The sequence below is a fragment of the Tasmannia lanceolata genome, unplaced genomic scaffold, assembly GCF_043159265.1.
Source record: "Tasmannia lanceolata isolate RefF3 unplaced genomic scaffold, GAP_Taslan_0.1 ptg000007l, whole genome shotgun sequence".
Lineage (NCBI taxonomy): Eukaryota > Viridiplantae > Streptophyta > Magnoliopsida > Canellales > Winteraceae > Tasmannia > Tasmannia lanceolata.
This window is the reverse complement of record NW_027518684.1, coordinates 19,001,732-19,073,820: the sequence shown is the minus strand read 5'-3', so window position 1 is coordinate 19,073,820 and position 72,089 is coordinate 19,001,732. Positions and strand designations below refer to the sequence as shown.

The window sequence follows — 72,089 nt, the reverse complement described above, 5'->3', positions numbered from 1 at the left end:
GTTTTCTCTCTTGGTTCATAAAAGAGATTATTCCCGTATTAGAAGTGGAGGAAAGGTTTGTGGGCTTATAAAGCTATCCTCTTCTTTAGCCTTGTGAATAAGAAGAGGAGAAAGGAGGGATTATGCGCATGAGGCACCAAGTCGACCCAGTGGGCTTTTGCCTATACCACTCACGTCCGGCCAACTGCGCGTGTAATCCAAAGTTTCTCTAAATTTTATTTTTGCCCTTACCTTCTGATTAGACCTGGCAAACGGGTGGGCCGGGCCGGGTTTGACCCGACCCGTACGGGTCAAATGAGCCGGGTAAAAAACTGGTCAGTAAGTGTGGACCCGGACCCCACCCGTATGGGCCGGGTGGACTCACGGGTCACCCTTTTTTTTAATGAATTTTTCTTTTTTCTGTTTTTTTAAGATTTTTGTTGTTTTTATAGGGATTTGCTAGCCACCTTCGCCAAAGGCTACTTCGCACCCATCCTTTGCAATTGCATATGATCGTGTGATGATAGCCATTTATGTTGACTTTTTTCAGATTTGTCTTATTCAATGACGTGGTGAAAACTGAAAAGGATGGGAGAAGTACATTTTTGCAAGGTGACTAGTAATAATAAGTTTTGGAGAAAAATTACAGGAAAAATTGATCAAATAAGAAAAACTACGGAAAAAAATACCGAAGGAAGGTGCTTCTATAGAAAAATTATAGAAAAACTTCCAAAAAATGCTTGAAAATATGAAACTATGGGGAAAAAGCCAAAATAAAATGTTGTTTCACTTCTCTACGGGCACCCGTGGGTCCACATAGACCGGCCCAGTTTTACGGGCCGGGTGGACTTGCGGGTCGTTTTCAAATGGGTCACAAATGAGTGACCAGGACACGAAAAATACGGGCGGGCCGGGTCAACCTGCGGGTCCGGGTCACTTCTTGCCAGCTCTACTTCATCTTGCCAGATCAACGGTCCTCGTCGATTCTTGCCAAGGTTTCAATTTTGGAAAAGTTTCTAATTAGGTTTAGCATGTTTCCAAATTTTAGTTTAGAAATGCTTCCTAAATCAATTAGAAATTTCCCATTTAAGAGCTCATGGAAATTAGGAATTTTCCAAAATAAACCGGAGTGAATTTAGCTATTGCCAATTATAAATTACCCAACAAGGTATCTCTTGCCTTTTTACTTGGTTGTCATTTAAAAATTGGCAAGTAGCTAAAATCGTTAGAAGGATTGGGAAGATTTCATTTCTTTTATTCTAGTTTCTACTTTTACAACACCTCAAAATATGAGTAGAATGGTGGACCCCACCCTAATGTATAGGTTTCGGTAGAGATGCCGCCCCATCCACCAACCCCACCCCCCCCCCCCCCCAGCCCATCAAGGGTAAAATGGCAAGCCTCTGCAATTAAGAATGAAAGCTAAATTCCTTGAGGAAAAGGTTTTCCAAGAAGAAAAATTCCTGGAAAGAACAAAATGAAAATGGAAAGAAACATGGTTACGTATAGGATATAACAAAAAATATCACGGTAAATGATAAAAATAAAAATATTACGTATTTTTTAAAATCTAGAACATGATTTTGTCGTTTTATCAAAATATTGTGATAAAATAGCAATATTTTGAAAATAAAATAAAATTGAAGATACTTGTGACAATGCTGAGAAATATGGGACACATCATTAAAAATTTGCTAAGGTGCAAAGTGGGCTAGGAACAATTAAGAGACTTTCAATCTCTACATCTTTTAGCATCATAAATTGAGGAAGCATGAGTGAAATTCTAGTTTTTCAAACTCTGGTTTAAACAATTCAAGAACAGAAATGCATGTATTGGAAGAACAAAACATCTCCCAAAGTGAAGAACAGCAACAGCTAACTGAATGAAAACTTGTCTCTTCATTATATGAGAACTTGGAATCTATTTTCAATCAAAAGACTGATATTTCCATCTGATCATAGAAAAGGCCAGAAGGGCAACCATGAGGAAGCAATGCCAGCATCACAGGACTCTTAGCACCTTCTTCAACAGTCATGATCCCAGTATTACAATTCATGTCTGTTTTGACAAAACCAGGACTCACACAACTTATGCAGAAAGTGGGTAGTCTCTTGGCTATAATCCTAGAATAGGCATTGAGAGCTGCTTTGGAGACTGAATATGCAGATAAAGTTCTAGGCCACCCATTGACTTCCAACAAATCCTCTTTGAAATCCTTCAGAAAGCATTCCAACACTTCATCCACTCTCACTTCTGCTAGGTTATCGATATCACCCAGCACTTCTCTAGCCCTTTCATTAGAGATGAACTGAAACAATAGTATGAAAAAAAAAACACAATAAAATTTCCTTCCATTTACTCAAATAAAACAAAGAAATGGTTAACTCAAGAGTCAATGATTGACTTGCAGAGTTTTTAAATAGTGCTCTATCTAATTAATTGCTTTTACATGGTTATCTGTATCTAGTTTTTTTGTTTTGAGTGGTGGGTTCATTACCTTTAGTTGACCCATGTTGGAGGAAACATTCACAATCCTAGGTGAATTGGATAACTGAAGAAGGGGGATAAGTGCCTCAGTTACTCTTCTGCAGCCATAATAGTTTGTTTCTAGACATTCTTCTGCCTTCTCATAATTCTGCTGTATTACTTCCTTTAACAAGGAAGCTTTCTCACCTTCCATCTGCATGAGAAAAAAATTCAAGTTATTACAACTACGAGAAATGGCTATGTTTGAGGCAGAAGTGATTTCTTCTCATATATTCAACAATCATGCATATTTAATAACATCGTATATCAGGTGTAGTTGGAAAATACCTGGATAACAAGATGTATTTAGCAACTTATCAGGTTTTTTTATCTACCTAGATCAGAATAAAAAATGCTACATTTGATATTTTTTATTATGGCTACTATATTTGAACTGAAATATAGATTAGTGAATTACCTCACCCTCCCCAAGTTTCAAGGCTCTTAAACCCTCACAGTCTACTATAACTCCACCGACCCCTGCATTGTTTACCTGCAATGATTTTTTTTGGTGAAAAAAAAAAACCATGTCAGAACCAGCACACAAATCGAAAAGGCCTTGAGATTTTATCAAGTTATGTGGATAACTCTTAACTCCCTGATATATACTTCTTTGTTCTGTCTTATTTCACAGAACTGATTAAAGTGCCCAATTGCCAATGTATATTTTCCACCAATGGAAATTGAGTACCACACCATAAGATATTTCATGTTGTAGTGCATTTCAGATATTAGGAACAATCCAATGCAATAATATGTGTGCATTATAATATGATGCAACACTATCTTACCATAAACAATAATCCAGTCGTCAATTTGGACAACCCACTTATCAGCCCCTTTGGTCTCTCCATGGCTCAAAAAACCGCTTTGATGAAATGACATTAACTATCTAATCAGTAGATCTTCATCCATTGAATGTAAATTTTTTTTGCCTATATGCTTTTTAGCATCTATTTTCAGGCTCATATTTGGATGGTCAAGATCGCCCCATCATAGTCATTTTGAAGCCATGGGCAATCTGAGGTGGGGTTCACTATGTGGATAGCCCATATCAACTGAGGTGGGGTCCATGTGGATGATAGGATGGGAGTTAAACATAGTGCAATCCTCTATTCTTTTTGTTAAATGAACAATATAACAAAGAGAAAATAAGATACAACAATCAAGAGAGACAAAAACACTGGCTCACTGATCCAATCTTATAACAAAGAGAAGTTTTTATTTTCTTGAGAGGCCTGGACCATGAAATTCAGCGTCTAATCCCACATTCCAAATCAGGCCAGCCAAGGTGCAGAGAGTTGAAAAAATAAAGAATTTGCCAGGCCAGTTGAATTTGTAAGTAGCAAACTAGTTTGCAAAGAGATTGAGAATCAAGTCTTCCGAAAACCACACCTAGAAGCAAGAGAGAAACAATAAGCTTTGAGCATGAGATCTGTTGGTATGCAGTTGAGTAGAGCTCTCCACAAGATGAAAGAAATCCTGGTCAGAATAAGTTTGTTCCAAATAAGCTTTACTCCACCAGTAAGCTTATTGGATTGATGACAATAGAGATCGAATTGGAGATTCACTTGTTGCATTGATGAGATTAGGGATCGAATTGGAGGGTCAAATATAGTTTTTCAGCATGTCAAAAGGTCTGCAAACTCACAGGCGGACCCCATGAGGATCTTGTTTAGATAACATCTTTGTATTTTCTACGATTCCAAAACACACACACACACACACACACATCTCAGTATTTTCTCCTCTTTGGTTCTCTCTCTCTCTCTCTCTCTCTCTCTCTCTCTCTCTCTCTCTCTCTCTCTCTCTCTCTCTCTCTCTCTCTCTCTTTTCGCTGACCTTCTCGTTCGGCTTTGTGCATTCACCTCTATCTATTAATGATACCTTGCCATTCAAAAAAAAAAAAGAAGCTTAGTCGACCAACAGACAGTCTAATGAACTCTATGATTGAGCAAACCAGCGTAGGTTGAGGAAGAGGGACAGAAGCGATGAGATCTGCCATGGGGGTGCTAGTAAGCCATTTATCAAACCACAGATCCACACTTGGCCATTTCCAATGATCCAGTGGGATCCCTGATAAAATTAGGAGAATTGCACTAATCTTGCTTAAATTACAATGAACCTAATGTGTGTTTATATAGAACACTGAAAGGATAAACATAGAAAGACAAGCCTTGATATTTGTGGAAATTAAGAGATAGAGATAGAAACATACTAATCTAACCTAATTACCCAATATAGCCTAGTTGCTTAATCTAGCACCTTAATCAAATCTCACATACTAATCTAACTTAATTCTAACAATCCCTTAAGCAAACTATCCCAAAGGGCATATATTTAATGCCAAATTTTTTATCCATGAGGGGAAGGAGCTCCTCTCAAAATGGGTTGATTGTGCAAAAAGCCAAAAACATTTTTAAACTCTAGAATTCTCCCAAAATAAGTTGTCTCTATTTTTCGCAACAGAATGAACAAAAAAGATACCAAATTGAAGTGTTTCTTTAGCAGAATATCAAGCTTGCCAAAATGGGTTTTAATGAAAGTTGCTAGTGAAGCTTACTTATATAATTGTAACGAAATTTGCCAATATAACTTCTGAACACTTTGTGAAGTCTATCATTAAAAAAAAACATTTTTTGAAGTCTAGAATTCTCCCAAAATAAGTAATCTCTATTTTTCCCTACAAATTGAACAAAAAGGAGATGTAAGTTTTTTTTTTTTTTTTAAACCAAATTGCTGTGTTCTTTACCAGGATATCAAGCTTTCCAAAATGGGTTTTGATGAAAGTTGCTAGTGAAGCAATAGAGACAGGGTCATTCACATCAAGCTGATGAAAAACCACATCACAAAGTCCATATTCTTTTAGATTGGCCAAAGCTTCAATACCCCTTTTCTCATCTCTAGCTGTTAATATGACTTTGATTCCATTAGAAGCCAACTGATGACAGACCTCTAATCCAATTCCTTTATTAGCACCTGTAACAATTGCACACCTGAAAGGACAATGGAAATATGGAATTAACTTTACAGATTTGGGAGTTTGTAAGAAATGGGTCTCTTTTAGCAGTTGGGTGTATGAGAACAATGAAAAGAAAAATACCTTTTTGATATGGGATTGGAGATGATTTTTTCCTCCATTTCAGATGCCAAAGGATGTTGATTTTGAAACAGAGAAAGTTTAGTTGAAGAACTGGAGAAAGGCTTTTGCTGTTGACTGAACAGGGTGGTTGTCTTCTGGTTCTTAATTTATCTACATAGGCTCTCTCTTTTGGATTTTTAGAATTGATTTTGAGTCCAAAACTGTTTATTGGACAAAAATTATACCCAGTAATCGGTTTTGGACTCAGAATCGATTCTCAAAATCCTAAACGAACAAGGTAAGGGCAGCAGAAATTGAATTTGGATTGTTATCATCATTTTGTTGTGGCCCCTCATTAGGAATGACCGTATATGTGTATTGTAATTCTCTTTGTTAAGCTGTTGAAACTTGAAAGGTGTTGGAAGTCAAAGTGCAACAAATGGGTAGAAAGCTAGAAGCTGAAATTGGTGGAAGATTAAGAGGCAATTCCAGATCCCATATTACATTTACACTGAATTCCCTTTGTTTGATACTGCCACCCATCTTTTTATATTAAACTCCCCTGCTAACTTGCTGGGAATCATAACAGATGATGATTCAAGTATAAAATAACGATAGTGTCAATAACAAAAGAAATTAATGGGGCCAACATCTCAATATAGTTAAATCAAATGTGAAGCTGTTCAAAATGCAAACCCCTAAAATGCTTCTTGACATTAAGTACAAATTCCTAATAAAACCTTATTAAGAACAGAAACTTCTAAGCAAGGTTTAAAATTTCGGTTTCAGTACCGGTTTCGGACCTTGAAATTTCGAAATTTCGGTCGAAATATTAAATTAATATTTAAAAAAACAGATTTTTTGGGTCAAATTTAGGAAAAACCGAAATTTCGGCCAAAATAAATGACCGTTTCGGTTTTGGGTGATTTCGGTGTCGGTCTCCACCGAAATTTCGGACTTCGGTCGAAATTCAAAACCATGCTTCTAAGGCCATATTCGTTTTTGGATGTTTAGAATCGATTTTGAGTCCAAAACTGATTATTGGACTCCATTTTGAGCCCTGTTTACTTTTGGGTTATGAGTATCCATTATGAGTCCAATATTCAATTTTTGGACTTGAAACCGATTCTCAAAATCCAAAACGAAAAGGGCCTTAATTTTGAGTCCACTGATCAATTGTCCAAAAAGGATTATTGGACTCAAAATGGCATTTAATTTTGAGTCCAGTACTCAGATTTGGACTCAAAATCGATTGTAAAAATCCAAAACAAAGGGGGCCTAAATTTTGAGTCCAATAATCAGTTTTCGAATCAAAATCGATTCTCAAAATCCAATACAAACAGGGCCTAAATAATATTGTAACATGCTAACTATAATACAAATTGAATGTTTGGAAGTGCCAAAATTCATGGATGGCAATACCAGCCCCTCTAGATAATATTGCAGTATGTTTGTCAAAGGCACTGTCATAGCATGCAGGAAGTATAGATGTCATTGCACCAGATCAATATTAACAAGCAAATAAACAATAAATATTTCCTTTTTTTTTACATGGACAATTCAAGAGAAATCATCCTTAATACTGTCAAGAAACAATCTCAATTCTCTTGCCCTCCTCTCATGTTCCGGTGACACTTCGGTCTCCGAATCGCTCACATCAATTACATCAATTTGTCGGCCAACGGGTTGTTGACAGTTGGTGACTTCGCAAGATCGAAGAGGCGGCAAAGGTGTCGAGAGATCAATGACCTCAGTCGGAATGTTGGTCAGATCAGACAGTGGGCAAAATGCGGCAGTGTGAGTGTCTTCGCTTTCTGGTGAAGGAGTTGAGGGGTAATATGGAGAAGCATTGTGGGTTTCGCTGCTTTGTGACTCTATGCTGAGCAACAGGCCGTGGAGTTGGCGATCAATGCCTTCAACAGAAGTTCTGTTTTCGAGTTTCTTCGGCCTTGATTTTCTGGTTTGTTTCTTCCCCTGAGCTTTTCTTTCCATGAACTCGGCTATCTTTTCCGGGCAGGCACTGGGGAGGGAAAAACACAAGATTATCAATGATGATGAAAGGAAAAAAAAGAAGAATTGAAATCCATACTGTTGGAGTGTGAATGATTAAATAACACCAACTCTTAATAGCTTAAGCTTTTGGAGTAATTGGCTGTTTCACATACTACTACAGTAAGTAAATTTTACTATATTTATTGAAAACTGAAAAGAATGATGCACTTAGGAGAATTCATATGAGATGTAGTGTGATTGGGCCCATCCACAAGTCATCAATATGCACATGATATCAGCATTATACGAACTGTTCATCAGGTGGGCTCTGCCATGGAGGAGATACCATAGCCCAGAAGACTCTTTTGGGGCAATCCTAACAATCCGATTAGAAGACTTGCCAATGAAAACGGACCACTGTATTTTTTTATTATTATTTTTTTGTAGGCATTATTTTTATTTTTCAAAACGGTCAATTTAAAGGCTCAGGATAAAATGATTTTCACGCTGTGACAGATCCATGATGGCGCTCACTAGACATCCTCCTAGCGCAGCCTCAACATTTTCCTAAAACTAATTCTAGTTTGTTTTCCTTGTTTGTTTTTAGTCTCCAAAGTACTCTCTGCCAACCCATTCTGATGAAATGAACAAAGATATGAAGTTATGAAAATAGCTTGGTATTTTGAACAAATTATTATAACATTTTTAATACTTCAAAGAAAACAAAAAACCGTTTTTCAAATATTAACAAGAAAAAAACAATTTCCCAAACTAGCGTTACCTTTCCACTAGATCAGCAGGGACTACAGAGGTTTTGAGCCCATCCACTTCTTCCCAAGAAACCTCAAAACATTCTCTTCCCTGAACTCTTCTGTTCTTTATGATAGCAGATACAGGACAGGTAACTGGCATCTGTGATGAGAGAGAGAGCGACAGAGATTAAAAAATGAAGAGAGAGAGACTAAAAAATAAATCAGTGTGCCAATCTATAGACGCCCATTTACAGATGAACTAGTCCTCGAGATGGGGGTACCTTATCGCATGGAATCCGAACGCCTAGTTCTGATGAAGTGAAACGCAGATTTGCGAATCTCCTTAGATCTCTCTCGGCAATCTTGGGAAGGATATACTCATCTGCAACAAAAACATTCTGTGAATTGTAAAGCATTTGAGAAAATTACATAAACTTGGCAATGAGCCTTTGTGAGTAAAACAGCACCCCTGAGTATTTCTGACATGTATGATATGAACATATTTATCATGCTCATGTATGTATGCATGCATGTGAATGTATATGCACAGGTTACATATATAATTGAGAGAGGATACAAGTACCTGTTTTTTCAGGAGTCCAACCAAAGAACTGAGCGCATAACTGTTTAAGTTGGGTGCGTTTGAATGGATGTGGAATAACAACACTGCAAAGATTACAGAGATCAAGCGAGAACATTTGTATCAACTTTTACCTTATCCTTAAGTATGAACATAAGCTTCTAAGCTTGGACTCAAAAGAGGAACAAGTCCACATTGAATCAAAACTCAAATAAATATTCAATAAGTTTCCTGAGTTTGAAACCGATGCTATAATAATATTTCTGTGTTTTTTAGTGCTCAATTCGGGTTTGTCTGGATTTTATAGAAAATGTGTCATCCCTTTCACTCAGCACAAATTTCAATCGAGGAGTCAACTCAGCAAGTTTCACCTGATCAGGTTTCAAAAAAATTCTCAAAGCCCAATATTTTAGAGGACATATCGATACTTTTTCTAATGCAGCAGCTTCTAGATTGACATCATAGGATTACATAATGCAAAAGTGTGATGTATAACCCTTTACCTCTGCACAGCTGCTGAGTCTGGTGAGTGGCATTTTGGCTTTAAGTATGCAGTGATCACTCGCAAGAATTGATCAGCCGATACAAGCTTTTGCTCATTTACTATAAAATTAAGAAGCATTTATAGACAAATGGACCAAATGGTTAGTTGCTTGATATAAATTCAAATTTTCAAACTACCAAATAGTTCAGACCTGATGACATGAAATAAGCTAGCTTTTCTTTTTACTGTTAAATCTTTCAAATACTTGAGTTTAACCTTAATCCGACAATTGACTATAGTTGAACCATTTACAGTCCAATACAAATGAAATAAAATTCAAAAAAACCAAACATGAGTGAAAATTATCTTTTCCTGCTCGAGCTAATCTATCCGCATCGTTTTAGCCAATCTCCTGACATGTTGGAAGGAAATGTGGATATCGGCTGCTCGATCCAGGATCCCCTCAATGAAATGTTCAATTCTCCACAGATGAGGATGACTTTTACATCCAGCCATCCAATGACATTAAGGGAATCTCCCTTAACAATTAACTAGCCAGAACTCTGCTCTACAATCCTGAACCCCTGAAGGAAGGACCACCCTTACTTCCACTTCATTGCAGCCAGTAATCCCGATGGGACCCAACAAAGACACCTGGTCAGCCCCCTCCCCCGACCATCCCATAGTAGTCCTCCAACGCCAACCATAAATTAAACTTCAACTTCCCAGGACCACGAGGTACCACCTAGGAGCCTACCTCTACTTGATGCCTACTTCCAACTTCCGTAGTTTTAAGTTTTAACCCCACAAACTGCCTTCTTTCGATTCTACACATTTAGAAACTCTTTGGTGTTCTACGTCATGACTCGAACTCAATCAAGCAGCATATTGCATTTCTAGTTTAAAATGCTTTTGTTGTTGTCTGATTTGTCAAGTTTCTAGCAGTGTTTTCAGAGGTGAAAGTATAAGGTGGGGCTTTTTTTCCTTTTGAGGCATGAGGTGTACGGCTCGAATTTTCTGAATTTTTAAATTAAAAATTAAAATATTAAGAAATACCAAAACATTACTAAAAATTAGAAAAAAAATATGCTTCATTTGAAAGCAAATATCATATTCCAACCATCAATACTCAACTCAACTCAACAAAGCCTTTGTCCCAAACATGGTTTTAAATTTCGACCGAAATTTCGGACCGAAATTTCGACCGACACCGAAATCACCCAAAACCGAAACGGTCATTTATTTCGGCTGAAATTTCGGAATTTCGGTCGAAATTTCGGTTTTTCCGAAATTTCCCCAAAAAATCTGTTTTTTTTAATATTTCACCGAAATTTTCTGTAATTTCAACCGAAATTTAATATTGAATAAAATATTAATTTCGGGTTTTGTACCAGATTTCGACCGAATTTTTGAAATTTCAAGGTCCGAAACCGGCGAAACCGAAATTTTAAACCTTGGTCCCAAACTAGTTGGGGTCGGCTAAATGAATCTTTTAGCAAAATTTCATGAAGAAGGTGACAAGAATCTACCCGGCTCTAATCCTGGCTCTAGTTGGGTTCTTCTACGTGGATCATTTTTTTTCAAGGTTTACCAAAGCGGGAATTGAAGGCTCCCAGTGAAGAATCCTGCTCTAGGTTGCCAGAGCGGGAATCGAAGGCTCCCAGGGAAGAATCCTGCTTCCTTGTTTTTTTCCATTCTATCCTATCCAAGGTCATGTTCTCTGTTATGGTCCTAGCTATCAAGTTTTTCCTAATTGTTTCTACCTAAGTTGTTTTCGGTCTGCCCCTACCACTTTTTACTCCATCAATTTGGCACGAGTCGCCTCTTCTCACCGGAGCATCCAAAGGCCTACGTTGGATATGTCCAAATCATCTTAAGCGGTGCTCTCTCATCTTCTCTCTCATCATCCAACCATCAATGCACTAAAAAAAATAAAGTATCAACCCATTATCCAAGTAGCGTTACCAAGTTACCAATGAAATAATACAAAGTAGATAGATTAACAGCAACTTTATAGTACATTTCCAATCTCCCCCATCACAAGTCACAACTCAGAAACAGAAGTAAAGACACAAATATAAAAAGGATTCAAATTCTATTTCTTTTGCATAACTCAGAGCTATTGAAAATTACATAATTGCCCTCCAACTGCTGCATTTTGCTTTTTGACTGTTTTACCCTTTATGTCCATTTTTTGCATTTTATAGCCATTTGAAGGGTGTTTTCGTCCTTTAGCCTCCCCAAACCAAAAAAAATCCTATAGAAACCCCATCTAAGCCCCCATTTTCTTCATGTCTTCTACACACTATCGCTCAATTTTTTCTAAGGTCTGCTTATCTCTACTCATATAAGTTCTTCTACTCATCACAAAGGGTATTTTTAACATAAAAAAGGCTTCTAAGGGTATTTTCAATATCCAAAGGAAAGCTTGGAAGTGGAGGAGCCCTTTCTTCGTAACGGTATACAATTACATACGTATTCGAAAGAGGTACCCCATATACCTTAGTTTCTTGTATTTTCTAACAAATTTTTATTTTTTACAATTTTTAACTATTAAAACATCAAAAGCTTGTGTTGGGGGTTGGGCCTGTAGCTCAATGGTTGAGGCTTTGTTTCTCAACCTTGAGGTCGCAGGTTCGATCCCAGCTAAAAAAATTCTCTACAATCGTAGTGCCTTCTTCCTAAAGAAAATGCCGAGACAACCGAAACACTGAAATGTTCTATTCCACAAACCAAAATGAAACACAGAACAAAACGGTATTGATAATTAAGGCTCAGTCACAAAGCCGCCACAAATAGACTCATTTTGTTTATAGAAATCCATTGGAAGCGGTGTCACCTTTTGATTACGTTGGACAGTTTGGGACAAATCACAAAAACCAAGATATATGGAAAAAACTTCCTAAAAGCTCAAAGCTATCTAAAATAATTTGATGATTTTAGATTATGAAATAGATCTTATAAGAGCCCCCTTAACTAAACTCAACATTAGAAAGGGTTTCGAGTTAAGAAAAATAAGAAAAAAGAGAAAATATTAGGTTTGAGTGGCTAAAAAGATGCATTGTTGAAATTTACAGATGAGGCTTACACCTTTTATCGGAGACGTACACTTTCAGTGAAAGGCGCCTTGGAATCTTGGATGCCTCTGAAAACAACTGGTTTCAAGTACCAATGCAATTTTTTAGAGTACTCACCAAGTTCTTCAAATACTAAAAGGAGTTTTCTCAAGATTCAAAGACCAACCCTAGTATGATTGGGTCAATTCAACTCATCATGTTCTTCAATAGCATCATGGAGCTTTCAACATTGATACAAGCCAAAACAAATGCAGCAGCTGCAACAGCAATTAGTAGATGATTTGTTGAACTCACCAATAACATCCTGCTTAAGATCCAAACCACTCTCTTTAGTTGCATTGCACTTGAGAGCATGCGCTTGGCGTTTTGCCCCTTTTGTCTTCTTTGCAAATGCTAAACCCTCAGAGGCCACCCGATGCAAGACAATATCATCCCCTATTGATTTAACAACCCGGCATGCCGTTTCCTGCAGCCAATGAGAGTGCAAACTAAGCAGAAGTGCAGGCATCCATCCAAGATATGAACATTATGGAGAGTGATAAAAACATATTTCTTTCTTTTTTCAATAATCACAATATTTAATTAAATAAGTAAAAAGAACTCTGATGGGTGGGAGGAGGGGGGGTGAGTTTTCCCAATACATGATTCCGGTGAGTAGACCATAAAATCCGTATCCTTCACTACACCAACAAATGATTTCGATTACAGAAAAAAAAAATGCAAGCACGAAAAGAAGCAATGGGTACTTTTCAATACAGATGACCAAGTTTTGTGCAGTATCATGGTAAAAAAAAATCCTTAGGTTTTGCAGTATTTTACCCAAAAAAAGTAGAAAAATACGCAACTAGGTTCTATCATGGTTTAAAAAATAGGATGAAACCGCGCCATTTCTACCAAAACAGATTTTCCTCGGCCTAGACCGAGCTGAAACATGTATGCACAACAACCATAGGGATTGAATAGTGGGTTGTTGAGCACTTGTTTTGGAAAGTTTCAGTTATTTCAGAAAGTTTCAGAATAGTCTTCCTTTAGAATATATAAACCAAAACATTATGAAACACTTAATGTTTCACGTGCATTTCGACTTTTAACTCGTGAAATTGATTCCAAGGAGGAAAAACTCCTCTCCATAGCTTTTTTTTCATTCTTCTTCTTGTGTAGTAATTTTGGTGGTTATCTTTTTTCTTCTTCTTCATGTGTAGTAATTTTGGTGGTTATCAAAGTTAAGAAACACAGTTTAATCGGATAAAACGAAAAAAGATGACAACTAGAATGTTGATGGTTGAAATGACATTGTTGAAGATTTGCTGTAAGTATATCTTGGGTTCAATAGCTAAGAATATAGCAAATTTTAGATCTATGATAAGAACATAGATTCATAGATTTGGGACCAAATCTATGGATCTATGATGTGATTTGCGGTAGATTAATAATAGTTTAATTTCTTTCATAGTATATGAGATCATACTTGCATAAGTTTGGCACTAGATTCATGAGCCTATGATGCTGATCACTATTATACTAAAAATGTGTGTGTGTTTTTTTTTTTTTTTAGAAGGGTTGTATTAAAAAACATTTCATTACTTTTTTAATGTTTCTTTTATTCATTTCTTGGTTTTCAATGGGGGTAGTTGTAGGCAATTGATGCTAGATTGTTATGTTGACTCTTGACAACTTAAATTTATTTAATATACATAACTAAAAAACATTTAAACTTATTTAAGATTGCATACAAGTCTCAGAACATGTCAAATGAGATTATTATCCAGTTTCTAACATTTTCTACTGGTTTATTTTGGAATACTTTGACTTGGGGAAACCAAGTCACTGTGAAACGAGTCAATTTATGTATCTTTCATGTCATGGCCTGAAATTGAGTAATATTGTAATGTCTATCAATAAATTGAGCAAAATATTAAGCAAAGAACCAAGAGAGATGAAATGAAAATATCAAAAATAAAAATAAATAAATATATATATATATATATATATATATATATATATATATATATATATATATATTGGCATGTCACTTACCGGACCAAGCCCATGAACTCCTTGAGAGTAGTCACTGCCAAGAAGAAGGGCCAGAGTAATCTGAAGAACACACGTGGCCAAACGTGCAACATGAGAAGGAAACCTAATATTACAAAAATGGGAAATAGCTCACAATTTGAATCAATGCGATCTAAAACCTATTCAGGGAGTATGAAGTTAGCCTGCGGTACTAGACAACTAGCTGTTATATAATTAATGTACATGTGAAAAGCATTAAATTACAGAAAATCACGACACGGTATCTTCCATTAAATATAGCAGTGGATCCAAAAGAAAAATTTTAAGAAAATGAAAATATAGAATTTGACATCGCAGGGGAAGTATGTGCTATCTTCGTGAGTTAATGAATTAATAGGAACAACAACATGAGTGGCTAATATTTGGTTGAGACATCTCATGAAATCTTAGTCCCAATCAAAATAAAGCCCACTGGAAAATTCCATATTATCTTCTCATAGCGAATTGATTTCAAATCCTAGAAATATTGAGACATATAAAACACCATTATAAAAGAAACACTTTACAAGAAGTTCAAATTTTTAAAACAAAAAATATATATATGTGGCGCCAGTGCCACTAATGGCCGGTGGTAAGTTGAAGCCAGTACAGAAGAGATTGGCAGTGGGTCCCACCTCAAATCAGCCTACAGATGAAAGAACCCAATTCATGTTAAACATATATTTAGTTCAAAATAAAAATTCTGCCACCCTGAATGGCATCAAAGCCAATTCAGACTCTCCTACTCCAATTAGGCCCAGATGATACAGGTCCACATTAGGAAAACACTCATAAAATTGCACTCTTCCTATAAATATTGGTAATAAATGTAGAAAGACCACTAGCCAAGGATAAAGACCAAAAAGTTTGGCATGTTTCAGAGTTAGCAAGTAAGCTAAGAAAACAAAGACAGAAACTTACCAATGAGTTCCTTCCAAACCCAAGCTTTCTCTCTATGTCTACCATTTCATAACAAGCTACATAACCACGATCTCCTAATTCATCACAAAACAGATTGCCATTAGAAGGAAAAGATAGCAAGTATTCCAAGTATAAGGCATGCACGTGGAATTTATATGGATCAGTAAGTCAATTTACATTGTTGTCATAGTATGAATAAATCTCTTTTCACAAAATCAAAGTAACTTGTTTGTAAAAGGATACCTAGGTAAATATCTCTGTACACAGTCCTAGCACCAAAAAGGAAAACATCTGAATCTGAAGTGAAACATCCGTCCTGGAGAGGCGATGGCCATTATTTCTCAGACATCAAAATTTTCATGCCCATTAGGACTAAATTTCACTTACACATAAGGACTCCGAGTTCAACAAAGCACACTGTGCTTCCGCTTCCTCAAGCCTGATCATTACAGAAAATTACAGTTTTCAACAGACAGAGCCAAATGACGCTCTATCGTAGCAGCTGGATGAATTCTATATATTATAAAAGAATCCCAAATACTCAGAAAATTAAAAAGAAAAAGAAAGAAAAACATAATGATGACTTAAGAAGGTGAATTTGAAAATGACAGGTACTTCAGAAAGGCAATATTCAATTTGAATTTTCTTATTTGCCAGGAATCTTTTGCAAACTAGTAAACAAATTTCTTAAATAGCCCGTGGGTTTCGATAAGGGAACCAACGATTAATTAAATAAAAAATACCTGAGGATCAATAAATGTTCCACACATATTCAAACATATGATCTAAAGTTGGCCTACTTTTACTCCATCAAAAATATTCTGTTAGATTTCTTCTTTTTTTCTTTGAGCAATATGTGCGGTTAGATTTTTTTATAAAAGCCATCCTTCTATGTTAATTCTATCATTCCAACATGTAAACTTAACAACAGGAAAATGATTTAATGGTATGAATCAACCAAGGTACAGTTTTGGCCTATAGAGAAGATTTATTAATGACCTGCTAACGTTTTTCAATACCCATCTATAACATTGCTCTGAAGAAAAGGGCACAACAGAAAAGATAGTCCTGGGTGAAAAAGTTACCCATCTAAACAAGGTATCCCAAGGGCCATGCCTAGGGCCTTTGCCTCTTTTATCATACATGAAAACTCAGACCCCATATTTCTTGGTAGTGAAGATGCCCTCTGTGAATTCAGCTCATCTCGAGGAACCTGGATTGACCATGGAAGTAAGATTATTAAAAAAAAAAAAAGCAGATGAGAAAGTACAGGTAAATATTGAAAAGCTTACCTCACTACCTGATCCCAAACGTTTTCTATACGTAGACAGTTTGATAGCGGGAATAGATCCATCTACAATAAAAAAATTACACAAATATTTTTTAGATTCTACCTAATATTACTGATACAACAGAATACGTGTATGAACTAAAACATTCAAAGGAAGGTATAAACCCATCTTAAGATAAAACAGAAAAGATATACAGAAAACTTCAGAAATTAATCAGATACTATTGATACAACCAGGAGTTTTTATTAGTTGCACAGTTCCAAGGCAGAAACACAGACATTTATAATAACCAACAAAAATAATAAAACCTTTAAAAAAAATTATCTCCTACAAATAGTGCAACAAAGATTTTAAATTCAACGTAGGGAATTGACCTTATGGTGAACAAAAACACAAATGCAATCCTTACAAGTTACATCATCTACTACCAATACCACCACAGATAATCTGATGGAAGGAATTTATCATAACAAAAATAGTCAGAGTTCTAACAATCTCATGTCTCCAAGGGATGTGTTATATTTATGTCTCAAATTTTATCCCATGTATATTCTTATGAACCCCTGTAATTACAATGCCAGCCTGAAGGGCCCCTCAGCCCACGTATAAGAACAGGAGAAGGGGGAGGGCAGCGCCCTCAAAACACAAAATAAGGGCATTTTCGTCATGTGAAAATTGCATATTTTTCGTGTTTAGGCGAAATTGAGGTACTAGGACTAGAGTTGGGAATTTATATAAGGTCTTGGTCGTAGACCTTTTGGAAATCTCATACTTTGTAATTTCCACATATAGTGGAAGCTCATGGATAGCTTTCGACCATTGATGAACCAAGTAAATCTTGTGTTCTTGATCATGATCCATTTTTTGAAAGAGAGTTTTGACATGTGTAGAACTCCAACCAATCCTTTTTTTTTTTTTTGTTCTACTTGGATCTATTTTTTCTTGGTTCAATAAAATCACAAATTATGAAAAAAAATAGACAAGTAACTAACAGGAGATTCTACTGTTATGAGATTTTCCTCTTAATATAAATAATATGGCGTACCTGTTTACTGATTTCTGTGAAAAACAGAAAGAATAGATGATTAGTATAACCTTTTCGATGCGGCGAGTTGAGGCACGGACTAGGTCGCTCTCTTTAAGGTGATTTTGCGCCTCTGCGGAAAACCCTCCGGTGCAACAGATCCGAACGCAATCACCCCCAGGATACAACAGCCCGACGCACCGTCGCTATCTATCTGAAGTGCACAATCAGATAGATCCGAACCAAACAGCGAACACTCCGAATGCCCAACAAATAAAATAGAACAGAGAAAAGAAAACAAAAATAACAGAAAGGAAACTGTTCTGTTTTTGCAAACGACTCAATAGAGATAGAAAAACGAATCAGCAGAGATGAAAGGCTCGTCTATCTGTTTTTTTTTTTTTTAAAACCAAAGAGAGATTCTAAAATAGATGTAAGAACTGTATTTCAAGACGTTGGAAACAATCTCTTTTTATAGAGAAAACGTGTCTATTGAAGACACCTCTTTAAAACAGTAGAGACACCTTTTTAAAAACGTCATTTAAAAAATTGCCGTTTTTTTTTAAACGTTACTTAAGAGGGTTGTAACGGTTGGATTAAGTTAAAACTAAAGAGACATGACCGTTGGATTTATAAATAAAAAATCCGTTTAGAAAACCCAACCCAACACACACACACACGCACACGCACCCGCGCCCGCGCCCGCGCCCCGACACGGCACGGCACGGCACGGCTCGGCTCGGCGTGCGCGCGCGCGTGTGTGTGTTTTTTTTTTTTTTATTTGATCTTGTTCTTTGTAAAACACCAAAGGCAAACAAATTGAATGCCCTTGAAAGGCCCAAGCCTTTGCTCAACACTCCCTCTTATATGGATGGGAGAATTTTTCTCAACTTCCCATCTTGGACTAAACTTTTAAGAGGTAAGAGAGCTACCTTCAAAAGTTTAAATGATTTTGGTGGGAAAGTACAAGAGAATAGAATCAATTTGACATTTTGAATTTTGGGTGGGAAGTTCAAAATTAAAAAGAAGCTTTTGCAAAAGCAAATGTCTTTTCATTTTAATTTTCTTTAGTATTAAAATACTAACAATCCCCCACTTATTTTAATAGAAAAAATACTCGTAAAACTTTACGCTGGGCAATCAGCAAAGTATCACGTATAATAAAGGTGACTATGTCTTGAACCTTTACTTAGTGTTAGTGCATTCTAACTGTAAGGAATTGATAGTGACTATGTCTTGAACTACAATCCTTGGGTACAGAGAGACGTACACCACACACATGATACATAAAGTATTCAGTTGGTTCCAAAAAAGCTCGCACATTACGGCCATGTGCTACATCCCAGTTTTCATGTAAGCATAAGAGAACAAGCCCTTATTCTCTTTGGAAGCGGCCCACTTCCGCGCTAACATGTAGGTGAGTCTATCAAGGATGCTCCTGTAGCCTATACATCCCACTCATACGAGCTATAGATCTCATTAAGAGTAATAACTCAACCTTCCAAACGCTTCAAGATATCATGCTTGAGTTACACCATAGGGATGGACTTTGAGATAAACTTAAAAACAGCATGATCGTCCACAAGTTACACTATGACTCGTTTTTCCCATTGAAAACCTAGTTCTTGGGATCTCCAGTCCCTAGGTTGGGTATCCATCATAGGTAACTATTTATAAATGGGCTTTAGTCCCATCCCCCTCGATGTATTGCAGATTTTCTCCCTTGACAAGGCCTTAGTTAAGGGATCTGCCAAATTATCACCAGATCTCACAAAGTCAATGGTGATTGATCCATTAGAAATCAATTCTCTCACAGTACTATGTTTCCGGCGTATCTGTCGCGACTTTCCATTATAGTACTTATTATGTACTCTTCCAATAGCAGCTGTGCTGTCACAGTGAATCAAAATAGCGGGAACAGGTCTTTCCCAAATAGGTATATCAGATAAAATATTTCTCAACCAACTAGCCTCTTCACATGCAGAGGTTAGTGCAATCAACTCAGATTCCATAGTGGACGGAGCAATAATAGTCTGTTTCTTGGATCTCCAAGAAACTGCACCACAACCAATAGTAAATACATACCCAGTGGTAGCCTTGGAATCTTCTGACAAAGTATTCCAATCGGCATCACTGAAACCCTCTAGAACAGCAGGAGACCTATGGTAGTGAATCCCATTATTAATGGTTCGTTTAAGGTATCTCATGACTCGTGATATAGCATTCCAATGTTCTATACTTGGATTACTAGTATATCTACATAATATGCCTACCGCATATGCTATATCAGGTCTGGTACAGTCTGTAGCATACCTTAAACTACCAATAATACTAGCATACTCTTTTTGATTAACACTATCACCTTCATTAGAATACAATCTAATACTAGGATCAAAAGGAGTACATACTGGATTACAATCATAGTACTTATACTTTTTAAGTATCTTTTCTATATAATGGGACTGGTCTAAAGATATACCACTATCAGATCTTGTAATTTTAATCCCTAAAATTACATTTGCTTCTCCTAGATCTTTCATATCAAAGTTTTGCTTTAATAGATTTTTGGTTTGTTTAACTATTTCCAAGTTAGAACCAAAAATTAAAAGATCATCAACATACAAGCAAATAATAATACAATAAGTATTAATATACTTATAATATATACACTTATCACTTTCATTGATTTTAAAACCATTTGATATAATGACATTATCAAATTTTTCATGCCACTGTTTTGGTGCTTGTTTAAGTCCATACAGTGACTTCACCAACTTACATACTTTATTTTCTTGACCTGGAGATATGAAACCACTAGGTTGGTCCATATATATCTCCTCTTCTAAACTACCATTTAAGACAGCAGTCTTTACATCCATTTGATGAATTACCAGATTATGGATTGCAGCCACTGCAATCAAAACTCTAATGGATGTAATCCTAGTAACCGGAGAGTATGTATCAAAGAAATCTATATTTTCTTTTTGCCTAAAGCCTTTAGCAACAAGCCTAGCTTTATATTTGTCTATGGTTCCATCTGGTTTCAATTTTCTTCTAGGAATCCATTTACACCCTATGGTCTTAAATCCTGGTGGTAAATCTACTAATTTCCAAGTCTGGTTTGACATCAGAGACTCCATCTCATCATTGACAGCTTCTCTCCAAAAGTCAGCATCTGACGAGGACAAAGCTTCCTCTAAAGAAGAAGGATCTCCCTCCAAACTAAAGACATAGAAATCAGAGCCAAAATCCTTGGCTATTTTGGATCTTTTACTTCTCCTAGGTTCAATTTCTACTTCAGGGTTTACCTCAATCCTAGGCTCGGTGCCCCCACTATCTCCAATAGTCACGGTACCCCCACTATGTCTAGATTTAAAAGGAAATTTATCTTCAAAGAATTCAGCATCCACTGACTCTATTATTACACTGTTATTTAGGTCTAAAAACCTATATGTTTTGCTTGTAAGTAAGTAACCCATAAAGGCACACTCTATGGCTCTACTTCCTAATTTGGGTCTCTTAATATTAGGAAGTCTTACATAAGCTAAACATCCCCAAACTCTAAAGTAACTCACATTGGGTTTCTTATTTTTCCAAAATTCAAAAGGTGAGACTTTAGTTTTGTAATTAGGAATTCTATTAAGAACATAGCAGGAAGTTAGAATTGCTTCTCCCCATAAGTTAGAAGGGGCTCCTGAACTTAGGAGTAAAGCATTCGTAAGTTCCACTAGTGTTCTATTTTTCCTTTCTGCAACCCCATTTGAAGCGGGAGAGTAAGGAGCGGTTGTTTCATGTATAATTCCTAATGACTTAACAAAGTCAGTGAATTCTAGTGATTCATATTCACCTCCTCTATCACTTCTTAGTCTCTTAATCTTCCTATTGAATTGGTTCTCTACTTCTAATAGGTATTCCTTAAACATTTTTAAGGCTTCACTCTTATGTCTAATTAAATAAATGATTGTATACTTAGAAAAATCATCTATAAAGGTTATAAAGTATCTTTTACCACTACGGGTCAAGATACCGTCTAACTCACAAATGTCACTATGAATTAAGTCTAAAAGTTCTGAATTCCTTTCAACACTTTTGAAAGGCTTTCTAGAAATTTTAGCCTTACTACATATTTCACATTTGTTAAATTCTTCTAAGACTACTTTAGGAATCATACCTAATACACTCATGTTATGTACATATTTCCTATTTATATGACACAACCTAGCATGCCATGAATTAACAGAAGAAAGCATGTAAACAGAAGAATCACTTTCATTCATTATTTCAACATTCAGTTTGAACATTCCATCACATGCATATCCTTTACCAACAAAGGATCCAAACTTGGTTACAATATACTGGTCAGACTCTATGGTTTGTTTAAAACCAGCCTTGTTAAGAAGAAAACCAGAAACTAAGTTCTTCCTCATGTCTGGAGTATGAAGAACATCCTTCAGTATCACTTTCCGCCCTGAAGTGAAGCAAAGTTCAACGTCCCCAACACCGAGTACCTTTATTGTATGCGAGTCCCCTAGAAGCACCTTCTTCTCATTATCTGCATGAGCATACGTCTTGAACCACTTCCTGTCAAAACACACATGACGGGACGCACCAGTGTCGACCCACCACCCTTCAGATCCTCCAACGATATTCACTTCAGTGATCATAGCCACAAGTGGCTCTTCTATCACGTTGGCTTGAGGGATTGGTGCAGTCTTCTTACGTCGACACATCCGTGCAATATGACCCTTGAGCCCACAAATATAGCACACAATTTTGGAATAGTCATTCTTTCCAGAAGTTGTGTTTTGGTTCGGACGCTTGAAGGTACCTCGGTTTTGGTTCTGTTGCTTTTTCTTCAACTTCTTTTTGGGCTTCAGATTCACTTGCGGTTTCTGATTTTGGTTCTTAACTTCAGAAATGGCATTCACATTAGTTACAATTTCAGTATTCCCTTCTTTCTTATCTTAGTTACGGTTTTCTTCTTCGATCCGAAGACGAACAAGAAGACCTTCCATAGATAATTCCTTAGTTTTATGAAGAAGGGAATTTCTGAATTCTTTCCAAGAAGGGGGTAATTTGTCAATCACGGCTGCAACTTGAAATTGTTCACTTATGATCATTCCTTCTGCTAGAATGTCATGAACAAGTTTTTGCAACTCGTGAGTTTGAGAAATCACCGTCTTCTCATCTACCATGTAATATCGAAAATACTTACTTACAGCATATTTTTTAGACCCGGCCTCTTCCGTATCATACTTCTTCTGTAAGGCTTCCCAAAGTGTCATGGAATCCTTACAGTCACTATAAAAATCGTATAATTTGTCGGATAGGCAATTGAGAATAAAGTTTTGGCATAGGAAATCAGAATCTGTCCAGTTCTTTTTCAAAGTAGATCTAACTGGTTCAAGTTCTGATCGCCAAGGCTTTGGGTCTTCCAAAACATGGGCTACTTTCTTGGTGGATAAATAGAAAAACATTTTCTTCTTCCATCTCTTAAAATTAGCACCACTAAATCGAAAAGGCTTATTCGGATTTGAGGAATCCGATATAATCTCATCATGGGATGCCATATTTTAGAAAGAGGAAAACAGAAACGAAAATCACCTTAAAATTGTTATGAGATTTTCCTCTTAATATAAATAATATGGCGTACCTGTTTACTGATTTCTGTGAAAAACAGAAAGAATAGATGATTAGTATAACCTTTTCGATGCGGCGAGTTGAGGCACGGACTAGGTCGCTCTCTTTAAGGTGATTTTGCGCCTCTGCGGAAAACCCTCCGGTGCAACAGATCCGAACGCAATCACCCCCAGGATACAACAGCCCGACGCACCGTCGCTATCTATCTGAAGTGCACAATCAGATAGATCCGAACCAAACAGCGAACACTCCGAATGCCCAACAAATAAAACAGAACAGAGAAAAGAAAACAAAAATAACAGAAAGGAAACTGTTCTGTTTTTGCAAACGACTCAATAGAGATGGAAAAACGAATCAGCAGAGATGAAAGGCTCGTCTATCTGTTTTTTTTTTTAAAAAAAACCAAAGAGAGATTCTAAAATAGATGTAAGAACTGTATTTCAAGACGTTGGAAACAATCTCTTTTTATAGAGAAAACGTGTCTGTTGAAGACACCTCTTTAAAACAGTAGAGACACCTTTTTAAAAACGTCATTTAAAAAATTGCCGTTTTTTTTTAAACGTTACTTAAGAGGGTTGTAACGGTTGGATTAAGTTAAAACTAAAGAGACATGACCGTTGGATTTATAAATAAAAAATCCGTTTAGAAAACCCAACCCAACACACACACACACACGCACCCGCGCCCGCGCCCACGCCCACGCCCCGACACGGCATGGCACGGCTCGGCTCGGCTCGGCGCGCGCGCGCGCGTGTGTGTGTGTGTTTTTTTTTTTTATTTGATCTTGTTCTTTATAAAACACCAAAGGCAAACAAATTGAATGCCCTTGAAAGGCCCAAGCCTTTGCTCAACACTCCCTCTTATATGGATGGGAGAATTTTTCTCAACTTCCCATCTTGGACTAAACTTTTAAGAGGTAAGAGAGCTACCTTCAAAAGTTTAAATGATTTTGGTGGGAAAGTACAAGAGAATAGAATCAATTTGACATTTTGAATTTTGGGTGGGAAGTTCAAAATTAGAAAGAAGCTTTTGCAAAAGCAAATGTCTTTTCATTTTAATTTTCTTTAGTATTAAAATACTAACATCTACCATTTACTAGTAATACAACCAGAACTGAGGACGGATTTTTAGTGTTAGCTCACTTTCGAGGGATCGCGGCCCTTTGTAGCACGTGTGTTGCACAATGCATAAAGGGCATGATGACTTGATGTCATCTTTACCTTCCATGCCGAATTTCTCCAAAAAGGAGGAATTTGGCAAGTATAACTCTCTCTCTCTCTCTCTCTCTCTCTCTCTCTCTCTCTCTCTTTTCTATATTGGTAATGACACCCCCTCCCATTACTCTACGAGGTTGGCCACCAAACACTACTTATCACTATTCTACTAGGTAAATCCTAAGTAGATCAAACACTACAAATGATTGTCTCCTACCTATTGACTGTTTATTCCACTAATCTACAAGATAACTATCTGCATCCAAACAGAGAATAAAGTAAACATCAAAAGTTCCAAGATCTCAAAAACTATCATTTAGCCAAAATCTCTTGGAAAGAGCGAATACCCAACAAAAAAAACCACCAAATGTTCTAAATTCTACCACCTAACAGCCTGCATAAGCACAAATTTCAAGAAAAGTTACATACCCATCAACAATTTTCAAACAGAACCAAATACCCAGCTTCAAAGCCATCAATAATTTTAAAAAAAAAAGAAGAAGAAAGAAGATGGCATACCAGTAACGAATATGAGGCTACAATTCAAAGCAATAAGAGCTCTCAACCGATGAAAGAGATTTCTGAGGTAAAGCTTTTCCCTTATGCAGGAAGGTGATTTGCAGGCATTCTGAAATTGGATTATCCAACAAGATAGATCTATGCAAAACCTCTTGTTCCTACAAAAAAAAAATCATTTTCTTTCTGGGTTTTGCTAGAAAAGCAATGCACAACAGTAATTTTGAGGAAAATGGAAGGGGGTGTAATTTTAAACTTACCGAAGGTGATGAAGAGGGAGAGTCTGCTTGCAGGATTCCAAAATATCCCAAAGATTTTTCACCCCCATTTTTTCACAAGAAGAAATGAAGAGAGAGAGAGAGAGAGAGAGAGAGAGAGAGAGATGAGGTTACAAAGATCTAGAGAGGGGAACGAACCAGAACTTAGAATTTGAAAACCCTTCTTCTCCGGAGGCCGAATTACCAAAATACCCCTAGCCTTTTGCCCAATTAGTTTTAAATTATGCCCACGGCTAGTCCATCCCTGGAAACGATCAAAGAACAAGTAGGGTGTGTTCGGCAACTATTCTTATGGGATTTTCCCCTTGAGGGTGGAGAATGACGAGACAAAAAAAAATCTCAAAAATCATGTTAGGCTGCGCGACCCACTGAGGTCTGTTTCCAAAATATCTGCTACTTCGTCGACTAAAAAATAGGATTCCGTCGACTAAAAAATAGGATTCCTCGAAGTGATAAATAACCGTTTCTAAAATTTCTCATCACTCCGTTTCCGCCTGATTCTTTAGGCGAGAATGAAAATTGTTGCCGAACATGCCCTTAGCTTTAAAATACCCACTTATAATAAAAGGGTCCGAGTCGGGTTTGGTTGGGCGGGACCCTAATGTTGTACTTGGATCCTAATGGACATACGGACTCAAAGATTAAGCATTTTGATAATGGAACATGGTAAAAAAAAAAAATTTATGCTAAAAATAGGGCAGAGATAAATCGATCCCCTATGTGTCTTTCTCTCTCCTGAATAGCGAAATGATAAATGCACCCCTTTTCATCACTTGGGACACCCAGCTGCATTGTACGTGGCAATCACGTCACTTCATTCCTTCATATCTGAAGTAGCACCTTTTCAGTCATAGATACACCGGTGTCCCTAGTAATGAAAAGGCGCGCATTTATCATTTCGCTAAAAATAGTCACTTTTATGTACCTTGCTAAAGACACTTATTGGGTCCCATTTTAGATCCGTTAATCCAAACCTTAAGTTGAACAAACGACTATAAATCTGGCTAAATGTTATTGAGAATAACTTGACCCGATGATCCTGAGCCCTTGATTCATTAAGCCTCATTTAGAGTTCAGTCAAGAAAAGTTAAATTGCTAATTTATATAGTCTTTTATCTTACACATGGGATGCCTATTAAGCTATTCGAAAAGATGCAATCATGTGGGTTGCTAACGCAGGTGCATCCCAATTGTTCGAAGGCCAGATGATCTAGGTTTACGATCGAATTGTTCCTTTAACCTAAGAACCTTTAAAAACTTCCCCTATAGACTCTGCATTATCAAGTATCAAAGCTCCTGCTACTATGTCACTCTGCATTAGTTGCCTCAAGATGTCCTACTGTATGACTATATCTATGGTCTTGATTTCGTATGCATATATCTCAATGCCTCTTGTCAGACTTTCGAGAAATATGAGACACTAAGTCGTAAGTAAAGAGATCTATTCATTGATTCGATCCTCTTATTTCTCGAGCCAAGAGATCCATGAATAGAAAATTTACATTTTACCACTAATCATAGAACTACATTTATGTATACTCTTCTTACTGAACTAGTTTCTTTAATCTACAAGATAATATTGGCCGATGAATCGATATATATCGGTGGCGATATTTTAAAATATTAGGACTAGAGGTGCAACTTGGGTTGGGTCGGGTTGAGCTTTTGGTAAAAAAATGAATTGGAATCAATCCAAACCCAACCCGATTTAAGGTAAAATCTCAACCCGAATTCCCAAAAACCGACACGAGCTGCTCTAATTAGGACATATTGGGTAATGCACTCTGAGATTTTAAAGGTTCGATATTTTAGAACCGTACCTAAGAACCCATTTGGCTAGAAAAGCCCAAAGCATCTGGCACAAAGCCTTCACGCAGAAAGCGGGCTTCCTGGAAAGCCCAGAAGCTAGCCTTCCAGAAGCCGGGGCACTCCAACTTCCTCGTTACCTCCATAAAAGTTCCAATTCTCACTCAAAAAATAGAGGACCGCATTGTAATATGATGAGACCCGCCCATATTGTAGTACATGATTCAATCTGGCCATGCTCATGCCACAAAAATCACACTCAATTGGTAATCCCAGCCATCCGATCAAGCACATTTTGGCCATCAAATACAGAACATTATTGGCCATTTTTCTCTCTTGACAATCAATTTTCTAGATTCCTGACCAGGTAGAGTTCGGATTGCCTAATCAAAATGGACGGTCAGGATCAATCAAAGCTATATCCAATCCATGGAATATGGGTGCGCCTCATGGCAGCATTCCTTCTCAAGAGTTAACGATAGAACTTGGAGTTTTCATATGGTGTCCGCACGTGCGTGCAAGTAATTTTTTTTTTTTTTTTAAACAATGGGCCCACATTATTTGACGATCCAAAACCATTCATCTGTTGGGTCCCAACTGCAATAAGATGATCCTAACCGTTCGATCTGTGGCAAGGAGTAATTATTATTGTTTTAATCAGTAGTTCAAAATTCAGAAAGTACAAAATCTGAGAAATGTTGTTTCACAGGCAGAAATTTTATATCTGAACTGCCTAAAAATAACCTCCCAAAAAATTGTATATAAACTACCTAAAAATATTAGCCTCATTTCTCATGAACTAGAGGGCTGTAAACAGGGTACCACATATTGCGTGCCACATAGTTCAATGTCTCCTCCTGTATCCAAATAATAAAATAGAGATAATTAGAGGAAATAGAGAATAAATAATAAAAGAGAAATAATTAGAGAAAGGAAAAATATTTCTAAAATATCTTACTACTGCACTAGGAAAGATATTATGAACCAAAACCCTATTCAATTTTTATTTCGAAGGACCTTTAATTTAGGCTATTGATATTAGCACTACCATGTTTTGATAATTGCACTAACTCATCTTGTCTGTTCTTTTTAAATTGGCTTACTAGAGCTTCTTGAGAACTGTAATAACCTTTGACAGATGCTCTGAGAGCTTTTTAGGAACCCTAATAACCTTTTGACAGCTGTTTAAATAATAAAATATAAGATGAGGACATGATGAGTTTGTGCAATTATTAAAACATGGTAATGCCAATATCATTAGCCTTAATTTATTATGGTATCCCTCTAAATTAACCATAAGCATATTATTTCCTTCTAAATGGTGGAAAGAAGAAATTTCTAGAGAACAACTTTTCAGTCAAATGTTTTTCTTGCAATCCAAACAGGACCTAAGCGTAAGCGCGCCAAAGTGAGTGTCTTTTTCATTTTTTGGACTGAAGGTGAATAAGTAAACAGAAATGATATCCACACTCCCTATTTTTCATACCTTTGACATGTGCATGAGCTCTTTGAGCCCAATTTCGCCATGTCCTTCCGCGAGTTCTTCAGCAACAGCGGCATGGATAATGGCTGCTCCAACTTCTGATGTGATATGACGGATGCTACAATAACATTGCAGATTGTAATGAGTAACATTAAAGAATTCCCACTTGTAGCGCCTCTTTGGATGCCATTGGCCCCTATTTGCATATAAGATAAAATTAGGGAAGTGATAAATCCGCCCATTTTGATTACTTGGGACACCCACGAGCAGAGGGGCTGATGTACTTCACGACAGAAGGTTTCAATGGGGTTGAGTGCCACATACACAGGCCCTGGCTTTCCCAAGTAATCAAAAGGGGCGGATATATCACTTCCCAATAAAATTTAGTCTTTTGCAAATAAGACGTAAAGGCCTCTTTGGAAGCCATTAATAACTAGTTCTTGAGGAAAGTGTTCTTGCGCGCAGCACAGGGAGCTCCCTGCGCTTTAGTGGCTTATAAAGCCTCCCATTGGTCACTTTTTGTGGACCCGCTATACGAACCAATGGGAGGCTTTATAAGCCACTAAAACGCAGGGAAGCTCCCTGCGCTGCAGCTCAGGAACACTTTTCTCTAATAACTATACAATTTTGAAACCTATATTATAACTTTCTTTGAAATAATAAACTAATTATTATTTGCAAGCATAGTTGTAAATTCCGTTTCGTTTCGTCCGGAATGGACGAAACGAACCGGTTTCGTTACAATTCCGGAACGAAATTCCAAAAATTTCGTTCCGGTGGAAATTTCGTTCCATTCCGGACGAAATTTTCCGAAATCCGGAATTTCGTCCGGAATGGACGAAATTCTCCATTCCGGCCGGAATCGTGCATAAGGGCTAGTTTGACTGGATTCCTGCTGCTTCTCTTTCCTCTCCTGTACTTCTCTACTTTACTGTACTCGGTATTTACATGTAAACCATTTAAGTAAATGTCATTTACTTAAGATTTACATGTAAATAACGGAATACCCCCCTTTTGGATTTATTAAAAATAGTTTCAACACCCAAATCTAAAAGGAAAAAAAGTCAACTCTCCAGTTCTAGTACAAAATTCAAAGAAAAATGGTCGGGTCAAAATTTTAACTTTCTTAACTTCCAAACGGTGGGGTATTTTTCAAATTTTAAAAATTTATAAAATCTATTTTGTCCAAACATTATTAAATCCCAAAAGTCCGGTAAAAAAAATCTCATTATTTGGTCTCTAAAAATTATTCATCTTGTCAGGCACTGGTCAACACATTGGTAACAGACTTTTTTTTCTAATGAATGATGTATTGATACCTCATGTTATGAAATATGGAACTTAATCACGTACCCACGTACCCGTGTCGTGTCGTACCCGCACCCTGACACATATTTTGGACTATTTATTAGTTTTTCATCTTTTTCTATTGATTTTTTATTTTTTTGAATTTTTCTCATATTTTTTAATATATTTTTTGTGTGAACGAAAAGTTTCGACCGAAATGCACCGAAATGACCGAAATCCCACTGAAATTTCGTTTCGGTGGCCAAAACGAAATGGCGACCGAAACGGAATTTACAACTATGTTTGCAAGTAATCAACTTTATCTTTAAAACCATTTGAGTATCAAACTATATGCAAATAATTTTGAGAGGTATCCAAAGAGGCCCGTAAGTATTCTAATTTAATTCAAATGCCATAAAACAGTTATCCATACGATCTTCTGTGGGCAATCATTGATCACGATTATGCTTAATTCCAAATGTAAATGGAGTGAATTTACAAAAGAAAACGAAAATAAGCGATAATTAACCTGATCGGTGTTGTAAGTTGTTTACGGCTCGAATGGAACTCGCAACTACTCACGATCAGGTTAACTTGAATCAAACGGAAAATGACTGTACAGAAAGTAGAGAAGGTGGAGGGATTACATCATAATTTCCTAGGTTAAACCCTGTGGATTTTATGACTACACCACCTCGCACCCTCTGTGTGCAGAAAGCTGTAAATAGCAGAAAGTAGAGAAGGCGGAAGGATTTACATCATAATTTCCTGGGTTAAACCCTGTGGATTTTATGACGTCACCCCATGCAGCTAATACCGATCAAGGGGTAGTAATGTATAGAGTGCTATATAATACAATCAACAAACTGTCACACCAATGGTAGCTAATATAACCATTCAAACAACTTATCATAAGGCAAGCAACTCTATCATTTTAAGACAACTAGTTCTTTTCATATTTTTCCTATAGAAGCAAGCTAGTTGATATCCTTTTTGGGAATGTTCATTTTCATTTTCACATCCTTTATTAAGTCTTTTAATGTGTTTTGATGAATTAGAGTTTAAAGGATTAAGTTGTTGTTGTTTTTTTTGAATGGCAAACATTGATCATAGATAAACAGTCTAGAGACTGATGATTGATGAATGAGATTAAGTATAAAATTACCGGATTTAGCTATTGACCAAAGTTATCAATAAGCGGTGTTAAGGGTAATTAGTGGATCTTATCCTATTAAGACATGGATGTTTAGCCCAAGTTTAACTACATCATGATTCGTAGTTAATTAAATTGTTAAGAGTTATATTGTGGAACACTAGCAGTTGTATATCTATAAATATCCATAAATATGAGGGTTTGCTCTCTGTTGCTACCTAACTGACTATAAGATCATCCCAATCTGAGATCAGGTCATCCAGAGAGGCAGTATAAGATCCAGCTTAGATAGAGCATCCGCTAAACACTGAGAAGGATCATCAATCACCGATCGAGATAAGTTTCCAATCTTCCTTTATATTCTAGATTATTGCATGGTTAGATTAGATTGTCTTGTATAGATCTGTAATATAGTTTCATTAGATCTATTATACGTGATTATGGCATTATAGGTCTATGTTTAGTATGAGATTTGAACCCCCCGGTCCTAGTTTTACATTATCTACTCTAAGATTCAAGATAGCTCAATCTAGAAAATGAGCTACTAAAATTAGTAAAGACTGATGCCTGATTTTGAGGATGGTATCTAAATCCAATGTATTTAAACTTGTCAAATGGAAGATGATGTCAAGTAAATATTCTTGCATGAATCTTTATCAGAAAATCAAAAAGAAAGAACAAATCAATCAACCAAGTGAAAACACTTGGTTGTTGGATGAGAGGAATACATGCATACATCACTATAAGATTATTCATTTCTACACATAATTGCATGACCATAATATTTTGCATGCATTCTATTTACGCAATGCGGAAACTCACAATTTAGACATATTCCAAGAAATATTTGGTTGTTATATGGGAGATGTTTTTATGACAATGAAATGTAGATATTACCTTGAGATAGAAGGAAAGAGGATGCCTTTTTGGATTTCTTCATCTGTCATATATGATGCAAGGCTGTAGAAAGAAGTCAAAGAACACCCAGTAAGAAGAACCGCAACAGGAATCTTAACCGAAACATGACAATGATAAAACATGAATTATATTGTATTCACTCCTAGTTTTCCAAAGAAAAATAAAGACAGGAAAGTATAGGTTGGGAGCACTGTTTCAATTATCTAAATCATTCATCTGTTGGTCCCCACAGTACATAGGCCATGCATCAATAATTTTCTCTAATGGGAGATCCTAACCTTCGATATTGCAAGGTGTACAATACATGGATCAAAAAGGTGGAATATAAAAATCTTCAGACTGGAGGGTTTTAGGATCGTCCGGTGCAGGGGATTTTTTTTGCGTGACCCATCCATTGTAGTTTTGCCGCCAGTATTTTTCCTTGGGAAAATACAAGGACAATACAATTTCTCATGGTAAAACAAAAGACTGCATATCAATAAATTAAGATCCCATAAAATAGTTGAAAAGGCTGATGTACACTAGCAGAAACTAGTGCAGTAGATCCATGATAGCCATGCAGTTCAGACAATCCAACCCTACTAGGATAAAAGATATTCTCTATATTTTGATAAAATAACAAGTTGGCCTCAGAAAGAACATCAGATTGTGCACATCACTTCTGTAATGTAATTGTTAGCACAATGTTCTGAAACTCATTGATTGACTCGTAATTCAGACAAACAGACTCACTTTGACCAGGACGTGTCATCGGAGCAGAAAGACATGCTTTCAATGGACTCGGAAGAATCCAAAACAGAAGTTGAAAATTCCAATTCTGAGTGAAGTCCTAGTTTACAAACATTGGACCCCATCATTGTTCCAAGGAATGGACTTGATGTTGTCGAGAGAAACTACATTTGACTATCTGAGCAAGAGGGATCTGAAAGTAGGTCATACTTGTAAGTAGAAGTCGAGCTTTATGATATTTTCATGTGGAAGTGAATTAACCAGCTTTGTGGGCGTTGTACCTCCTACTACATAGATATTTCCGTCTGTTGGATTAAGTATCATGCCTCAAATATAGCATTCTAGTCAATCTAACTACCATGCCTACTGTTTAGAAGTATTGCATATTTGCTGATAACTTTGATTGTGTCTTATAGAGGCTATAATTTTCTACAATATAGTTGAGTTATTAATTGTTCACTTATCTATGTCTTGTGTCGCATCCCACGGTATGTGATACCTGCATATCCATATCCGTATCTTAGATTTAGGAAAAATGTAGATTCATATCTCTGCTTTTCCTGTATCCGAGCCCATATCATATCTATACCCAGGCATCATACCTGACTGATGGAAGGATGACAACCAGTTAACATTAGATAATTCTGCTCTCACATATCTAAATAATGAGACCTACTGAAAGCAAACGGTAAGAATCTCTGTTCTGATCTCACAAATCTTTTTGGATCTAAATTCATGTAATCCAAGTGTTGGACACAAGGCAAAGCCCATTTTCAAGTGCCAAGGAAACATGTTAAAAGAACCATGTACCATCAAATTCCACCACCCACAAAAAGTTCTGATCCAGAGTGTATCCTGTAGTGCAGAGAACAAACTATAGGGATTTGAAGAAACTGCCTAGCCTTCCCCAAGAACATCCCAGGGTCACACAAGGACAAAGACTTTCAGTTAAACTGGCATCTGTCTCGTTTCATTTTTCTGCGGTTTGTTTAACGCTGCTCCTACCGAGCTTTGTCATTAAGATCAATCGGTTGGAGGCTACAAAAGCAAATTGTAGAACATTTCCAACCATTTGACTAAGTTTTTGTTCAAGCTCTGTAAAAAGATTAACCAATTTTGAAAAGCTCAGATTCAACTCATAGTTCAGCCTAATTGAACTCCGAGTTCAATGAAATAACACAGGGTGAACTTCATGAAGTTTTTCTAAAGGATTCATTTAGCCGACCCCAACTAGTTTGGGACAAAGGCTTTGTTGAGTTGAGTTGAGTTGAGTTGAGATTCTGGACTCGGCACTTAGAGCTTTTCAAAACATATATAGCTCAGACATGTTCCGAGACAATCAACTGCTATGTGAACTATGATATTAACAATTGTTAATGTAAGTTAGCAAGAGTAATGAGCAAATAAATCAGTCTTACCATTCAGCTGCGGCTTGCATCATCCCATCCGATATAAAATGAGCACCTGATAGAAGAGTTCCTAAACCAATCCTGAATCATAGGAAAAAGCTAATTAAAAAGTGTGAAACTACCAATCACTCCAAAAGCTTAAGCAGTTGGAGAAAGCGTTATTTAATTTTTTTACAATTTAACACACCCCATCACGTGTGGCCCTTCTTTTTAGGGTTAGCCTACACGTGGCACATCTGGCCCCACTTTTGGGTTAGACATTGCATGTGGATTTTTTTCATATCAAGGAAGTTTCAACTCAGGAACTTTGCTCTGATACCATGTGAAACTACCAATCACTCCAAAAGCTTAAGCCATTGGAGAAGGCGTCATTTAATATTTTTATACTTTAACAAAAAGACTATAGATTGGCCTATGATAAAATATTTAAAAAAAAATGGTCTATGATAGGCAAAAAGCAATATCCTCAATTGATACGCACCCAGGAAACAAGTACATGTTATTTGCTTGATTAACATGGCCAACCTTTCCATTCCCTGCACAGACAAACATTAGCTGAAGATCAATGAGGAGGAAAAATTCAAGAAAGGATAAGGCTTCAAACATAAGGGGAATGCTAACCAAGATCAACGTTTTCAAATGGGCTCCCACTTGCAAAAACTATGTTTTGTCCCGCATATTTGAATGCATCAACAGCGGTGCATTCAGCTGTCCAATTAGGATGCAAAAAAACTACATGTTCATTAACGGTGGCAAGTTTGATCCTTCCACATAAAGATGAAACTTCTTAAAAAAAGTAATAGATAGGAAAATCAACCATTCATTGTAGGATTTGACATTGCAAACACAGCAGGACGAGGAGAATCTGACTCTCGCATGGCCTTAAGAACCTGGCAGAATATTGTAAGTTTAGAGGTGATGCCAGCAGATTTACTATGGAAGGTTATACATATTAAAAAAAAAGAAGAAAAAAAAGGTTTCGCATTATTAATAAGCACATAGCTACATCACATTCCACAACTTAATATGAACTTAGTCACAACAAAAATATGAACCAAGCCAATGTAACTTAATATTATATGATAGTATCAAGAGAGAGAGAGAGAGAGTAAATATTTATTTTATATGAGCATGAGACATGGAAAAGTGCATCTACACTAATATATAAATAAAATACATTTACTACCAAAGCAAGAAGAAAAAGATAATTGGGACATTTATTAAAGGTTCCTTCTAACATCCTTGTTAAAATGTCAACATGTTTGTCCAAATATGACACCATTTTCAGAAATGGAGTGCTCCTGTCATAGGCCCAGACAGACTTAAAAATTAACTGGATCACCACGTTTAATTTTTGAAATATATTAATGCATCCAAAGTAATCAAATACTTGCTACCGGCAATGTTTTATCAAGAACAAACCCCAGAATTCATAGAGCTAAAAAATCAGCACAAACATATACTTTTTTCAGTTTAAAATTCTGATTGAATAAGACCAACTTATTTTGTCAGCTTCATTTCCATAATTAACAAAGAATTAAAGGCCTTTATGCATTATTTATTACATGGCCATTCTCACCTGCTCATCAAAGACACCCCCAACTCCAGATAAACCTAAAAGCACATGGGGCTTCACCTTTTTAATCTGAGAAATATTTCCACATGACCATTAGGGCTCAGCTCATCAAAATAAAGCAATATACCTACTTAAACAAATTAACATGCTTCAAGAAGAAAGAAGTCATCAAATTTCTATCTAAGAAAATGGCCTCTACATATCAAATTGCATGTTCTTTTAACAAATGACCAAAATGTAAAAGTGCTCTTAACATGATAATTCCACACTAGAATTACCACTTCAATAAGGCTAGCTCCCTCCCTGAGTCCTTCAATCTCTCCTGGACCAAAGCCTCTGGCAAAAGGAGCAGCTGCTGGATCAAGATTTTTTCTATCTTTCGTGATAAGACCCTGTATCCGCCAAAGTTCATATTAACATTAATCTTTCCGCAACATAAGTGCCTAACTCAAGCAAATCTAAATGTAAATATAATTAACTGAAATTCATGCAGCTTTGAGGATTTTATGTAAAGAGGCTTGCTAACATGTTATGGCATCCAACTTCTTGCATATATAACTAGACAAATATGTGGAAATGGAAATATAATTATAATAAACATAAAAAATAACAGTAACAGATAATGAAATTTTGACAGATGACTCACAAGGACTAATTAATGACTACTATTTTAGAGTTAATTGTTCGTAATTTTGGACGATGATAAATTCGGTCCCCTTTTTCCGCTCTCCCACCTATTTTACCGTCTCCCACCCCCTTCACACCACCTATCCGGTACACTTTCTCCTTGAACATAATGCCATCACTTTCCCTTCTTCTCCACAGGGCCTAGTCTCTCAACGGTGAGACCCACCTATTTCTTTTACTGCCTAACACAGCGTGCATGCGTGTGTGTGTGTGTGTGTGAGAGAGAGAGAGAGAGAGAGAGAGAGAGAGAGAGAGAGAGAGATATCTGAATTTAATAACATTTTCTCCTCTCCCTGTGCATTTTTGTGCATCTGGAGGCCCATTTCTGCCATGGATTTTTATCCAGCCTCATCTTCTTCCTGTCACTCCTTGCAAAGCCAGCAAACTATCTGATATCTTCAACTGGTGAAATAGAAGACGTCTCAGCTTTTCAACTTCAGGCAATACCATGGTGTTCATGAAAAAAATCTAGGTTCAACTTCCTCCTCGACATTTGCAGACCCGTTTTCATTATGTGTAGAGGATAGAGTATTCCCTTTCACAGAATCTATACCATGGAGTCTCCATCCTTATAGTAGCCTTAGGATATCTATTCAAGTCATGGTCCCTATCCGACTTGGCAGCAGAGATGACGTTTTTTTTTTCTCGGAAGCAGGAAACCGAAAGAAAGCTTACTTCATACATCATTATGTTAGATTTATGATTTAACCTTGAAACCGTTTCTCACAGCTGTAAAGATTGCTGTCCGTCGCCTCTCTCTCGAGATACAATGTTACGCTTCTCTTTAGCATTCCTTAATTTTAGGAATCCAAAGATATGAAACGATCTCTCTGTGAGTTTTAGTTAGGAGTTCATATCACTGTGAGTTTTAGTTGCTAAAAGTTAGGAGTGATATCTTTAGGAATAGCTGAAATGTTATTTTTAGAAGTCTGGATACATCTGTGTTTTTTTTTTTTTAAATGGTTGGACGCATTGATGGTTAGAGTCCAAGATATCTCTACGAAAGATGCATTGTAAGATTCTTTGGTGGGAAAATAATTTACGAAATATTAACAAAAAGGGGCGGGCACCTACGGAGCTTAACAAACATCTTCTACATGGTTTCTTAGAACTCCAAATTGTTGCCAGATTCTATTGATTAAAATGTTTAAAGATAAAACTGTTGAGACTCTAAAAGCTCTCTAGGAACAAAGATGTGTTGTTACCAGTATGCCACAGGGCTTGTAAATTAGCTATGGATACCAATGAGTAGATATCTGCCTAGGACAGATCTTAAGAACTGAAAAATAAAGATCAAAATGTGTTGCAGAATGTGTTCAAATTAAAATGTGAACCTACTAACATTTGCAGTTTTGAACACAAAGTGAATATAATGACTATTTATATACTCCATATAGGATTAATTCAAAACAATCTCGCCGCCAGAAGAAAGCTTAGCTAATAATAATATCACTTCCCAGCAGATATATTACAAACAATAATAAAACTAGTGTGCATGCATCCAAACAAATGCTTTATAACACCTTCCAAAATTTGATGCTCATGCATTTGATTATTTTGCGAATAGTCAACAAGTATTTCAAGAAGAAACAAGAAACTAAGGACTGCAGAAAGCAATGGTGCAAGGTGGATTAATTCACTTAGCCTCAACTTGGGTTTGATAAATGAGATGGGGAGAAGACCTAATAAGAAACTGTATATAATGCACCAGACACAACAGAAATATTCAATAAGGAGAGAACACAAGGAATTAAAAAAGATAAGCCAATATATGATAGAGTTCGAGCTGTACGAATAGAAGCGCACAAATTTATCAAGTAGCCAGAACTGGTTGTTTGCTTCCATATTTTCAGGGCTTCCCATCATTTTCCAAGCAACTTGTTTCGCCATGGTAAGTACACCTATCCCTGCACTGAATGTTGAAATAAAGCCTCAGAAGATACAGGGAAAGTTACTAACAAGCCTGTGGCTAAAAGAGGGAAGATTAATGGACATAACATGGAATATCCATGGTACAACTTTGACAAGAATCACTCATTATCGAAATTTTACCATTAAAAAAAACTGACACAGAATTCTTTTAAGTCGACTGGATTTAATACCTCCCAGCTCCAACTACAACAATCTTTTGTTTTACGAAATCGGTAAGAGGCCGACCCTGTGCTCTTACAGCTCCGAGTAATCCAGCAAGTGCAACACCAGCAGTTCCCTAACACAAATGCAGTGTAGACACAATAATTGCAATGCAGACAAATCTAATAAACATTCAAAATCATTTTAATTAGCCATAGGTCATAAAATTGAACAGATGAAGCCCAATGAGATCCAACCTGTATGTCATCATTGAACATACAAAATCTTTTTCGATATCGTTGCAGAGTCTCAAATGCCCACTTCATTTGGAAATCTTCAAACTGTTAGGTTGCAAATCATCGTTTTAATCAAAATTCATATTAAAAATGTAATATAACAAATCAAACATTTAACAAAACTGGACCTGTACAATAGCCTTTGGCCAACGTGTAAACACAGCTTCCATGAATTCATCTACAATGGCTAAATACTCATCTCCTTCCAATCTAGGTTCTCGTAATCCTAAATCTGGGAAGATAACATCAAGTAAAACAATAAGATGCAGTTTCTATTTAAGTTTACAATAAGATGCTCTTCAACATAATTGCTACACCTGTTCTTTAAAAGCTCACTAACAATTTCAAATGGTTGGCGCCAAGAAAGAACGCAGACAACTGCAGATCATTGTTACTTCTTCAAGTAGATAGAAAATATATTTATTGTTTCATAACAACTCCACTTCAAATTTAACAGCTTTTTATCTTCACTTCATATGTATATATGGTATCACAGCAAGAATGTATGACCAGTACCCAATTACAATTACACCAATAATAAGCTCGTCAACTTTTTCAAGCATGAAAATATAAATATGATAGCTTTTCTTCTCTTTTATGGAAAAAAAAAAGACGAAACTAAATTAAACAAAGAAGGCAAAATATAAAAAGGAACAGAGATTGTCACATAACTAAAAGTCACCCTCCCTGACCAAATACTGTCTTCGACAAGCTTTTGATGTGTGAGAGAAAGCTTATGAGAGACAGGGAGAGATAGAGCTCATTGAGAGAGGGGAGAGAGAGCCGTAGGGGGAATATTTGTGATCAGTGTCTATTTGTCTAAGCTCTCTGTCCTCCCTACCTCCTAATGAGGAGAGGGAGAAAGTGTGTGTGTGTGTGTGTGTGTGTGTAGAGAGAGAGAGAGAGAGAGAGAGAATCTATTTTTCCCCTCTCCCTCATCTTAATACTAAACTCTATATTCAGTAACAGAGGACAAACTATGGAGTTTTTAAGTAAGTAGAAGAGATTCAAGGCACACAGGGTTGAGTAAATCAAACCATGAGGCTACAGTTTAATATATTGAATGCGCAGAAGATGCGAAACTCAGCTTATTTAAACCTAGTTCAGAACCCAGCCATACCTAAAGTATGAATCAACAAATATCATCCTAAAATGACACAAAGTTTGTGGATACCGAAAAATATTTTGAGAAGACATACCAAAAATAAACAAGCAACAACTTCGTAACAAAAATGTTTGACTTTCCTACTCGCAAAGATTTTCTTCAGCAAAAATGGCAATATTGCTACTCACAAAGACCATCTTCAAGAAGCTTTTGATTGTTGGTACCAACATCGAGCATAACTGGGAGTATCTGTCAGAGGTTTAGTTTGATCAATAATAAGAAAAATCACATAGTAACTGCATTAAAGACATTAAAATTCAAGCAAAAAACTAAGCTTCTTGAATTTCATATAATTAATCTAGCAGTCAAGTATCTGGGGACATATGCATCTCTAATGACAACCATGAAAGTTAAAGCCGCTAAGAATTAACCCAAGATTTTATATGTTTTGTGCGCATGAAGTCAGTAATTTCAGAAAGTACGGTGGGGCCCAAATTCATAGGATGATTCAGACCATTCATTTGATAGGCCACAACATAAATATATTGTACCCCACAAATCATCTCCATAAGATGATCCTAATCCTCGGATCAATAGAGGTTTATATAATGTGCCCTCGACAGATCCGGAGGGTTAGGAGGATCATCCTACGGAGATGATTTACTAGTTAATGTATTTACGGTTTGGATCATCCTATGAAGTGGTCCCCACTGTACTTTCGGAACAAATATGGACTGCACACACACACATCATGTAAAATATCTAATTAACCCAGTGCATTAAACAAAATCATCATACAATCTTGTTAGCAGAACATGGCACGCCCAAAAAAGGAAGGGGAAATTTTGTCCTAACCACTCAGTGTGCATATAAAATATCTAATTAACCCAGTGCATTAAACAAAATTGTTGAAGAGTGTAAGGTCATTTTGGTCATTACGTGTATAAGTGAGGGTATTGTAGTCTTTGTACTATGTTGCCCTATTTTGGGCTCTATATATACATCATTGCATGGGAGAGCTCCTTAGTGGAGAATCTCACCATCTTCTCCCTCACTCTTATTCTTCTCCGTCTCTTCCTTATCCCCATTTCTAACATGGTGTCAGAGCAAAGATCCTAAGGGAAAGAAAGAGGAAAGAAGAGTCATTTCCACTCTATCTGTCCATCTCATTCTCATCAACATAGTATCCTGAAGACGCGACAAGACGAGACGAGACGAGACTCCCTCTTCATTTTTTAAGTTTCTCCTCTCTAAATCCTAACTCCATAACCCTCAAATCCTAACCTCCATCTTGTGAACCCCTAAACCCAAACCCCTTTACCATTTGTAAATGCACCATTTTTCCAAACAAAAAGAAACATAAAAGTCCCCTCTTGTATATTCTTTTGTTCCCTTTTCTCCATCCATAAATCCCTTTCTTGTTCTTTCTTTTGTCCTAAATCCATAAATCTTTTCTTTTCTATATCTTAATCCATTGTCGGTTCCTTTCTAGTTTTCTAACCCTTTCCTTATGGTTTAAATCTTTTCTATCTCTCATTCTTTCGTGTTTTGAGTCTCATCCCCCCTTCTACTCCATCCCAATTCTTGTTCTATCCCTCTATATTCATTGTTTCTTATGGCGCTTGGGTTGATATCAAAGGTGCACACCAAGTGTTTGTTAAAATCTCCAAGAGGGATAATGTGTGTTGAAGGTCGTCTTTTTGTTGCAAGAAGGCCTTCGGCCTCAACTTGAGGGGGAGTGTTGAAGCCCTCATGTAGTTCCATGGATGGAGTGTGTTGTATCCTTGTTTTATTGTTGTACTGTTCTTTCCATAGTCTTCTATATCTTTTGTGTTGATGTCAAAGGCGCACACCAAGTGTTTGACAAGATGTCTAAGAGAGGTGTCGTGCCTTGAAAGTCCATTTTTTCCTCGTTGCAAGTTGAAGGCATTCGTCCTTCAACTTTAGGGGAGTGTTATCATGTAGTTGTGTTAGTATGTAGTTGTTGGTGCTTCGTCTTGCTATTGTCTTGTGGTTTTGGTGTTGTCTTGCTATTGTCTTATTGTTGTCTAGGTGTTGTCTTGTTATTGTCTTTGTTGGTAGTCTTTTAGTTGGTTGTTTGTTTGTTGGTGGACAAGGGTTGTTTGGTTGGTTGTTGGGTGGTTGGTTGTGGATAGTTGTTTGGTTGGTTGTTGGTGTGTGTTGACTATTGGTTGGTTGTGTTTGTAGTCGGTTTGTCAGATGGATTGATCGTGGTTGAGATCATAGTGGTTGTGTTTAGTTGTGGGTTTGTTGGTTGGTTGGTTGTGGTCGGTTTGTGATCATCGTTGGTTGACCTGGTAGGCTTGTTGTTGGTGATTGGTTAGTGTTTGTTGGTTGTAGTTGGTTGTTGGTTCTCGGTTGGTTCTCGGTTGGTTCATTGGTTGGGTTGGTTGGTTTGGTTGGTTTGTTGTTGGTTGTTGGTAGACTCGCGTTGCGAGTCGTTGTTGATGCTTCTACATAGTGAGTGTAGTTGCTCGGCGTAATTTTACACATTTATTGTTGTTGTTGTTGTGGTAGTGGTTTGCATTGCAATCCAAGTTGTTGGTGCTTCTACATAGTGAGTGTAGTTGCTATGTGTAGTTTCACGTCTTTGTTGTGGTTGTAGTAGTTTGTGTTGCAAACCACTTTATTTGGGCTATATGCCTGGTCGTTAGCATTGCTTTCGGCCTTGTCGTTGCTGGGGCTACATGCCCGGTCGCTAGCGTTGTTCTCGGCCTTGTCGTTGTTGGGGGCTACATGCCCGGTCGCTAGCGTTGCTCTTGGCCTTGTCGTTGTTGGGGCTGTATGCCCGGTCGTTAGTGTTGCTTTCAGCCTTGTTGTTTCTTCCAGGTGACGTGTTGTGTGGCCGTCGTTGGTTGGTTGTTGTAGTGGGCTGATCTTTATATCGCCCTATTGGCTGATTGGTGGTTCTTCTCATGGCGATGTGTTGTTCAGCTGATATCTACTCGTGGTACTTCGTCGTTGCTCATGTGCCCGCCTTTAGCATGCTTATTTTGTTCGATCCTCGTTGTTGTTACCTGCCGAGGCGCCCCCATTGCTCATTGGTATGCGGATTTGTTCGTCGTGCTTTGATTCAAGGGAAGGCACTGTTGTGATCGCTCTCACCGTCGTGCTGATTCTGGGGGAGCTGATCTTTGGTGGCCATTGAGCATGCCATTCTATTCAATGTGGCCGTTGCTATCCTTTTTTTGTTATGTATTTCATTATGTATTTACCACACTAGATTGAGGGGGAGTGTTACACCAAGCTGGCTGTGTGTATGAGCTTATTGTACCTTTTTTTGTTGTATGGTCTTTTTTTGTTGTATGGTCTTTGTAGCAAGCTGGAGTTCCATAGTATATACACTCCAGCTTGAGGGGGAGTGTTGAAGAGTGTAAGGTCATTTTGGTCATTACGTGTATAAGTGAGGGTATTGTAGTCTTTGTACTATGTTTCCCTATTTTGGGCTCTATATATACATCATTACATGGGAGAGCTCCTTAGTGGAGAATCTCACCATCTTCTCCCTCACTCTTCTTCTTCTCCGTCTCCTCCTTATCCCCATTTCTAACAAACATGATCATACAATCTTGTTAGCAGAACATGGCACGCCCAAAAATAAGGAAAAGGAAATTCTGTCCTAACCACTCAGTAATCTGCATGCCATGAATTATAGGAACTACCAAAATGAAAATTTCGAGATGCTCATCAGTCATCACAAGGGTGTAAAGACTGATAATCCCTGACTTTTTCCATGAATTTGGTCTGAAAACACTAGACTAAGTCTACGGGATATGAAATCATGGTTAACATTGGGAAACATATGCACAGCCAAACATCCACACATGCAGCCACCCACATACACACTTTAACGTTCATGTGCAGAAAGCCTCACAAGTTAAGACACAAGCAGATCCAGTCAAAGGTTCATGCATGCATTCGCACACACTTTGACTTGTAGATATTAGCCACTTCGACTTACCATTCAAAAAAAATAGCCACTTTATATTAGCAAGACTTTGGATAATACATACCCTTTGTGGATTCATGCCAGCAGCCGCAACATATATGTCAAGCTTCCCAATGGGTATTCCAATTCCCTGAACTCCAAGGTCACCAAGCCCAAGAATACGGCTTCCATCTGTCAGCACTATCATGTCTACCTGAGGTAAATAGACAACCACATGATGTGAGCTGCAAAAATGCTGCTCTGAATACATTCAGCTGGCATTGAGTGAAATACATCTACACCATAATTGTCTATTATTATTAGAATAAAAAAAATCCCTCGAGTTCTAACTTAGTGAATTTCGTAGTGCACAGTCACCTTATGCTTTTCAAACATTATGCAAGCATCCTGACTCCTGAGGCATAAATCAGAATTTATCCAGTTTTAGAATTTTATCATTTTAACTCCATAAATTTGGAAGCCCTTTCCTGTTTAGGAAGTTGCTCAAATGATAGCCCCATGAATGCAGCTCATAATGATGCTCATTCGCAATTCCCCAATCAATAAAGGCTGTTATTTTTTCAAATGTGTTGTTCCACAGAATCACAAATGCAGAGTGCATGAAAATTTTAACTGTTTAACAGATGAAATTGGTGAAATTATGTGATTATTCTATAAAGAATTACAGCACTACACTTTTGGAATATTTGACGTGAAAAAGAAGCAGAAAGAAAAGTGCTCAATCCTACAAATTAAATAGACAAACCATGATACATACAAAAACTACCAATAACAAAATCAAGCACTGAAAGGGGAGCAGATGATAGTGAACTTGAATAAATATCGTGAAAAAATTAGCAATTTTTCAATGCTCTTACAACTACTAAGGGCTCCAAGTGTGAGGGCAGTCCAGAAAGAGCGTGACAAACAAGAATTTGCATGCAAGTGAACAATTAAAGATAATAAACTAAATTTTTACTTAAGCTCAAAACCCCTACAATATACATACAGGCCTAGAAATTGCAATGACATGCAAGCACTGGGTAAAGTGGGATTGGTGACGAATGGCATTCCATGACGGTGCCATGGGTTAGTGGCATACATATTGACATTTGGGCATCACCTGAGACGAACATCAACCACTCAAGAATTCTACGTTGGCATGGTTCCAAATCCTTCCTACTTTGAGCAAATTATAGGAAGCTTTAAACATTTGACGGCTGAAACAAATGACATTGATCCCTTCTGATAAACATTGGGAAAAATTGAAATTCAAGAACGAAGGGACATGATAACAAGAATAAAGAATTCTGATGAAACAAAATTTTTGGCATTTAGCATCCGGTATAATCCAAGAAGACTAATAAAAGAGTGCACTACGATTTTGTGGCAGTCAGGGGCAACAACCTTACATACAATCAGAATTCAAAACAATTTTCCAAATATTCATTACAAAGACAGTTCTGCAAGCATGCTGGACTTAGATAATATGTGGTTCCACTGTCTAACACAAAAAAAAAAAAATGAAACAAAATATTAAAAAATACGTTCTCGTGTGTCCAATCCAGCGAAAATAGAACAAAAAAGCATACACTTGTAAGCAACATTCAGAAGCAACACATACCCACACAATACCTGTTCAGCTGGCCAATTATAGATCATGGACATCATCTCTCCTTTGTCCTTTGCACTAAAATACATTCCACGTGGACGACGAAACAAGCCTCCATAGTTTTGGCAAACCAGCCCTACTGTAGGAGTGTAGATAATTGGAGCAAAGTCTCTGATATTATCGATAAGGACCTGGAGGAAATGAATATGGTATATATTACGTATGAGCTTTAAAACTCCATCAGCACTCAGACTAGATTACAAAGCATATACTGGACACCCATGCCACAAGATGCGTGGTGCCTTACTAAGAACATGGAACTAAGTCTACTGCTTACTCTGTAGTACAATGTCTCGTTCCGATCATGGAGTCTGTTCAGGATCCTCCACTTTGCTAAAGCTACTACATTAGCAGGTTCACCTCGGGTATTATGCTCCAGGGATCGATATGACTCCACTAACATGTCAAGCAAACCGGTATATTCAGTAAATAATAACTCAAGAAAAAAGAAATATGAAAAGGTGAGATCAACGAAACTGCAAGAGTAAAAGCCATATAATTTTATTTTTTCTTTTTGTTTTGGTAAGCAAAAACCATATCCTCTGCCATTCTCAGGTCTAAAAGGCATAGACGATATTCATATAAAAGAAAGTTTACGCCATTCTGGTAAGCGCCAAATTTTAATTATTAAAAGTTATGGCAACTTCCGTTTACAATCAAATTTAAATTCATATAATAAGAACAATAACCAATTTACAGCATTTGATGAACTTCATATTAAGTTGCATAAATAAATAATAATCATCAATGAAGCATTTCACTAGCATTATGCAACAGGAGCAGATGCAATTTGATGGGGTCAGAACCCACATATTCCATAAATATACTGTGCTGTGCATCAGCTCGTGAATTCAATATTGATGAGTATTGACAGAAAGAAAGAGCAAGGATGTACTGTCGTAAACATATTTGAGGCCTTAAGATGAAAGATCCAATGGTATCCCTAGAGAATCAGTTCAAGGTGTATTAGGACTAACAGAGAAAATGAAACCACATGCAAAAAAAATAAACACATTGGGGAATTTTAAAAACGGTTTGATATTGTCTTTCTTGTTTTTTTGTACCTCTGGATTATGTTACACTAAAGTTGATCAGTTAAGCGAACACAAATGGAAAGAAGCCACACATGAATCCACAAGCATGCATGAACTGAAAGTCCACATATCAAGGCTTAAGAACTTGAAACTTGGTTGTGACCAATGATCCAAATCCAAGTAATCTCGAGATTCAGTCGAGTACTTGATCGGATCAATCAATTTTCTTATCTGCTTAAATTATATTATAAAAATCTTAAGGAAATCAAGGAAAAAAAGAATAGTGCAACAACTTGAAACATGCATAATAATTAGAATGGCCAGGAACTAGAATAATAGTTGCACTAAATGTGGAACAGCCTGAATCTCAAAAACTAAGCTCCCATAAATTTAAATAGAAGATTTCTCGTTAAAATCTGAAAATACTAAACGAAATTGGTGGTTTGAAATGAATTCGTCACTTTCCAACCCTGAAAACATTCAAAGGTCAAATGAAACTAGAATATCTCGTCCTGTCTAGCTCTTTTTTCTTTTCTTTTTTCTTTTTTTGCAGAACTACAAAATCTCGATCGGGTAAACAAAAACTCATCCGGCACTACACGACAAGTTTTCCAAGTGCTGAATGGAAACTTTTCGAGCTTCAAAAACTCTGTTTACATTGAATCAATTTGCAGAGTTTTGAGTACTCAAGCAAATGTTTGAGCCATGTCATATACAGGTCGTCTTTGAGTGATAAATGGAAACTTAACCATTTACATGACTCTTGGATGGAGTTGTGTACACCCGAGACTAAGAAATATAGACCTCGCCTGATAGAACTCTAACAAACAAAAAAATCTGTTCTTTATTATGATTCCTTCTATGGAACAAACTACCACATCACCTACGCTCTTTTAAACATAGTCACAAATGTTTGTCTCCAGAATATCCTAGGAAGGGTGTATCTCAAGATATTTTAAATATTTTTTTTAGAATGGTTGTAATTTATTAAAAGGAAGAAAAGACCGTGACCGAGGTGGTCTGGAATACAACAAAAGAAAAAAGGGAAAACAGAAAGATAACAATAAGAAGAGTCAAGGAGGAAGATGGTCGAAGATCTCCAATAATGATCTGTTAGGACCAGCACGGACGAGACAGTCCGCTTCTTCATTTGCCAACCTCCTAACGTGTTGGAAGTGGAAAGAGTGGCCCTCTACTCTGTCCCGTATCTCATCAACTCCGCAAACCTCCAAGGGTGAGGTCAGCTCCCATCCATCCAACTAATCACGTTGAGAGAGTAACCTTCCACAATAAGATTACCCAAGTCTCTGATGTCTGAAATGCAAATGCCCTGAAATAATGCAATCACTTCTGCCCACTCGCTCGAGCTGGTATCACATTTGAGGGGACCTCCCATGCCAGACCAGGGATATTTTAAATTTTCATTTTAATCCCAGGGTTATATCGGTCAAAAACTGGAAAAAATATTTAAAATATACAAATTTAAGAAAAAAATTAGGACAACAAATAATATCATGAAATTTTCATGCTAAAGAATCAATTATGAAGATATCTCAACGTTTTTCAAAATATCAATAAAATTTTGGATTATGTCGTTTTATTAAAAAAAATTGCAAAATATCGCAATATTTTTTAAAATTGCCGAGGATATTTGTGATTATGCTTTTAAATAATCCCAAATGAAGACCTCCCTATCCCTAATAACCCTCTACAGGCTTGGGTACATAAAGCACAAATAGGAGTGCAACTCAAGTCGGGTTCAACCCGAACCTGCCGGGTTTAATACGGAAAAAAATCGGCTCGGGTTCGGGTTCAGGTTGAGTTTTTCCAACGCGGGTTGAGTTTGGGTCAGGTTCGGGTTGAGGGCTTGGGCAACCCGACCCTAGTGGAACTCGACATTTTTATCATTTTTTTATTATAGTAAGCTTAAAAACTCGGGTTGGGTCGGGGTTGGAAAAAGGGTTCCTCGGGTCGGGGTTGGAAAAAGGGTTCCTCGGGTCGGCTTGGAACTCGGGTTGGTTTGGGTTCGGGTTGGCCTCAACCATACCCAACCGGAACCGAGTTGCACCCCTAAGCACAAATACTCCTCCCAACACGATCATCACAAAACCTAACATGATTCCCAACCCCAATCTTAAACCTAATTTCCTTCTCTTTTCTTGACCAGAATAACAAATAGCAAATGGCAAAAAAAAAATGTCCCAATAAGCAAATAAAATTAATATTTAAAAAAAAAAAGCTTTCTCTTCATCATAAAATTCAATGAATAAAATAAATGAAAAATTAAAAATTAAGTTCTAGGATGTAGTAAGAACTTTAAAATGTTAAGGTTTATAAGCACTATGGGGAGTGTTAAGCATGGTGCAAGGCCTATGTCGTATGAGTGCAAGTTTTGAAATTTGACAGGGAGAGAGTGTTGCACTCGAGAGACCCTGAAAATAGGACTCATGGAGTCAGAAATATGTTCCAACCAATTTTAAAAAGCTAAATATGTGTATGATAATTAGGTAAAACGGACTATATAATAAGAAGCAAAATGGGTTATATGAGCACATTGTCATACTTTCTATATAAAAGTTTTCGACTCTGAAGGTTAGAACATCAACCTAAGGTAAACAAAAAGCATGTTATTCATTATTCAGAAAATTAAAGGAAAAAATTATGATTTGTGGACACAAACACGAGTGTCGCGTGTCAACATGGACACGAAGTGTCGGACACGGCAAACCCCCAAAATTTAGAAATGGGCACGGCTAAAATAGAAAGTATATATAATCTTGATCTGTGCATCTAGATTTGCGTGCTGAGTTTTGACACGGATATGGGGTGTTTGACATGGCTAACCCCTAAAAATCTAGAAATAGTGGCACGTACATACATATAAAGTTACCTACACTTCTAGCAGGCATTTAAAAGTGTCAAAAAGAGTGTCGACACGTGTGTCATGTCGGACACGACAAGACACTTGTGTCGACAACAAATTCAAAGTGTCAGCCAAAGCATATAAAAATCATCAAAAAGTGCTGCGCATAAACCCAACATGAATAAAAATGACTACTACACCCGTTTAGATGCATCCATGTGACATAGTACAAGTCATACCGTAAATGAAGCATGGTTTTCTTGCACGAAAATGGCCCGAAGATATTGTTTTGGATGTGTGGCAGAAGCCATGGCATGATAGGAGTGATCATTAGAAATTCTTCTCATTCCAGATATCATTCACATTTAGCAAATGTCATTAGGAACCTCGAATTGTCATCAGCAGATTGCCTCATGCACTAGCATTTTTTTTTTTTTGAGGGAGATACCGGAGTAGAGTTAGGGTTTAGTGTTTTAGTTTAGATTCATAGATTGATCTAGCTGGCAGATGTGGTTACGCAGTAGTCTATGCAGTACCTAGCATAGGAGTCCAGCATGTCAAATTGCCATGTTGTAGAGTTTCTTAGACATTACTGCAATTTAATGGCAATGTTTTGGGTGCAACTGAAGTGAAAAAAGATTGATTAAAGACCTAAATTTTGACAGACCGTGCAAGGAAATTTTTCACGTAGTTGTTATGAAGAACTGCTGTCATAAACGACACCCAAAACAAAATTTGAGTCAAATATGTGGCTAGTTCATTTATAACCTCCAAAGCAAATAACTTTGGAATTTTGATCTTGAATGAGAGGTAATTTAAAAGTTCGTGTAAAGATTAGCAAGCAAAGTTAGATCTTTAGATGGATGTGTATTACTTATGTCAGAAGTTATTCTCTTTCCATGTAATTAGTGGGTGACGGTAATTATTTGAATAATTTCAATCACTTGGATGAAGTCCAAAAAATGAAAGAAAAAAAAAAGAAAAAAGCCCATCAGAAACAAAGAAGTGCACAAGATCAGAGAAGGCTGTTGCCCAAAATCCAGGAAAGTGAAAATCATAAGGTAAAGAAATAAAGTCTATAAATGATATCACAGTGCACAAGGTATGTGAATGGAATATACTGTCCAATTTGCCACTTCACGTTAAAGCCAGAAACTTAGTTTGTCACCATGAACAAAGATTCCCATTACTCAATCTCCAACTCTATACGTTAGTTCATGTTTTGAATTTTCTGAGCAAATGTATGCAACTTAAAACATGAAGATCACCATATTCAATTCCATAATTTACAAACATAGAAAAAATTTAGGCTAAAAAGCAAGCTCATTTTAATTTTTACCCATATCTTTTTCATTTGCTCAATAAACAATTTTCTGTCTACTTGGGCTTTCAAAAAAAACTACTGCCCTTACAAATAACATTTCCAGATTAGATCTTCCCATAAATTTAACATATGCAATCCATGAAACCTGAGTTCAAATCTGAGGCCAAATTTAAATTATGTCAGTACTTAAAATGAACAGGCATAGCATGTCCTAAACACGAATCTAACAACTTCTCTTTCCATAATCATATCTGATGAAAAGATAATTGGGCATGTGATAACTCACTGAAACGATCATATTGCTGCTCAAATGATATAACCCGAGGTGGAAGAAGGCCACGGAGCCCAAGTCGATCTCTTTCTGTCAAAGGGAAACCAGTATCCTACTCTCAACAAAATCAAAAAAGAGGAAGTTTCACGTAATTGCATCAAGAAACAAAAAGTTTAAAAGTCTGCTACTCGAATGTAACAATGGCCATCTAACAGGAATTATTGTTTTATCTTTTTGGTGAGCAGAATAACATACATCATTCAAATTCTAAAAAAACTGGTTACATTAAAAAAATATCACTACACCAACCTTTCGCATTATTCCCAAAATAAAGATATATAGAAAGCATCATAAATTCCCATGGTTGTTTTTTTTTTTTCTGAATGGTAAATTCCCATGGTTGTTAAAATATTGATATAAATCATAGGATTTGAGTCAACCTACAATCGATCTGAATTTATCAGCGGAACTGAAGCTACAGCAAAGCCTGGTAGAGCCATAATGAGTCCGGTACAATCATAAAATTCTGCAAACTGAAGCGTAGAATCAAGCATGATCGTAAGATTCTGTTGGAAGGCACAAATCACGTGGAACTTCTCATTTTTTTTCTTTTTTCTTTTACGTTTCTCTATTTAAACATTATAGCCCTAATACTAACATTTACACTCCTTTCACTCGGTTTGAGAGAGAGAGAGAGAGAGAGAGAGAGAGATTTTTATTTATTTATTTGGTGTGTGTGTGTTTGGGGGGGGGGGGGTTGTCAGCTTCAGTTTCTCTAAATGCATTAACCAAATCCACTCATTTGAGGATCCTACCAGGGTGAGGCAAAGCTAGAAAGTTTGATCCCTCCACTTTTTAGCCTAATCATGCATATGCATGCACCTTTCTTCTGTACACTAGTTCTTAGACGAATCGATAATGTTGGGAAAGTTGCCTTGTTTCCCACCACTCAGCTTTCCTAATATAATTAGGATTTTGGTTTGTGGTGGGAAGGCAAAACGGGAAAGGGTTTCTTACGGTTTAGGAAACCTAGATATAAAAGTTTCAAAAGTCCTGCCTGAACAGAGTTGCAGCAAGAGTATCAGGGCTTGAGAGAAAGTGGGGGAGAGAGAGAGAGAGAGGATTTCTCTTGGATTTTGTGTCGAGTTTCTCTTGAATTTTTCTCAGGTTACTCTTTGTGTACGGTTTTGATTAAGTGAGCAAGGGAAAGGGTCGCGGTTTGCAGGTTAGTCCCATTATAATCCTAGTAATTTGCTTTTTCCAATAGTGAAGATCGTGTTCTCGCCCGTGGATGAAGGCATCTTGGCTGAACCACGTAAATTTCGGTGTGCATCTTGTCGTTTGCTTCTTGTTTACTTTGTGCACAATCTGATATGATTTGCCCGAGGGATTTTCGCAACAAGTGGTGTCAAAGCTGAGGTTGGAGCGATCGTTGAGGCCAAGTGGAGTGTTTGAGAGATTCTCGTTCGAGTTGGAACCCTGCAACGAGAAGTGATCTGAGATGGCTGTAAAGTTGAATTCGACCCAATTCAACATCAACTATCGACTGGTTTGACAGAAAGGGCGGTTTCACACTATGGCAGATGTGGGTGAAGGACATCCTAGCTAAGGCATTGAAAGGAAAGGATTGGAAGCAGGGGAAGATCGCGGATGTCGATTGGGAAGACATTGAGTTAAAGGCGGTCTAATGTTATGTTTAAAATTATGGAAGAAGAATCAGTGCCTAAGTTATGGGAGAAGTTGGAAAAGCTTTACATGTCAAAAAGCTTGGAAAATCGATTGTATCTGAAGCGCCAGCTGTACAGGCTGAAGATGCGGGAACGTGGGAATCTTCTGGAAAACATGACTGTTTTCAACGGGCTTGTAGATCGGCTCCACAATGTTAATGAAAAGTTAAAGGAAGAGGACAGGGCCCTTTACTTCACTTTCAGATTCCTTCGACAATCTATTGACCACTTTATTATTCGGACAAGTCACGACGGCGATCTTATCAAATGAGAGTAGGCCTAATCAAGATGTTGATCAAGAGCATTGGTTGATTGTTTGCGGGAAGAATCATAGAGGAAGGTTGTATAACAGGAGATCAATAAAATGCAGATCACTCAAGATACAGGGTCAGCAGAAAGGGCTTACAATGCTATTGTTGCAAGGAACACAGGCACATCAATCGGGATTGTCTAAACCAAGCTGGCAGGTCAGACAATGGTGTTACAAATACGGCAGTGGCTGTAACGGATGAGCAGATCGAAATTGTTGGAGATGTTCTCACAATGTCCAAAAGTAATCAAACTTCTCCTCATGATGAATGGATTCTAGATTCAGGATACACTGTTTATGTATGCTCTATGTGGGAATATTATGATACGTTCCAGGAGATAAGGGCAGGTTTAGAGTCTTTGGGTGAAGAGTCAACTTGTGACGTCACGGGAATTGGAGCGGTGAAGATCAAGTTGTTTGATGGAGTGACTCATACTTTGGGTGGTGTGGCGTATCTCCCAAAGATACGAAAGAATCTAGTTTCTCTTGGCCAGTTGAAATCTAGGTGTTGTAGGTATTCAGTTACAAGTGGATCCATGAAAATCACAAGCAGTTGTATGGTTCTGAAGAAAGAAGATAAGTGTGGCGGATTATATCGTCTGGTTGGGGACACAGTAACTAGTGTTCCTACAATCTCAATGGCTAGGTGGAAACAGAGCGGTGGCATGCACACTTGTAGGGTCTCTTTCGCAGTTGGTGCAGAGACGAGTTTTCATGTTGCAAATGATGGTGAGAAGATGATAATTCCTGGTTGAATGGGTGAGCCAACGAGTTGGCAGCTAGACATGTGCATTGGCCATGTTGATCGATGTAGGAGGAGTCAAAACCAAGATGATTCGATGGTGTGTAGCTGGTACTTCAGAAAGCCAACGATGGTTCGAACCGGCAACGCTGGGAAACAAGCCAAGGGGGAGATTGTTGGGAAAGTTGCCTTGTTTCCCACAATAGTTTTAAATTTCGGCCAAGATGTTTCACTTCCGGCCAAGGCCGAAACGAAATTTACATTAAATCAAAATTTTATAAGATTTCGACGAAATTTCAGTTTAAAATTTAGTTTTTTACCCTTTTTACAAAATTTTAAAAATGTCCACCGAAATTGCCTGAATTTCCACTGAAATTTTAGACATTTTGGTGAAAATTTTGTAAAAACCAAAATTTTATCACTTTATTACTTGATTTCGGCCGAAATTTCCATCGAAATCGAAATATTTCAGTTACAGTGGTGGCCGTAACTGATATTTAAAACCTTGTTTCCCACTAAGCTTATGTAGTTTTGGTAAGAAACTAGAAGGGGAAAGTGTTTCCTAATAGGACTAGGAGAGAGTGAGGCTAAAAAGAGGAAAGCGTGGTTTCTTCTTATGAGGTGTGTTGGCTACCTCAAGGGTTGAGAAACAGAGAAGAGAGAGGAAGAGAGAAAGGGAGAGAGAGTGAATTTTCTCTTGGGTTCTTTCTCGGGCTACTCTTGTGTACGGTCTTGGTTGAGAGGACAAGGAAAGGGTTGTGGTTTGCGGTTTAATCCCGATGTAATCCTTGTATTTTGTATTCTCATAGTGGAAGATTGTGTTCTCGCCAGTGGATGTAAGCATTGTTCGTCATATTCTAGGTTCCATTGGAGAGATGGAGAAGAAGAAGAGAGGAGAGAAGAACAGCTCTCACTCTCATAAAGTATATTATGTATACGAGTGACTAGAGTTACATGTGAAATATCAAAAATATAATTAACCGGGTATGTAAATTACACCACACTTTCTAACACTCCCCCTCAAGCTGGAGTGTATATATCATACAGCCCCAGCTTGGTACACATCATTCAACCTAGCTCTACCCAGTGGTTTGTTAAATACGTCGGCCACTTGGTCTCCTGATCTAGCGAAGACAGTATGTATTTCCCCCTTTTGAACCTTTTGACGAATGACGTGGCAATCAGCCTCAATGTGCTTCGTCCCCTCATGAAAGACTAGGTTTGAGGCAATATGGACAGCTGCCTTATTAGCGCAATATAAGGCTGCTAGAGATGAAGAGGGCAAGCCAATCTCAGACAAAAATGACCTCAATCAGGACAACTCCCCACATGTATGGGCCATAGCTCTATACTCTACTTCAGCACTGGATCTGGCCACCACATCCTGCTTTTTGCTTTTCCAAGATGTTTCCTCCAACAAAGGTACAATAACCTGCAGTCGATCTCATGTCTGCAAGAGAACCGGCCAAATTTGCATTAGTGTACCCCTCTAAGTTCGTGTGATTGTTCTTTTTAAAGAAGAGGCCTTTTCCAAAAGCCACCTTCATGTATCTCACAATCTGAAGAACTACTGCCCAATGAGAGGTATGTGGCAAGCTCATGAACTGACTCACTACACCAACTACATGTGAGATATCTAGATGAGTCATGGTCAAATAGATTAACTTGCCAACCAATCTCCTGTATCTGCCTGGGCCTTCTAACAAATCCCCTTGATCAGGAAGCAACTTAACATTAGGATCTATGGGGACCTCAGCCAACCTCACTCCTAAGGATCCTGTCTCCTCTAATATATCCAAGACATTCTTTCTCCAATATAGTGATAGGCAGCTGTGAGAATAAGCAGCCTCAACCCCAAGGAAGTATATGAGGCGACCCAGGTCTTTGGTGCTTAATTCTTTCTAGAGGAAGTCTTTTAACTTTTGTATGACTTCCATATTGTTCCATGTGATAACATTATCATCTACATAAACGACAGGAAGATGTATCCACTATCAGACTGCATACTGAAAACGAGTGGTCGACTGCACACTGCCCCATACCAAAACGTATGACTGATTCACTAAAGCTTCCAAACCATGCTCTAGAAGACTATTTAAGAAGTGGGGGGCACCAATGTGGGTGGGAAGAAGTGGGGCGGCAAACAGATTTAGAGTGGAGGGTGCGGTGGTGAAGCCCTAGGGTGGGGCGGTAACAGAGTTGGGGAAAGGTGGTAACATATTTAGGGTGGAGGAGGGGCGGCAGATTTAGGGTCGTGGTGGTGGCGGGGGGATGTAGGTTGGTGGAGGAGGGGCGGCAGATCTAGAGTGGAGGAGGGGCAGCGGATCTAGGGAAGGGGGGTGCAGCAGATTTGGGGAACGGGTGGGGGCGACAAAGAGAGGGTGAGAGAGGATGGGGCGACAGAGATGAGGAAGGGTGCAGCGGCATGAAGAAGGGTGATGAGGGGTACAGCGGCTTCAATCAACCCAACTAGGGTTTTGCTTTCTTCCGCCTTTTTTGTGTTTTCGTTGTTGTTGCTTCACTTCCCGAAAGATCTGTCAAAACCTATAGCTCTGATACCATGGTCGCCATATCCGAGGTTCCATTGGAGAGATGGAGGAGAGAAGAATATCTCTCCCTCTCATAAAGTATATTATATATATATATAGAGGAATAAGTTGATGCGCTTAAGCGCACCATTTTTTTGGTGCGCTTAAATGGTTATAACGCCTCCCATTCGTTTAAATGTTTGGGTCCCGCTTAAGCGAACCAATGGGAGGTGTTATAACCACTTAAGCGCACCAAAAAAATGGTGCGCTATATATATATATGACTAGGATTATGTGTGAAATATCAGCAATACCCTTAACCAGGTATGTAAATTACACCACACTTTATAACAGGCATCTTGACCGAACCAAGTAAAATCTCAGTGTTCATCTTTTGATTTGTGTTTTTGTATACTTTTAAGTTAACTTGTGTACGATCGGATCGGATTTGCCCGGTGGATTTTCTCAACACATTTGTTGTGAGAATAAAAATTTTCATAATGATCTTGTCGCTAAACACACTAAATAACTATCACCATGCTTTCAAAGTCCTAAGATTACGCATACATAAAGCAAAATCAATCCTTTTACAATTCTCAATCAAATTTACACCACTTGAAGCATTAAATCTACTTAATTATACCAAGTCATGCAAAGAATTCAAAGGGAGGGAAATGACCTAAAAGCCAATCACCCTCATAAAATCTCACAACAAATACGAAAAGAAAAAATTCACTGAAAAGCCAGCATATCTCATAAAACAGAAAAAAAAAATCCATGAGCATCCAACTACGCCCATGAAAGATTTTATGGCCAAAAACAATGAATTGGAATGTCAGCTAGGACAATTGACACGCCAGTTGAACAGAGAAATAATATTGTGCCAGGGCATGGAGCTATCCTTACGACTTACGAGAGCTTCGGTGTAAGTTCGACGCCTTGGTAGAGTTCTTTATTTGTTATGGTTACATTAGGAGTCCTAGTGGTACTCTTACTTAGTTTGGAGGGTAAAGTTTGGATATGATTAGGAAAGGAGTTTGAGTAGGATTGAAAGAAAAGAACGGATTGATTTCTATAAATGGACGTATGGATTGTGTAGAGAAGAACTTATCTTTCATTATTGAATAACCAAAACAATTCCATTTTTTTATCTTATTTCCTTGTGGATTCAAGGGTTTTCATCAAATGGAGACGATGTTCTCTCTTCTTCTTCGACAGGTTGAGGACGGTGATCTTCGCCTTCTTTCCAAACGCTACCACCGCAGAATTTCAGCGAAAAACTTGCACACATAGGAACAAGTTCCAACTCGGATGCATAAAAAACCATACCAGAATGATTAAATCCTGCCAAAAGAATTGTCCGACCTTATAAAACCACTAAAATGCAGTACCAAACTAGCAAATGTAATTCCATCCATTCATCATAAAAATCAATAAGTTCAGAATGATCCAGTAGTTTTCCGAATCTAAATGCACTAAAAAACTATCACCATGCTTAACTTCCAAAAATTCAAAATCCTAACATTACGCATACATATAGTAAAATCAACGCTTGCACGATTCTCAACTAAATTCCAACACCTGAAGCATTAAATCTACTTTATTGTTTCAAGTCATGCATAGAATTCAGAAAAAAAAATGAAATGACCAAAAAATAAACGGAAATCACAAATTCGTGAATCGTCCTATGTAGAGCACTGAATGTCAAACTCTAAAAAATAAACAAACGAAAAAAGACATGTAGAGCTGAAACATTAAAATCTACTGAATTATTTCAGATCTCACAACAAATAGGAAAAGAAAGAATCCACTGAAAAATCCAACAGATCTGATAAAACCGTGAATCATCCAATAAAAACCACAGGATATCAAAAAAAAAAACCAAACCTTGTTAAACCATGGATCATGAAGAATATCAGTGCCGCGCTTATGAACGATGCAAGGGCCGGGGATTGCCGCGGAGAATCGCCGTGTCTGGCGCAGATTCTTCGCTGTAAATCGAGCAAGCTTCCACATTTTTTCTGATCAAGAAAAGAAAAGAAAATCGATCGGAAGGGGAGAATATCGAGATCCCTAAATCAAACCCTAAGGTATTATTCTACTCGTTGTTTCCGTTTTCTATAACACATTTGCCCTAAATTTTATGATCAGGTAACGAAGAGGCTAACCCTCTCTCTTTCTCGCCTCCCTTTTATAGCTATTTTTCTCTCTCTCTCTCTCTGAGAGGAAGTGTTTTGAAACAGTAGAGGGAAGGGGGAGAGAATAGCGGGCAGCGTAGGACCTGCCCGAGAATGGGACGGAAAGGAAAGAGTGGACTGGGTAGGGCAGAATGAGCTGCCCGGAGACCAACGGGTAGCAGAGTCCAAGGGTCATGTAAGAGTATTTGTGTGTATGCACGTGGAGAGATATTAATTTTATTTCATCTACTTCAATTTCGAGGGCTCGTTAGAAAACATGAGGGGTTGGGTAGAGACTAGAGATGGTGGACCTTTTGCCTCGTCAACATCATTAAAGGGCATAATGGTGTGTAGGTTGGTTGTTTGGGTAGAGATTATGGGCCCCGCCCCATCAAAGGTTTAGGTGTAAAATGGTAGGCCCTATGCCCCTATCATCATTAACAAGAGGTGCAAAATGGTGGGCCGTGCCTCATGCATGTGTTTCAATGGTGGGCCCACTAAATCAGAACATGATGGGTAAAATGGTGGGGCCTACCCACACTAGGCATGGTTATAAAATGTTAGCCCCGCCCCATCATAGCATGATAGGGTAAAGTAGTGGGGCCCACAGTATTCATGGGCTTGGGTAGAAATTGTGGCGTGCTCCATGAGAAACACACCATACAGGAGAGATGTTCTAGAAGCTCCATGAATTAGGTGATCAATGGCTTAGATTTTCCGAACAGAAAAAGAAGTGTCCCTGATCAATATTTAGTGAAATCTCTAATCGATCATCGATCCACGATGTAGGGTGGAGATTGTTGGAAGATAATTCTCTTTTCCTCTTCAGCTAAAGAAGGAAAATATTCTTAGTTATTAATGGAGAATATATGATTTGGAGAATTAATTCGAAAGAGAAAAAAAAAGTGGTAAGAGCATTGTAACTGGCTTTAAGTTGCTAGAATAATAAGACACGGAATAAATGCTTCTTTTGAGAGAAATATCCGGAAATGAATGGTCTACGATTTCAAATACTGTCACTTTCTATACTATCGTTTTTCATAAAAAGATACAGAATAATGTGTATACGTCACTATCTTGACCATCGTTTTTCCTCATCTTCTCAAACCTCGTCCCATTTTCTTTTTCTTTTCTTTTTTTTTCACTTCGCACCTTTTCTTCCGTTTGAACGTGCTTGTTCTTATATGAAAACCGACGCCTTATCTCCGCGTTCCGAAATTAAAGTATGTAGGCGTGTTCACCTTTTTCTAACTTTTTTTTTGGGGTGGAAATATCATCTCCGTTTTTTTTTGTCAAGAACTACCATTATCACACCCTTGAAAATTGGGCACGACACCCAAGTCAGTGACGTACTTGTAAACATGGTTTTAAATTTCGACCGAAATCCGAATGGTCATTTATTTCGGCCGACCCAAAAAAATCTGTTATTTTAATATTTCACCGAAATTTCTATCGGTAATTTCGACCGAAATTTAATATTGGTTTTGGGTTTTGTACCAGATTTCGACCGAAATTTCAAAATTTCATGGTCCGAAACCCGTACCGAAACTGAAATTTTAAACCTTGCTAGTAAAGAAAGAAGTAAAAGCAAATTAAATAAGGGAAATGACCAACATATGAGCTTTTTTTCAAGAAATACCGTGTCCAAAGGGGTGTTTTAGAAATAGAAGGGTAAATCGTACCAACATTTGCCACCTGAGGACCGGAATACCCTTATGGCTTATAAAAGTCATCTTCAACCATCATTTCACTTTTTCTTTACCTTTTACACAAGTGACATGTTTGCTCTCGTTTTTACCTCGGACAGCCCCCTGTAATGTATTTTTTAATTCTCTTTTATACTAAATGTCGCTGTCCCGAGTAAAAGAAGGGAGCGGATATATATCATTTCACTTTTTTCTTTACGTTTTAACTAGGAAGTGATATATTCGGCCGCTTTTTTGCTTGGGATAACCTCTCTAGTGTATTTATGAATTCTCTTTTACATTGTAGGGGTTGTCCCAAGTAGAAGAAGCGGGGCGAATATATCTTATTACGTCAACTTTACATTTTCCACCGAGAAGTGATATATTCACCCCCTTTTTTACTTGGGACAACCCCCAGATAGTGTATTTATGAATTCTCCTTTACACTATAGGGAACCACTATTTTTACAAGGGGCAAATATATCATGTCCCTTTTTACAATGGGAAGTAATATATTAGCCCCCTTTTTACTTGGAACAGCCCCCTCTAGTATATTTATCGTTTTGTGCCACTTTGAACCACTATTGGACCATGTAAACCACAAATTTATCATTTTGTGCCAGTTTGAACCACTATTAGACCCTATAAATCACTATTCTCTCACTTCAACTACTACCACTATCCGAGTTGTAAAACCACAATTAGACCCATTGAACCACTATCGATCCCTTTGAGCCACTAATTTATCGTTCTGTGCGAGTTTGAACCACTATTTGGAGCCTGTGAACCACTACTAGACCTTTTTAGACAGTTTGAACAACTATTTAGACAGTTTGATCTAACATTTAGATAGTTGACCCACTATTTGGAGCCTCTAAACCACTATTAGACCTATTCAAACATATTGAACCACTATTTAGACAGTTGAACAAATAGTTAGACCCTCTGAACCACTATCTATTCAGACGGTTTGAACCACTATTTAGTTACTTTGAACCTAGGTTTTAAATTTAGGTTGAAATCCAAAATTTCAACCCCAAATTTTGAATTTCGGTTGACACCAAAATCGAAACGTATCGAAACCAAAACTTCCGAAATGTACAAACTTTTGGTCGAAATTTCAAAAAATTCGGCTTAAATTTAGAAAAAATAATATTATTTAATTGTTTTACAGAATTTCGGCTGAAATTTTGGCCCATAAAACCAACATTTGAAGACTTTTTACTGCATTTCAGTCGAAATTTTGTGATTTCGGCAAGGTACGAAATTTCCTCCAAAACTGAAATTTAAAACCCTGGTTTGAACCACTATTTGGAGCCTTTGAACCACTATTAGACCTATTTAGACAGTGGTTCAGAGGCTCGAAATCGTAGTTTAAACTAACTAAATAGTGGTTCAACTGTCTTAATAGGTCTAAGTGGTTCAGAGGCTCCAAATAGTAGTTCAACTATGTAAATATTGGTTCAAACTATCTTAATATGTCTAATAATGGTTCATATGCTCCAAATAGTGGTCCAATTGTCTAAATAGTGGTTCAAACTGTTTGAATATATAGGTATAATACTCATTCAGAAGCTATAAACAGTGGTTCAAACTAACTAAATAGTGGTTTAACTGTCTAAATAGCGGTTCAAACTATCTGAATAGGTCTAATAGTGGTTTAGATGGTCCAAATAGTGGGCTGTCTAAATAGTAGTTCAAACTAACTGAATAGTGGTTCAGAAGCTCCAAATAGTAGTTCAGAGGGACAATCACCTATAGTGTAAAATATAATTCATAAATACACTCGATGGGGCCGTCCCAAGTAAAAGTGGGGACGAACATATCACTTCCGAGTGTAAAACATAAAGTAAAAGTGAAATGATATATTCACCCCCTTTTTTTTTACTTGGGACAGCCACCATAATGTAAAAGAGAATTCATAAATATACTAGAGGGGGTTGTCCAAGCAAAAAAAGTGGGCGAATATATCACTTCCTAGTGTAAACGTACATAAAAGGTGAAATGATATATTCGCCCCCTAATTTTTACTTGGGACAGCCCCCTATAGTGTAAAAGAGAAATCATAAATACACTAGAGGGAGCTGTCCCGAGTAAAAAAGGTTGAGGGTATACCACTTCATGTGTAAACTGTAAAGCAAAAGTGAAATATCCGTTGAAGATGACCTTAACAAGCCAAGAGGGCATTTTTGTCCTCAGCTAGATAAATAGTACATTTTACCATCTTTTGGTCATTTAGAAAACACCCCCTTTGACACGATATTTCAGGAAAAAAGTTCATTTTTTTGGTCATTTTCCCATTAAATAAGAGAAATTGGAAAGATGGAAAATGCCAAATTTCTTTTTACAATTTTGGAATTACCAGGGTTCAGCCTCTAGCCCAATTGGTTAAAGCTTTGTTCATCAGCTTTGAAGTTGGAGGTTCCATCACAACTTACTTGCCCAAGAAGGGTAATTTACGGAGAAATTGCATTGTATCTCTAAAATGATATGTGCAAATGCATTTTATTTGATTTCAAGTTAGTCCATGCCATATAGTGTAAAGGACCAAATTATCATCTTCTTCTCTATTTTTTCTATTTTTCATCTCCATCACCACCAACGACTACCGCTACAACTTAGAATGGGAGGGAAGGGAAGATGAAGAAAAATAAGGGAAAGAAGAGAAATCTAACTACTATATAAAGGCAAAACAATGGGTTATTTTCTTCCACCCTTTGCTTTTATTTCTGATTATGTCACAGAGCCCTAATTCCAATTGTGTCCCACAGCTCATGGCATTTTTGTCATTTGCATTTGCAAGACCATTGGCCCAAAAGTCAATGTATCCATAACTTTTTGTTCCATACTTTACCTTTAATGCCATCTATATCCCATTTGTATTTTACCTAACCTTCTAAAAAAATAAAACTTTATAAAATTAGGGAAATGATTCAAGACAAGATTCATGAGCGCATGTATCAAAACATAGTTGTGCTGAAATCATTTCACTAAAATTATGGGAGCAAAATGATGGGTTATTTTCTTCCACCCTTTGCTTTTATTTCCGATTGTGTTCCAGAGCCCTAATTTCAATTGTGTCCCAAAGCTCAGGGCATTTTTGTCGTTTGCATCTGCAAGACACTTGGCCCAAAAGTCAACATATCCTAATCTTTTTCTTCCATACTTTACCTTTAATGACATCTATATCCCATTTGCATTTTATCTAACCTTTTAAATAAATAAAACTTTATAAAATTAGGGAAATGATTTCAGCACGAACATTTTTAATACAAGACGCTCATGTTTCTTGTCTTTTAGTATTTAAAGAGTTGTAGAGGGTTTTTTACGGTTCCCAAAAAGCACTTACACGACAATTAAATACTAAAAGACAAGACATGTATCAAAACATAGCTGTGCTAAAATCATTTCCCTAAAATTATGGGATTTTTGCAAAAAAAGTAATTACTATTCCGTATTTACAACTAGAATAACATGGTTTGCCAATTCGAAAAAGAGGAATACCCTTTGTCCATGTTTTGCTGATTGAATTTCAACAAAAGATGTATTTAAATTTCAAAATGACAATATTACCCTTTATTAAGGAATGTTAGGGGTGGCATTATGATCTTCCCACACCCCATGATTTTTAGAGTTTTTATATGGTGTAAGCTTGCATTCAAAAAGTACTATGCCGCCCACACCATAGGATAATCCAAACTGTCCATTTGAAGGGCCACAATGTAAATACGTTGTGACCTAAAAATAATTCCCATATAGGATGATCCTAGCCTTCCGATCTATACAGAAGTTGCATGTTATGGAAACCTGTATAGATTGAAAGGGTAGAATCATCCTATGGAAATGATTTTTGGATTGCAACATATTTACATTGTGGCCCATCAAATGGATGGTTTGGATCATCATATGGTGTGGGCCGTAGTAAGGCTATGATCATCCTATGGAATTGATATTTTGGGCAAAACCTATTTACATTGTGAGCCATAAAATGGATGGCTTGGATCATCCAATGGTGTGGGCCGTATAGTAAGGCTAGGATCATCCTACGGAAATGATTATTAGGTCACAACCTATTCATATTGTGGCCCATCAAATGGACAGTTTAGATCATCCTATTGTGGGGGCCGTAAACTACTTTTTGAAATGTACATAAAATCACTGGAAGCTTGGCCAAAATGGCGACTTAGTCTCCCTCAACCTCTCCTCGCGTCTTTTTTGCCTCCCTCCCTCGCAAATGTACAACCAAATAGAATAGGGTTTTATGTTTCGGGAGTAAAGGTATTTTTGTCCTTTTCTAATATTGAAATGGCTGCTGTATGCTTTCGGTCGAGAGATACTGTGTTTGCAGAATATGGACAATGGATATTCCTCTTTTTTTGCAAATTAGCAAACCATGTTACTCTATTTGCAAATACTGCATAGTAGGTTACTATTTTTGCAAAACCCCTAAAATTATCTACTTTCTTTACGGTATTTTTGCCATTTTCAGTAATATATACATACCCCCTGTGCAAACGTCAAAAAAAAAAAAAAAATGCAGCGTATTGCTGCTTTTGCCTCACCTATATTTTAGCTTCTTTACACCTTTGGGCCATGAATATCATTATGACTACCATGTCATAATCCAAGATAAATAGTCAATAGTCATCTTTGAAACAAAATGAAATAATTTATGGCATTTGCACAAGCAATCATGATATAAAAAACAAACAACACATGATTATTATTTTATGTAGATGAACTGCACGTGGCAACACACGTGCATTTTTAATAGTGAAGAGAAGAAGATGAGGAAGAGGAAGAAAAGAGATAGCAGAGGGAAAAAGAAAAATCTGCACCAGAAATATGTAAGGCGCCTGAAAATAGAAAATAAGAGAAAAACCAAAGCCATAAAAAATGTAAGACGTCAGGAAAAAAAAGATGATGAGGATGAAGAAAAAGTTGGGGTTGGGTAGGAAAAAAGTTGGGGTTGGATGAGTAGGAGAAGTGGGTGTCGAGTCAAGAAAAGTTAGTGTTGAGTCGGGAAAAGTTAATGTCAACTAGGAAAATTTTGGGTCGAGTTGGAAAAAGTTCAGTTGGTGTTGGGAAAAGTTAAGGTCAAGTTAGGAAGAGTTCGGGTCGTGTCGGACAAAGCGCAAATCGATTCGGGAAAAGCTTGGTCGTACCGGAAAAAGCACCATAAAGCTGAAGAAAAGTGCATTTTTTGCTTGGGAAATCCTTGAGGATGTCATGTGGCATCCAAACAGAGCCTTTAAAGTACATTAGAAGGGGCAAAAGTTATACCACACGAGCGGACAAGGGAGCGACAGGGGAGGAGTAAGGCTGAATAGTCTCCGTATGTAGTATGTAGTTTGAATCAAAATACTCAACCAAATGCCACTAATAAACGTTCCCTAGTAAACTATAGAAATTGTGCAACCAAACAAATTAAATAAGGGAAATGACTAAAAATGAGCTTTTTTTCCAGAAATACCGTGTTAAAGGGGGTGTTTTAGAAATAGAAGGGTAAATCGTACCAACATTTGCCACCTGAGGACCAAAATACCCTTATGGCTCATAAAAGTCATCATGTTTACCCTCATTTTTACCTCGGACAGCCCCTATAATGTGTTTTTTAATTCTCTTTTACACTACATGTCGCTGTCCCAGGTAAAAGAAGGAGACGGATATATATCATTTCACTTTTTCTTTACGTTTTTACTAGGGAGTGATATATTCACCCCCTTTTTTGCTTGGGATAACCCCCTCTAGTGTATTTATGAATTCTCTTTTACACTATAGGAGTTGTCCCAAGTACAAAAAGCGGGGCGAATATATCTTATTACTTCAACTTTACGTTTTCCACTGAGAAGTGATATATTCACCCCCTTTTTTTACTTGGGACAACCCCCCTATAGTGTATTTATGAATTCTCCTTTACACTATAGGGAACCACTATTTTTACAAGGGGCAAATATATCATTTCCCTTTTTACGGTGGGAAGTAATATATTTTCCCCCTTTTTACTTGGAACAGCCCTCTCTAGTATATTTATCGTTTTGTGCCACTTTGAACCACTATTGGACCATCTAAACCACAAATTTATCGTTTTGTACCGGTTTGAACCACTATTAGACCCTATAAATCGCTATTCTCTCACATCAACTAGTACCACTATCCGAGTTGTAAAACCACAATTAGACCCATTTGAACCACTATCGGTCCCTTTAAACCACTAATTTATCGTTTTGTACGAGTTTGAACTACTATTCTCTTGCATCAAATAGTTTGAACCACTATTTAGACAGTTGAACCACTATTCTCTTGCATCAAATAGTCTGAACCACTATTAGACCTTTTTAGACAGTTTGAACCAACATTTAGATAGTTGAATCACTATTTGGAGCCTCTGAACCACTATTAAACCTATTGAAACAGTTTGAACCACTATTTAGACAGTTGAACAAATAGTTTGACCCTCTGAACCACTATCTATTCAGACGATTTGAACCACTATTTAGTTAGTTTGAACCAAGGTTTTAAATTTAGGTCGAAATCCAAAATTTCGAACCCAAATTTTGAATTTCGGTCGACATCGAAATCGAAACGTACCGAAACCAAAACTTCCGAAATGTACAAACTTTTGGTCAAAATTTCAAAAATTTCTGCTTAAATTTTGAAAAAATAATATTTTTTTATTGTTCTACATAATTTCGGCTAAAATTTTGGCCCAAAAAAACCAACATTTGAAGACTTTACCGCATTTTAGCCGAAATTTTGTGATTTCAGCTGAAATTTCAGTTTTGGCAAGGTAATAAATTTCCTCCAAAACTGAAATTTAAAACCCTGGTTTGAACCATTATTTTGAGCCTCCGAACCACTATTAGACCTATTTAGACAGTGGCTCAGAGGCTCCAAATCGTGGTTTAAACTAACTAAATAGTGGTTCAACTGTCTTAATAGGTCTAAGTGGTTCAGAGGCTCCAAATAGTAGTTCAACTATGTAAATATTGGTTCAAACTGTCTTAATATGTCTAATAATGGTTCAGATGCTCCAAATAGTGGTCCAATTGTATAAATAGTGGTTCAAACTATTTGAATATAAAGGTCTAATACTCATTCAGAGGCTATAAACAGTGGTTCAAACTAACTAAATAGTGGTTTAACTGTCTAAATAGCGGTTCAAACTATCTGAATAGGTCCAATAGTGGTTTAGATGGCCCAAATAGTGGGCCGTCTAAATAGTAGTTCAAACTAACTGAATAGTGGTTCAGAAGCTCCAAATAGTAATTCAGAGGGACAATCACCTATAGTGTAAAATAGAATTCATAAATACACTCGATGGGGCCGTCCCAAGTAAAAGTGGGGGCGAATATATCACTTCCGAGTGTAAAACATAAAGTAAAAGTGAAATGATATATTCACCCCCTTTTTTTTTACTTGGGACAGCCACCATAATGTAAAAGAGAATTCATAAATATACTAGAGGGGGTTGTCCAAGCAAAAAAAGTGGGCGAATATATCACTTCCTAGTGTAAACGTACATAAAAGGTGAAATGATATATTCGCCCCCTAATTTTTACTTGGGACAGCCCCCTATAGTGTAAAAGAGAAATCATAAATACATTAGAGGGAGCTGTCCCGAGTAAAAAAGGTTGAGGGTATACCACCTCATGTGTAAAATGTAAAGCAAAAGTGAAATATCCGTTGAAGATGACCTTAACAAGCCAAGAGGGTATTTTTGTCCTCAGCTAGAAAATAGTACATTTTACCCTCTTTTGGTCATTTAGAAAACACCCCCTTTGACACGATATTTCAGGAAAAAAGTTCATTTTTTTGGTCATTTTTCATTAAATAAGAGAAATTGGAAAGATGGAAAATGCCAAATTTCTTTTTACAATTCTGGAATGACCAGGGTTGAGCCTCTAGCCCAATTGGTCAAAGCTTGTTCATCAGCTTTGAAGTTGGAGGTTCCATCACAACTTACTTGCCCAAGAAAGGTAATTTACGAAGAAATTGCATTGTATCTCTAAAATGATATGTGCAATTGCATTTTATTTGGTTTCAAGTATGTCCATGCCATATAGTGTAAAGGACCAAATTATCATCTTCTTCTCTATTTTTTCTATTTTTATCTCCATTACCACCAATGACTATCACTACAACTTAGAATGGGAGGGAAGGGAAGATGAAGAAAAAGAAGGGAAAGAAGGGAAATCTAACTACTCTATATAAAGGCAAAATGATGGGTTGTTTTCTTTCACCCATTGCTTTTATTTCTGATTGTGTCACACAGCCCTAATTCCAATTGTATCCCACAGCTCAGGGCATTTTTGTCATTTGCATTTGCAAGACAATTGGCCCAAAAGTCAACGTATCCTTAACTTTTTGTTCCATAGTTTACCTTTAATGCCATCTATATCCCATTTGTATTTTACCTAACCTTCTAAATAAATAAAATTTTATAAAATTAGGGAAATGATTTCAGCACAAACATTTTTAATACAAGACGCTCATGCTTCTTGTGTTTTAGTATTAAAAGAGCTGTAAAACGGTTTTTACGGTTCCCAAAAAGCACTTACGTGACAATTAAATACTAAAAGACAAGATGCATGAGCGCATGTATCAAAACATAGTTGTGCTGAAATCATTTCCCTAAAATTATAGGAGCAAAAGGATGGGTTATTTTCTTCCACCCTTTGCTTTTATTTCCAATTATGTTCCACAGCCCTAATTTCAATTGTGTCCTAGAGCTCAGGGCATTTTTGTCATTTGCATTTGCAAGACACTTGGCCCAAAAGTCAACATATCCTTAACTTTTTCTTCCATACTTTACCTTTAATGCCATCTATATCCCATTTGTATTTTATCTGACCTTCTAAATAAATAAAACTTTATAAAATTAGGGAAATGATTTCAGTATGAACATTTTTAATACAAGACACTCATGTTTCTTGTCTTTTAGTGTTTAAAGAGTTGTAGAGGGGTTTTTACGGTTCCTAAAAAGCACTTACACGACAATTAAATACTAAAAGACAAGACATGTATCAAACACATAGTTGTGCTAAAATGATTTCCCTAAAATTATGGGATTTTTGCAAAAAGAGTAACTTACTATTCAATATTTGCAACTAGAATAACATGATTTGCCAATTCGAAAAAAGAGGAATACCCTTTGTCCATGTTTTGCAAATGGAGGGAAATTGACGGTGACTTGACTGAATTTCAACAGAAGATGTATTTAAATTTTGAAATGACAATATTACCCTTTATTAAGGAATGTTAGGGGTAGCATTATGATCTTCCCACACCCCATGATTTTTAGAGTTATATGGTGTAAACTTGCATTCAAAAAGTACTATTGTGGACCCCGATCCGAGAGAGGGGCGGGGAACGGGCCCCACACTAAGTCTCAGGATCATCCACGTGAATGGAGAGCTCTACCAAGGAACTCTCGAAAGAAATGCCCCTCACAGCATGAGTGGCGATACAAAAGGTGAGATACCTCTCGATTCGGGGACTAGCCCAGATTCGAGGCGTACCTTAAACAAAGAAGAGTCGCCATCCAAGGAAAAAGGCAAATGGGCCTTGGATCCCATACTATGCTCTGTTGCAACGGATAACCAGAGATATAAAATAAGGTTCGTGCCTGGTTACGAATTCGGAAGGTCTAAAGAGCACCTCATCCGCCCAAGTGCAAACACCTGGTCTCTTATGCCATTTACTTAATAATTTTGAAGAGCTTTGGGGGAAAATCATATGAAATGGGAATGAATATCTCCGATAAGACGTCTATCTAATCATGCATGTCTCGGAGATGAAATCAAAGGCACACAAGATAAAATAAAAGAAACATGTGTCACCTAAGCATAGCTAGGTTATAAGTGACATGCCTAATGGGTGTCTAAGCTCTGATGAACAAACACATGCATGACACACCAAAAAAGTATAAGGTCTGCGCAATAAAGTAAGAAAACACTGCAAAACATAGAAAATGACTCGATACCATACAACCCTAAAACTCTAATCTATACCTAGGCCCGAGTCTTTAGATGATCTGATGTTCATCCAAAGAAGCCTACGTATCCCCGCCTCCACGAGAATCAAGGCAACGTAGTTCTTCGCACCTATTCTAAGCTATGATGCCTAAGACATCTAAACCTCTATCCTAGACTCGATCTAAAAGACCGGACTAGTTCTTAAAGCTTCTTGTGTGATTATTTAAATTCCAATGGATTGTAGATTTTAGGACACCCTATATGCCCTAACTAAATGCAGGTTAGTCCTAAGCTAATGCAGGTGATTCCTATAATCTAAGTGTAGCTAGGCTGTACGCCCTAAGGGAAACAATGGGATCACTAGCGTATCCAAGACTTAATCATCAGTCGGCGATATGAATCGCCAACTGACTAGACGGAGGCGCTCCTATAACTCTAGGACAAACTCCTAACTCTAACACAAACACAAACAAACCACACAACACATCAAAGACAAACTCAAAACTCTAAAACTCTTTATCTAGGACAAACTCCTAACTCTAGAGGAAGATCTTGTTGAAAACAAAGTTTTGAAGATTTTTGGTATTTTTTCTTAAAATGGGTAAATGATTTATTTACAAAGGTTTGGCTGGACCTGAGATAAGAATCTCAAGCTGCACTACGTACCTCGTGGAAGAGGATCAAGCCAACGTAGTTCGAAACAGAATTCCTAACTACTCTCCTAATGACTCAAGATTTTTGAGATTTTTGGTTTTTCAGATGTTTTTGTTGTTTTTAAGTGTTTTTGACTCAAGGGAGACAAATCCTATCATCATAAGGGGAAGACAGACTCCTGATATCCCGCAAAGGTTGGACAGCATCCTATGCTTTGCGGAGGGAAAATGAACAGAATAACAACTCTGCAAGGGTTGGACAGCATCCTATACCTTACGAGAGTGGATAGAAAAAACACAAGATTTGATGAGAGGTTGGATAAAATCCTAACCCCTATGATGATAGGACTGACTCCTGAAAGAAAAACAGACTCTCTAGCTAAGGACAGACTCCTAGGCTAAGGACTGACTCTGAAAATAGGATTCTTAAGAAGGAGGTGCTAATGAGACAAAGCCTGTCTCCTAAAAGAAAAAGAGATAAAGAAGGGTGCTAGTGAGACTATCAAGCTGAGATAAAACTCACAAGTAATAAGGGAAGACCTTGTGCATATTTAGCAAAGGTAAAACATCCAGCCGGGCCGGACAGCTACCTAGCCCTAGGGTGCAACAAATGTGCAACCAGATACCCATATAGGATAGGGGTATGAAGCCAAGCCGAGTAGGATGTTCTCCCAAAACCAAACGACGCACAAAGAGGAGGGTTTAGCAAGAAAATGAGACTAGGTAAGTCTCTTAGACACAGAGGTAGGATAGAGAAAATACTAACAAGGAAAAAGAGACCTTGTGCATATTTGGCAAAGGTAAAACACCCAGCCGGGCCGGACAGCTACCTAGCCCTAGGGTGCAACAAATGTGCAACCAGATACCCATATAGGATAGGGGTATGAAGCCAAGCCGAGTAGGGTGTTCTCCCAAAACCAAATGATACACAAAGAGGAGGTTTAGCAAGAAAATGAGACTAGGTAAGTCTCTTAGACACAGAGGTAAGATAGAGAAAAATATTAACAAGGAAAAAAAAAGACTTTGTGCATATTTGGCAAAGGTAAAACACCCAGCCGGGCCGGACAGCTACCTAGCCCTAGGGTGCAACAAATGTGCAACCAGATACCCATATAGGATAGGGGTATGAAGCCAAGCCGAGTAGGGTGTTCTCCGAAAACCAAACGACGCACAAAGAGGAGGGTTAGTAAGAGAATGAGACTAGGCCAGTCTCCTATATACAAAGGAGAGGTATGCAACTTG

The 72,089-nt window shown here is 37.4% G+C and overlaps 3 protein-coding genes across 4 annotated transcripts; all 3 read right to left on the bottom strand.

The window, feature by feature from the left end:
• Positions 1-1,691: 1,691 nt before the first annotated feature.
• LOC143882204 (short-chain dehydrogenase/reductase 2b-like) lies at positions 1,692-5,771 on the bottom strand. Its single transcript, XM_077385667.1, has 5 exons — positions 5,610-5,771; positions 5,259-5,502; positions 2,925-2,999; positions 2,478-2,660; positions 1,692-2,288 (listed from the first exon to the last, which is right to left on the bottom strand). The coding sequence occupies exons 1-5, from the start codon at positions 5,645-5,647 to the stop codon at positions 1,911-1,913; spliced, it is 918 nt and encodes a 305-aa protein (XP_077241782.1). The 5' UTR covers positions 5,648-5,771; the 3' UTR covers positions 1,692-1,910.
• Positions 5,772-6,999: 1,228 nt separating this feature from the next.
• Positions 7,000-25,906, bottom strand: LOC143882202 (single-stranded DNA endonuclease family protein). Of its 2 annotated transcripts, XM_077385665.1 has the most exons (14): positions 25,396-25,906; positions 25,139-25,296; positions 16,742-16,803; positions 16,535-16,662; positions 15,837-15,888; positions 15,693-15,765; positions 15,450-15,523; positions 14,511-14,570; positions 12,768-12,939; positions 9,416-9,515; positions 8,916-8,998; positions 8,614-8,714; positions 8,362-8,492; positions 7,000-7,608 (listed from the first exon to the last, which is right to left on the bottom strand). In XM_077385665.1, the coding sequence occupies exons 1-14, from the start codon at positions 25,461-25,463 to the stop codon at positions 7,149-7,151; spliced, it is 1,722 nt and encodes a 573-aa protein (XP_077241780.1). In that variant the 5' UTR covers positions 25,464-25,906; the 3' UTR covers positions 7,000-7,148. The 2 variants fall into 2 exon arrangements, with proteins under 2 accessions (XP_077241780.1, XP_077241781.1); XM_077385666.1 differs by lacking the exon at positions 25,396-25,906 and having other exon boundaries at positions 16,750-16,803; positions 25,139-25,277.
• Positions 25,907-27,846: 1,940 nt separating this feature from the next.
• Positions 27,847-58,659, bottom strand: LOC143882201 (NAD-dependent malic enzyme 59 kDa isoform, mitochondrial-like). The gene is made up of 19 exons (XM_077385664.1): positions 58,243-58,659; positions 51,064-51,160; positions 45,834-45,952; positions 45,520-45,687; positions 43,970-44,098; positions 40,124-40,184; positions 38,959-39,062; positions 38,792-38,875; positions 38,564-38,670; positions 38,268-38,373; positions 36,053-36,166; positions 35,778-35,843; positions 35,016-35,088; positions 34,820-34,906; positions 34,680-34,734; positions 34,208-34,279; positions 32,040-32,102; positions 28,706-28,820; positions 27,847-28,076 (listed from the first exon to the last, which is right to left on the bottom strand). The coding sequence occupies exons 1-19, from the start codon at positions 58,369-58,371 to the stop codon at positions 28,005-28,007; spliced, it is 1,821 nt and encodes a 606-aa protein (XP_077241779.1). The 5' UTR covers positions 58,372-58,659; the 3' UTR covers positions 27,847-28,004.
• Positions 58,660-72,089: the final 13,430 nt, after the last annotated feature.

Bases quoted from the DNA above. Each gene is read 5' to 3' on its own strand.
- LOC143882201 (XM_077385664.1), bottom strand. From the start codon at position 58,371: ATGTGGAAGCTTGCTCGATTTACAGCGAAGAATCTGCGCCAGACACGG. The intron at 44,099-45,519 runs GTATTGTGTGGG...TATTTACCTCAG, and splicing joins ATAATTGGCCAGCTGAACAG to GTAGACATGATAGTGCTGAC. The intron at 35,089-35,777 runs GTGAGAATGGCC...ATATTCTGCCAG, and splicing joins GGGGTGTCTTTGATGAGCAG to GTTCTTAAGGCCATGCGAGA.
- LOC143882202 (XM_077385665.1), bottom strand. From the start codon at position 25,463: ATGGGGGTGAAAAATCTTTGGGATATTTTGGAATCCTGCAAGCAGACT. The intron at 15,889-16,534 runs GTAACTTTTTCA...TGTAATGATCAG, and splicing joins GGGATACCTTGTTTAGATGG to GCTTGAGGAAGCGGAAGCAC. The intron at 8,999-9,415 runs GTAAAGGGTTAT...TAATCTTTGCAG, and splicing joins GACTCAGCAGCTGTGCAGAG to TGTTGTTATTCCACATCCAT.
- LOC143882204 (XM_077385667.1), bottom strand. From the start codon at position 5,647: ATGGAGGAAAAAATCATCTCCAATCCCATATCAAAAAG. The intron at 5,503-5,609 runs GTATTTTTCTTT...TTGTCCTTTCAG, and splicing joins TCCAATCCCATATCAAAAAG to GTGTGCAATTGTTACAGGTG. The intron at 2,289-2,477 runs GTAATGAACCCA...CTATTGTTTCAG, and splicing joins CCAACATGGGTCAACTAAAG to TTCATCTCTAATGAAAGGGC.